This window comes from Martes martes (assembly GCF_963455335.1).
Source record: "Martes martes genome assembly, chromosome: 17".
Lineage (NCBI taxonomy): Eukaryota > Metazoa > Chordata > Mammalia > Carnivora > Mustelidae > Martes > Martes martes.
Window position 1 is genome coordinate 37,399,642 of NC_137905.1, and position 72,089 is coordinate 37,471,730.

Genomic DNA, 72,089 nt, shown 5'->3' on the forward strand with positions numbered 1-72,089 from the left:
AGCAGACAGAGTGGCAGGCAGAGGGAGAAGCAGGCTCCCTGCCGAGCAAGGAGCCCGATGTGGGACTCGATCCCAGGACGCTGGGATCATGACCTGAGCCGAAGGCAGCTGCTTAACCAACTGAGCCACCCAGGCGTCCCGAGAGCTTCCATTTTTGATTGCACCTCATTAATAGCTTTTTTTATTTCAACTTGGTTAGATTTTAGTTCTTTTATTTCTCCAGAAAGGGCTTTTATCTCTCCGGAGAGGGCTTCTCTAATATCTTCTATGCCTTTTTCGAGCCCAGCTAGAACCTTGAGAATTGTCATTCTGAACTCTAGATCTGTCATGTTACCTATGTCCGTATTGATTAGGTCTCCAGCCTTCAGTACGGCCTCTTGTTCTTTTTTTTGAGGTGAGTTTTTCTGCCTTGTCATTTTGTCCAGATAAGATTTGCTTTCTCCTGCTGTGGAATTCCGCTGTTCTTGGTGAGTGAAGTTGGTCTTGACTGGGTTTCTTGTTGATCTTCTTTGGGAGGGGCCTGTTGTGGTGATTCTCAAGTGCCTTTGCCACAGGCGGAATTGCACCGCCTTTGCCAGGGGCCGGGCTAAGTAATCTGCTCGGGTTTGCTTTTGGGAGCTTTTGTTCCCTGAGTGCTTTCTGTGGAGTTCCGGAGGACGGGAATGAAGATGGTGGCCTCCCAATCTCTGGCTCAGAGGAGCTGAGAGCTTGGGGTTCTGCTCCTCAGTGTGCCCTTAGAGAAAAGCGCCCAACCGCCCCACCTCCCTGGCCTGCGGTCATGCCTTGAGGAAAGCAGTCAATTGCTGGAACCTGGAGAAAAGCGCCTGGTCGCTTCTGTCTCCGTGGCCTCCGGCTATGCTCCGAGCCCACCCAGCCTGCGACCGGCACAAGGTAACCCCAGGCTGAGAGCTCACTTCCTAGGCTTTGTTGCTGTAGCCGGTTTCCCCACTCTAATACCTGCGAGCTCTGTGGCACTCAGACACTCCCAGTCCTTCTGTGACCCCGCAGGACCTGGGGTTATGCTGACCCCGACTGGGTTTCCCCCCGGTTTAGCCTCTGGAACGATGTCTCCCAGTGGAGCAGACTTTTAAAAGTCCCAATTTTGTGCTCCGTTGCTCCGCCGCTTGCCGGGAGCCGGCCCTTCTCCCCGGGGTCTATCTTCCCGTCGCTTTGGATTCACTTCTCCACAGGTCCTACCTTTCAGAAAGTGATCGATTTTCTGTTTCTAGAATTGTTGCTCTTCTTCTCTTCGATTTCCCGTTGGATTTGTAGGTGTTCACAATGGTTAGATAAGCTATCTAGCTGATCTCCTGCTACTCGATGTCGTCTCAGCCTGCTACTTCTCCGCCATCTTGACTCCTCCCCCCCTTTAGTATACATTTAATATAAAATACAATATTATTTGTTATAGGAAGCATGCTATGTAGATTTCCAGCCTTTATTTATCTTGCCGAACTGAAACTTTGCACTCTTTAACTACCGTCATTTTGTTACTTCCATTTCCCTTCTGTCCTCATTGTGAGAAAGGGGCTCAAGCATTAAACTGGGTTCCCTGGGCATGGTGAATCACCCCATCCATTTCTGAATAGGAGATTTTGCTTGAGTTTGGGTGACAACCATCTCCAGGCTCAGGGGAGATTCTTCCATTTCTTTGTTGGTAGCTACCTCCAGAGGCTCCTTAAAGAATTGGGCTACTGACTCCCCCAGAGGTGGGAAGGGGAGCACTGGTAGGCAGGAAGGATGCTGGAAATGGAAAAGCTGAGGCCCTCCAGAGAAGGTGAGCTGTAAGAAGTCTAGGAAACCTTACACCTGTCAGCAACCTAGGACCTTCATTTTGATATAAATGAAGTAATAAAATGGTTGCACACATGGAAGCCCATCAATATAATGCATGATACCACTGACTCCTGGTGACAGCCAGGCCTTCTGCAGAACAGGTCTTGTGAATGACAGGTGCACAATGGAGTCCCCATCACGGTGACTATGCACTGATCCACTATCTAAACAGTGCTCTCATGATGCTTACTCCCTGAGGTTTGGGTATGTGACCTCAGGAAGGTCATTAAACTTTCTCTATACCTCAGTTTGCTCTTTTGGACGGATGAGTGCATTGATGGGTGGACAGGTGGATGGATGGATGGATAGATTGATGATTAGATGGATGGATGGATGAAAAGATGAGTGGGTGGATGGATAGATAGATGGGTAGACAGATGGATGAGTGGATCAATAGAAGGATGGACGGATGGATGGATGGATGGATGGTGGATCTGTGGATGCGTAGATGGATGGTTGAAAATATGGATGGGTGGGTGGATGGATGCATGGTTGTAGGGTGGATGTATGCATGGATAGGTAGATACATGGATCGATGGATGGATGGATGGTTGAGAGGATGGACAGATGGATGAATGAACAGGTGAGTAGATGGATGGATGGACGTGTAGATGGTTGGATGGATACATGGATGGAACAATGAATAGATAGATTGATGGATGGATGGATGCATGGGTGCATGGATGGATGGATGCATGGATGCATGGATGGATGGACTGGTGGATGGGTGGATGGGTGGATGGATGGATGTGTGGATGAAAGGATAGATGAGTGGATGTGGGATGGATATATATATATATGGCTAGAACAATGGATGGAAGGAAGGATGGATGGATGGATAGATGAGTGGATAATGGATGGATGGATGCATGCATGAATGGTAAGAGCTCATTCACACACGTATATAGCCAAGAGTAAGAGCTTTGGAGTTGGACAGCCCTAGATTAGAGTAACCATTTTGCCACTTTCTAGAGGGTGGCTTGGGAAAGTCCTGTAAACTCTCTGAGCCTCCATTTTCCCATGTGAAGAAGGAACTACCTTCACTGGGATGTTGCCAGGCTCAAGGAAACTATCTGCCAAATATTTAGCACATGGCCCAGTATATAGAAAAGGCCCAACAAGTTCTCACTGGTATTATTATTGTTAACTTAGAGCTGTCCAAGTCTTAAGATGATCCTGCTCAAACACCAATTTTAAGGGGTCCCAAAGTTGACTTGTAAGTAAGAGGTCACACTTATGCGATCTGTAAGGCCATAAGATCTGTTTAGGATTCCCCTGAAGATGGATAGATTTATTTTTTTCTAAGATTTTATTTATTTACCTTACAGACAGAGATCACAAGTAGGCAGAGAGACAGGCATAGACAGGGGGAAGCAGAGTCCCCGCTGAGCAGAGAGCCCAATATGGGGCTCAATCCCAGGACCCTGGAATCATGACCTGAGCTGAAGGCAGAGGTTTAACCCACTGAACTACCCAAGCACCCCTGAAGATGGATGGATTTAAAAAGTCTTTTTTCCTTGGTACTGTGCTCTGTGGTACCAGGGTGGAGAATGGGGATGAAAAATGTGGCTTTAGTTGAGAAATTCACTGTATTTTTCATGCTAGAATAAAAAAAAACATAAATTAAAGCAATGGAGAAGATTGTTTTAGCAATATGGGTGTGCCCAAAGATTGTTTAGCAAACACTAACAATATGAGTGTGGACTGTAAATATATTAGCAATAAATAGAATTCAAGGTAAAATCCTTCTTAAAAGCTGTCTCATTTTGAATTTCCCTGAGAATTGCTCTGAAACTTTCCAGGGTGCACCTTACCTGGATTGTGGTTGATATATTCAGCTATACATCCTCTCAACTACATCTCACTAAATTAACTAGGAAGAGGAACCCCCAACAGAGGAAAAATTTAGAGACTGTGACCTCTGCCACAGAACTACTGGATATGTACCTAAACAGTATGTCAGAAAGGGAATTCAGGGTAACAATTATCCAGGCAATGGCTAGGTTGGGGAAAACCATAATGACAACAATCTCTAAGTGAGGAAGTGAGAGCTGATCTGGCAGAAGTTAAAAATGCTATCAGTGAGATCCAATCTAATGTAAATACTCTAACAGCTAGGATAACTGAGACAAAGATAGAATTAGTGATCTACAAGACAAACTGATAGAAAGAAAGGATGAGGAAGAGGTCTGGAACAAATAGCTTTGAAGCCATGAAAACAGAATTAGGGAAACAAATGACACCCTGAAACATTCCAGTGTCAGAATTATTGTGATACCTGAGGGGGTGGGGAAAGAGAGAAGACTAGAAGATATAATTGAACAAATTCTGAATGAAAATTTCCCCAATCTGGAGAATGGAACAACTGTTCATGTCCTAGAGGCAGAAAGGACACCCCAAAGATCAAAGAATCTAGAAAGACCCCCGACACTTAATTGTGAAATTCACGAATCATAATTTTAGAAAAGAGGTCCTAAAGGCATCTAAAGGGAAGAGATTCCTTACATTCAGAGGAAGGTCCATCAGAATAATGTCAAACCTGTCTACAGAAACCTACCAAGCCAGAAACAGCTGGCAAGACATAGTCAGGGCACTAAATGAGAAGATCATGCAGCCAAGAATACTTTATCCAGCAAGGCTGACATTCAGAATGGATGGAGAGATAAAGAGCTTCCAAGACCGGCAAGTTAAAAGAGATGTGACCACCAAACCAGCTCTACAAGAAATATTAAGGGAGGTTCTATAAAAGAAGAAAGAACCCAGGAGTGTCATAGAACAGAAATTTATGGAGACAATCTATAGAAGGAAGGACTTCACAGGCAACACGATGTCAATAAAAACATATCTCTCAATAATCACTCTCAATGTGAACAGCCTATATGCTCCCATAAAATGGCACAGGGCTGCAGACTGGATAAAACGACAGGACCCATCCATATGTTGTCTACGAGATACCCATTTTGAACTTAAGGATACATCCAGACTGAAAGTGAAGGGATGGAGAAGCATCTTTCATGCCAATGAGCCTCAAAAGAAGGCTGGGGTAGCGATTCTCATATCAGATTTTAAGTTAAAGACTATAGTCAGAGATACAGACAGACACTACATCATTCTTAAAGGACCTATCCACCAAGAAGATCAAACAATTGTAAATATTTATGCTACCAATATGGGAGCAGCCAATTACATAAGCCAAATGTTAATCAAAATAGTCATATTGATATGAATACATTAATTGTAGGGGATCTTAACATGCCACTCTCAATATTAGATCATCCAAGCAGAAAATCAATAAAGAAACAAGAGCATTAAATGACACGTTGGACGAGATGGACCTCATAGATATATACATAGATATATATATCCACCCTAAGACAACTGAATACTCACTCTTCTCGAGTGCATATGGAACTTTCTCCAGAAGAGACCACATACTGGGTCACAAATCAAGACTCAACAGATACCAAAAGATTGAGATTATTCCCTGCGTATTCTCAGAGCACACTGCTTTGAAACTGGGACTCAACCACAAGAAAACATTTGGAAGGAATTCAAACACCTGGAAGCTAAAGACCACCTTACTGAAGAATGTTTGGATCAACCAGGAAATCAAAGAAGAACTTAAAGTATTCATGGAAACCAATGAGAATGAAGACACTTCAGTCCAAAACCTATGGAAACAGCAAAGGTGGTCCTAAGGGGAGAATACATAGCCATCCAAGCCTCCCTCAAAAAAAAAAAAAAAAAAAAGGGAAAATCCAGAATACACTAGCTGTCCTTACACCTCAAAGAACTGGAGAATCAACAAATTAAGCCGACCCCACACACAAGAAGGGAAATAATCAAGATTAGAGCAGAGATCAATGAGATAGAAACTAGAGATACAGTAGAATGCATCAACAAAACTAGAAGCTGGGTTTTTGTTTGTTGTTGTTGTTGTTGTTGTTGTTGTTTTGTGAGTTGAGATCTCTTCTAATTATATACAAATTTTAGGATTGTTTGTTCCAGCTCTCCGAATAATGTTGATTGTATTCTTATAGGGATGGCACTGAAAGTGTAGATTGCTATGGGCAGCATAGATATTTTTACAATATTTATTCTTCCAATCCATGAACTTGGAATGTTTTTCCATTTCTTTATCTCTTCCTCAATTTCTTTCATAAGCCTTCTGTAGTTTCTAGATTACTGTTCCTTTACCTCTTTTGTTAGGTTTGTTCTTAGGTATCTTATTGTTTTTGGTGTTGTTATAAATGGGATCCATTACTTACTTCCTCTTTCTTCAGTCTTGTTGTTAGTGTACAGAAATGCAATTAATTTCTGTGCAGTGATTTTGTATCCTACCATGTTGCTGAATTGCTGTATGAGTTCTAGCAATTTAGGGATGGAGTCTTTTGGATTTTCCACATCAAGTATCATGTCATCTGCATTGAGAAAGAGTTTGAATTCTTGTTAATTTTGGCCATTCTATCTGGTGTAAGGTGGTATCTCCATGTGGTTTTGATTTGAATCTCCCTGATGGCCAAAGATGATGAACATTTTTTCACGTGTCTGTTAACCATTTGTATGTCTTCTTTGGAGGGGTGTATTCATGTCTTCTGCCCATTTTTTGACATGATTATCTGTTTTTTGAGTGTTGAGTTTGAGGAGTTCTTTATATATCTTCTATATCAGCCCTGTCTGTAGTGTCATTTGTGGTGCATAAACAATGAAGCTTGGAACACTGAAAAAATAAAATTAAATTTAAAAAAAAGAGTTTGAGTTCTTCTCGCCAATTTGAAAGACTTTCATTTCTTTTTATTATCTTATAGCTGAAGTTAGGATTTCTAGTATTATGTTGAGCAGTAGAGGAGACAGTGGGTATTCCTGTCATGTTCCTGACCTTAGGGGGAAAGCTCTCAGTTTTTCCCCATTGAGAATGATATTTGCTATGAGCTTTTCATAGATGACTTTTATGATATTGCGGAATGCTCCTTCTATCCCTACACTGTGGTGCAAAAACAATGAATCTTGGAACACTGAAAAAATAAAATTTAATTTAAAAAAATTTAAAAATCACAAAAAAAGAAAGGGGGTATATTTTGTCAAATGCTTTTTCTGTATCAGTTCAGAGGATCATATATTCTTTTCTTTTTTAAAAAAAAATTTAATTAACATATAATGTATTATTAGTCCCAGGGGCACAGGTATGTGAATTGCCAGGTTTACACACTTCACAGCACTTACCATAGCACATACCTTCCCCAATGTCCATAACCCAACCACTTTCTCCCTATCCCTCTCCCCCCAGCAACCATTTGTTTTGTGAGATTAAGAGTCTCTTATGGTTTGTCTCCCTCCTGATCCCATCTTGTTTCATTTATTCCTTTCCTACCCCCAAACCCCCCACATTGCCTCTCAACTTCTTCATATCAGGGAGATTATATGGTAGTTGTCTTTCTCTTATTGACTCATTTCACTAAGCTTAATACCCTCTAGTTCCATCCACGTTGTCGCAAATGGCAAGATTTCATTTCTTTTGGTGGCTGCATAGTATTCCACTGTATGTGTGTATATATATATATATATATATATATATATATACACACATATATATATACATATATATATATCACTGCTTCTTTTTTTTTTTTTAAAGATTTTATTTATTTATTTGACAGACAGAAATCACAAGCAGGCAGAGGCAGGCAGAGAGAGGAGGAAGCAGGCTCCCCACCGAGCAGAGAGCCCAACGCAGGGCTCGAGATCCCAGGATCCTGGGATCATGACCTGAGCCGAAGGCAGAGGCCTCAACCCACTGAGCCACCCAGGTGCTCCATACCACTGCTTCTTTATCCATTCATCTGTTGAGGGACTTCTAGATTCTTTCCATATTTTGGCTATTATGGACTTTGCTGCTATAAACATTTGGGTGCATGTGCCCCTTCAGATCACTACATCTTTAGGGTAAATACCCAGTAGTGAAATTGCTGGGTTGTAGGGTAGCTCTATTTTCAACTTTTTGAGGAACCTCCATGCTGTTTTCCAGAGTGGTTGTAGGGTAGCTCTATTTTCAACTTTTTGAGGAACCTCCATGCTGTTTTCCAGAGTGGTTGCACCAGCTTGCATTCCCACCAACAGTGTAGGAGGGTTCCCCTTTCTCCGTACCCTCGCCAGCATCTGTCATAAAATGTGTATCTAGTAGACAGCATATGGATGGGTCTTTTTTTTTAATCTGATATGATACTTTTAATTGGAGCATTTAGCCTATTTACATTCAGAGACACTATTGAAAGAAAGATATGGATTTAGTGCCATTGTATTGCCTGTAAAGTCCCTGTTTCTGTAGATTGTCTCTGTTTATTTCTGGTCTGTTACTCTTGGGATCTCTCTTTGATTACAGAATTCCCCTTAATATTTCTTGCAGAGCTGGCTTGGTGGTCACATATTCTTTCACTGTCTCTTTGTCCTGGAAACTCTTTATTTCCCCTTTCATTCTGAATGACAGCCATGCTGGATAAAGTATTCTTGGGTGCATGTTTTTCTCATTTAGTACACTGAATATATTGTGCCAGCCCTTTTTGTCCTGACAGGTTTCTGTGGATAGGTCTGATGTTACTCTGATGTCCCTCATCTGTAAGTAAGAAAACCCTCCCCCTTGCTGCTCACAGGATACCTTCCTGGGCTCTAAGATTTGCTACTTTCACTACTATATGTCAGGGTGTTGATCTGTTTTTATTGATTTTGGGAGGGGTCTGCTCTGCTTCTTGGAAGGGAATGCTTGCTTCTTTCCCCAGATTAGGTAAATTCTCAGCCATTATTTTCTCAAACACACCTTCTAGTCCCCCCTCTCTCTCCATCCCCTCTTTGATCCTGATGATTCTGTTATTGGTCCTTTTCAATGTACCATTAAATTCTCAAAACATCTCTTTGTGGGCTATTAGTTGTTTTTCCCTCTTTTCTTCAATTTCCTTCCTTTCCATCAGCCTGTTTTCTAGATAACTTATTCCTCTTCTGCCTCATTGACCCTAGCTGTTAGAGCATCCAATATAAACTGCATCTCATTCATAGCATTTTTAAGTTAGGCCTGATAGGATCACATTTCTGCCCTTAGAGGTTCTGTATTGTCATGATCCTTTTCCAAGCCTCACTATAAACTTTATATTTGCTGTCTTCAATTCTGTCTCTGGATCTTCCTTATATCCATATCCATTAGCTCTGTGGCAAAGGATTTATTTCTGGTTCTTTTCTGTGTTGTGAGTTCCTTCTCCTAGTCATTTTGTCCAGCAAAAGAGGGGTGAGTGAATCAACAGAGTCTAAAATATCAACCACTACCCAAGCAAAATGCACCCTAGAAAAAAATCCGAAGTGGTTGTAAGCTACCACAGATACACAAACAAAGCCAAGATGATCCAAAAAAATAAAAAACAGGGTGGGAGAGAGACTACGACCTCTCAGGGTAAACAAAGTAGGGTGATACACCTGTTCCTGATTCATATTTGGTCTCTGTGCTGGAAGACACTATATCTCAAAATTGCAAGGAAATCAGAATATATATATATATATATTATATATATATTATATATAATATATATATATTTATATATAAATATTTATATATATAAATATATATATATAAATATATATAAATATTTATATATAAATATTTATATATATTATTTATATTAAATCGAGTGAAAAAGGGACTAGAATGGAGCATAAATCTATAAAATGTAGATGTGAAAAAATAAGATAAGAAAATTAAAAACATAAGCAAATTAAAAACATAAGTTGGAGAATAAGAATCTATTTGAAATGGGAAAAAAGGTAAAAAAAAAAGAAATGTAAAGTTTAGCCTGAAGGGTAATCAAAGCATGAGGAAAAACCTGGATCTCAATATATTATTTTCCACTAGTGTTGGACTTTTACAGTCTCCTAGATTCCATAAGCTTGTCATTCACCTGTTCTTCCAGTGTGTCTTCTTGGGGAAGGGCCTGCTGCTTGGTTTTTCGGGTGTCTTTGCCTGTGTGGAGTTGCCCCATCCCTAGTCAGGGGATGGGCTTAAAGTGAGCTGATTTTCAGTTTGGCTTTTGTTCCCTGGTGACTTTTTCCGCTTCTTCAGGTGGTCAGAGCAAATATGGCCACTCTGGGATCTCTAGTCTAGAGCCACAATGCCATAGCCCCTTCTCCTCAATAAACCCTCCAGATCAAACTGTCTCCACCTCTGCATGCACTAAACTCCACTGACTCACGCAGTTCACCCCCACTGCAACTTCACCAGAGGTGGTCCTCAGGACCCAAGAGTGTCACTGTGCCACATGTCTTCACAGCTGACAGTAGTTGTGGCCTTGCATGCGCACCCCACTCTACTTTTCCCAGGTCATGGCTAGCTGCCATCCTGCAGTCCTTTCTGGGGCCACTGTTGGCCCAAGAGCTGTTATCCAGTTGTGGGCATAAATGTTTCTTCCCACCCAGGGCATGGTAAAGTGTCCACACACTCCAGAACTTTTCAGGGTCTCAGGCAAAGAGCTATATCCCTGTGGTGACAGGAGCTGAGAGTCCCTTCTGGGCTCATTGAACATAACCAGTTTCCCCACTCCACTGCTTGGCACTCTATGATTTCATGGTCCTCCATTCTTTCTGGGTTTCCTGGGATCCTGAGACCAGAAAGACCCACCTATAATTCTACCCTATTCTTCTCCTGTTCCCCCCTCAGAAAGGGATGTAGATATCCAGCTAATTTGAGGGACAAGATGAAATGAGGTCCCTTACTCGATCACCACCTTGTCCCTCCCCTGTCTTTTTTTTAAATCTAATACATTAAACTTTTGAAACACACCCTCCAGTGTAGAACAAATGTGAGAAATGCTCTATGTTCTAGGGGAATCCAATACTCATTTTTATTTTTCAAATTACACTACATGTCATTCTGCTAGTTTACAGTGTCGTGCGTAGACATAACCACTATCACAATCAGAATCCAAAAGCACTTCCAAAGTGTCCAAAGTTACCCTCATATTGGTCCTTTGCAGTCAGTCCACACTGACTGGAAACAGTGCTGGTCTGGTCTTCATCTTTATAGTTTCGCTTTTCAGGATGTCCTATCAATAGAAACATGGAAGATGGAACTTCCGAGTCTTTGATTCTTCTTCTAGCACAACCCATTTGTGATCCAGCCATGTTGCTGGGTCTGTAAAATTTGTGCCTTAGGAGGACTGAGCTCCTTTTCATTCCCGTGTATGAACATACCATAATTTGTTCATCCACTCACCACCTGAAGGCCATTTGGGCCATTTCCAATTTTTTGGTTTTTATGAATAAAACTGTTATATGCTTTTGTTAACGGGTTTGGTGTGAATGAAAGTCTTCATTTCTCCTGAGTAAGCATGAGTGAGATGGCTGGGCCATATCGTGAGTGTATGTTTAAGTTCTCCAGATATTGTCAAACTATCTCTCAAATGGTTTGCAATCCTAGTAGCAAAGTATGAAAGTGTTAGCTGATCCACATCCTCATTGGCACCTGGTATTGTCATTTTTTTGTTTTATCTTATTTTTCAAGATTTTATTTATTTAGTTAGTTGACAGAGAGAGAGAGAAAGAGAGAGAGAGAGAACAAACAAGCAGGGGGAGAAGCAGAGGGAGAGGGAGAAGCAGAGTCTCCGTGGACAAGGATGGACAAGGGAGTCTGACATGGGGCTTAGTCCCAGGACTCTGGGATCATGACCTGAGCAGAAGGCAGATGTCCAACCGACTGAGCCACCAGGTGCCCTTGGCATGGTCTTTTTTTTTTTTTTCAGCGTAACAGTATTCATTTTTTTTTGCCCACACCCAGTGCTCCATGCAATCCATGCCCTCCCTAATACCCACCACCTAGTTCCCCCAACCTCCCACCCCCCACCCCTTCAAAACCCTCGATTGTTTTCCAGAGTCCATAGTCTCTCATGGTTCACCTCCCCTTCCAATTTCCCTCAACTCCCTTCTCCTCTCCATCTACCCTTGTCCTCCATATTATTTGCTATGCTCCACAAATAAGTGAAACCATATGATACTGGACTCTCTCTGTTTGACTTATTTCACTCAGCATCATCTCTTCCAGTCCCGTCCATGTTGCTACAAATGTTGGGTATTTGTCCTTTCTGATGGAGGCATAATACTCCATAGTGTATATGGACCATATCTTCCTTATCCAAGGTTTTTTTTTATCTTGATTAAGTCCCAAAAGTTCATTTTTGCTTTTGTTTCCTTTGCCTTTGGAGATGTGTCTTGAAAGAAGTTGCTGTGGTCAGTGTTAAAAAGGTTAATGCCTATGTTCTCCTCCAGGACTTTGATGGATTCCTGTCTCACATTGAGATCTTTCATCCATTTTGACTTTATCTTTTGTGTGGTGTAATATAATGGTTGACATTCATTCTTCTGTATAGAGCTGTCCAATTTTCCCAGCACCATTTATTGAAGAGACTCTCTTCTTTCCATTGAATACTTTTTCCTGCCTTGTTGAAGATTATTTAACCATAGAGTTTTGGGTCCATATCTGAGCTCTCTACTCTGTTCCATTGATTTGTGTGTTTGTTTTTGTGCTAGTACCACTCTGTCTTGGTGATCACAGCTTTGTAATGAAGCTTGAAATCAGACAACATGATGTCCAGGGTGGGGGGATGGGTTGGCTGGCTGGTGGGAATTAAGGAAGGCACATATTTCATGGAGCATTGGGTGTTATATGAAAACAATGAATCTTGGAACACCACGTCAAAAACTAATGATGTACTGTATAGTGACTAACATAACATAATAAAAAATAATACTTTTAAGAAAGGATTATTCACCACAACTGATGGGATTTATTCCTGGGACACAAGGGTGGTTCAACATCCACAAATCAATCAACATTGTAGAGCACATTAATAAAAGAAATGACAAAAACCATGTGTTCCTCTCAATTCATGCAGAAAAAGCATTTGACAAAATACAAAATACAACATCCATTCCTGATTAAAACTCTTCAGATTATAGGAATAGAGGAACAGTCCTCCATGTCATAAAAACTATCTATGAAAAGCCCACAGCTAATAACATTCTCAATGGGGAAAAGTTGATAGCTAGTCCCTTAAGGTCAGGAACACAACAGGGATTCCCACTCTCACCACTGTATACAAATTTTTAAAATTTTATTTTATTTTCTCAGTGTTCCAAGATTCATGGGTTTTGCTACACACCCAGTGCTCCATGCAATACATGCCCTCCTTAATACCTACTACCATGCTCACCCATCTCTCTCCCTCCTCTCCAAAACAAAGATAAACTCAAACTGGATGAAAGACCTCCACATGAGGCAGGGATCTATCAAAATCCTAGAGGAGAACATAGGCAGTATCCTCTTTGGTACCAGCCATGGCAAATTCTTTCAAGACATGTCTCCAAAGGCAAAGGAAACCAAAGTGAAAATGAACTTTTTGGGACTTCATCAAGATAAAAAGCTTCTACACAACAAAGGAAACAGTCAACAAAATAAGGAACAATTGCGCTACAGGGTATTTACCCCAAAGATGCAGATGTAGTGAAAAGAAGGGCCATCTGTATCCCAATGCTCATAGCAGCAATGGCCACAATCATCTAACTGCAGAAAGAGCCAAAATGCCCTTCAACAGGCAAATGGATAAAAAAGATATGGTTTATTTATACAACAGAATATTATGCAGCCATCAGAAAGGATGAATACCCAACTTTTGTATCAACATGGATGGGACTGGAGGAGATTATGCTGAGTGAATTAAGTAAAGTAGATAAAGTCAATTATAATATGGTTTCATTACATACAAACTTTGAATCATTATATTGTACATCTGAAACTAACAATGTTATATGGCAACGATGTCTCAATTTAAAAAGAAATTTAAAGACTAAATTGCTTAAATTTTTTAAAGATTTTATTTATTTATTTGACAGATCACAAGTAGGCAGAGAGAGAGAGAGAGGAGGAAGCAAGCCCCCTGTTAAGCAGAGAGCCTGATGCGGGGCTCGATCCCAGGACCCTGGGATCATGACCTGAGCTGAAGGCAGAGGCTTTAACCTACTGAGCCACCAGGCACCCCAATTGCTTAAATTTTTAATTAAAAAAAGTAAAAGAAAGTTTCCCTAAAATGTGAAGAGAGGGTGAATTAAAGCTCTTCCCTTACCTGAGGTGGAACGGATGAGAGAAATGAGCATTGGGGAAGTAGGAGGTAAAGAGAGGGCAGAGCAGAAGCAGGGAGTCTGGAGACATTAAAGTATGTAGGGGTTTTGTGTGGTGGAGGATCACTGATACATCTGTATTTAGATTGGGTTTTAAGTAAGAAAACCAAGACAGGAGCAGACATGCAGACCATCAATTGGAGGGAAGACCAGGAAGGATAAAGAAGAGGTTTCCAGGAAGGGTGGGGAGAGCCTGCAGACTACTCCACTGGTGGGACACACAGAAAGAGAGGGAGAATGAAGAACTGGGTAGAAAAGTCTCAAACTTCAAAACAGTTCTGGGAAAGCTTCACGAGGCCAATGGGGAATCCTTGAGCCAAGAGAGCCTGACACAAACTGAGTGTGTCTCCTCTAAAATTCACATGTTGAGACGTAATCCCAATGTGGTAAGTTTTGGTCCTTTGGGAGGTACACAGGTCATGAGAGAGAGAGAGCACAAGTAGGCAGAGCAACAGGCAGAGGGAGAGGAATTAATAAGATCAATAAATCTCTGGCTAGACTTATCCAAAAGAAAAGAGAAAGGACCCAAATTAATAAAACCGTGAATTAGAGGGGAGAGATCATGACAACACCAAGGAAATACACACTATTTTAAAAACACATTATGGGCAACTATATGCCAACAAATGAGGCAATCTGGAAGAAATGGATGCATTCTTGTAAATTTAAAACTATCAAACTGAAACAGGATGAAAAAAGAATGAAACTGGATCATTCTCTTGCACAATTCATAAAGATAAAATCAAAATTGATAAAAGACCTAAATGAGAGACTGGAATCCATCAAAATCCTAGAGGAGAAAATAGGCAAAAACGTCTTTGACCTTGGACACAGCAACTTCTTGCAAGACATGTCTCCAAAGGCGAGAGAAACAAACAAAAATGAACTATTGAGACTTCATCAAGATAAAAACCTTCTGCAGAGCAAAGGGAACAATCAACAAAACTAAAAGGCAATCTATAGAATGGGAGAAGATATTTGCAAATGACATATCAGGTAAAAGACTGATAGCCAAGATCTATAAAGAACTTATCAAATTAAACTCCTCAAAAATAAATAATCTAGTCAAGAAATGGGTAGAAGACATGAACAGACATTTCTCCAAAGAAGACATACAAATGGCCCACAGGCACATGAAAAAATCCTCCACATTACTTGCCATTAGGGAAATACAAATCAAAACCACAATGAGATACAAGATTATGCCAGTTAGAATGGCTAAAATTAACAAGGCAGGGAAAAACAAATGTTGTCAAGAATGTAGAGAAAGGAGAACCTTCCTACACTGTTGGTGAGAATATAAACTGGTGTAGCCACTGTGTTAAACAGTACAGAGGTTCCTCAAGAAGTTAAAAATAGAGCTACCCTATGACCCAGCAATTGCACTACTAGGTATTTACCCCAAAGGAAAAGAAGAGGCACCTGCACCTCAATGTTCATACCAACAATGTCCCTAATAGTCAAATTGTGGAAGGAGATGAGATGCCCTTCAACAGATGAATGGATAAGGAAGATGTGGTTCATATCTACAATGGAATATTATTCAGCCATCAGAAAGGATGAATACCCACCATTTGCATCAACATGGATGGAACTTGTAGGATTGTGCTAAGTGCAATAAATCAAACAAAGACAATTATCACATGGTTTCACTCATATGTGGAACATCCAAAATAACACAGAGGATTATAGAGGAAGGGAGCAAAAGTTAATGGGAAGAAAACAGAGAGGGAGCTAAACCATGAGAGACTCTTGATTCTGGGAAACAAACTGAGGGTGGCAAAATAGGGGATCAGTAGGGAGATGGGGTAACTGGGTGATGGGAATTAAGGAGAGTACTGGGTGTTATAGGCAACTAATGAATCATTATAGACTACATCAAAAAATAATTATGTAGTATGTGTTGGCTAATGGAATTTAAATGAAATAAATCAGTAAATAAATAAAAAAAATAAATAAAATTAATCCCTCTAACCACTGCAGGAGAAATCTTTCCTAATGTCCACATTCCCACAGCTTGCAGACTCAGCCTCAGGTGTATCACTGATAAAGAAAGCAGCATGCAGAATCGTGGAAAGCAAGCCAACTTGAAGTCGAGTTCATGACCCACCAGTGATAAGTAAGACAACCACTGTTTCCTTTCCTTTTCTTTACTTGTTTCCCCAACTTTCTGATTTGAATTTCCAACTGAGTGGAAGAGTTTAAGAAAGCAATGATAGACATTTGTAAGTCAGGTGTCAGCAAACTCTGGCCTATGAAAGTTTTTGCTGGAAAAAAAAATGGAAAGGAGAATAATGTTTCATAACACATGGTCCTGATCAGATTGTGGGATGTCGGCGTTGCTGAGTGACGCTTGTTCATGGGCTGGTACCCCATCTAGGGCTGCTCTTGGTGCAACAGCAGAGTTGCATAGTTGCCAGGGATCCGAGCTCATAGACACCAAACTCTTGACTATATGACCATTTACAGAAAAATTCTTACTGACCTCTGACCTAGCGTAATCACCTGTTATTACCTTGCCAGATTTGTTTTCCCTCACACTTCCTGCAACATTTGTGCTGGTCCAGGTCTTTTGCCCTAAATACTTTGCGTCTGCCTAACTTTCTTAAGTCCAAGGTGGGGAATGACAGGTCTTCACAGAGGAGACATAAGATAACATGAGGTATTCAGCTCACGGCACTAGGCAGTTAGACAAAACTTAAGAAAAAGAGCCAATATAAAGTTCTGATATTGTCCACCGAGGTGATTACTGACACTCCTAACTTGAAAATCAAAGCCTTGGCAGTTTCCTGAAAACCTGGTTCCTGCACTCCAGAAGCCAGCTTTTCCTAGAAAAGGGCTTTTTACCTTAAGGGGGAAAAAAAAGAATGAAAAAGAAAAATCCTCAGGGAGAGCTCTTTTTTCCCAGTTTCTGGCTTGGCTGAGTCAACTTTTACCTTTCCCTGAGTTGTGAGTTTTTCCTTTTATTTTTTTTATTTTTTTTTAAATTTTTTATTTATTTTCAGCGTAACAGTATTCATTGTTTTTTCACCACACCCAGTGCTCCATGCAATCTGTGCCCTCCCTAATACCCACCACATGGTTCACCCACCCTCCCACCCCGCCACTTCAAAACCCTCAGGTTGTTTTTCAGAGTCTATAGTCTCTCATGGTTCACCTCCCCTTCCAATTTCCCTCAACTCCCTTCTCCTCTCCATCTACCCTTGTCCTCTATATTATTTGTTATGCTCCACCAATAAGTGAAACCATATGATACTTGACTTTCTCTGTTTGACTTATTTCACTCAGCATAATCTCTTCCAGTCCTGTCCATGTTGCTACAAAAGTTGGGTATTCGTCCTTTCTGATGGAGGCATAATACTCCATAGTGTATATGGACCACATCTTCCTTATCCATTCATCCGTTGAAGGGCATCTTGGTTCTTTCCACAGTTTGGCGACCGTGGCCATTGCTGCTATAAACATTGGGGTACAGATGGCCCTTCTTTTCACTACATCTGTATCTTTGGGGTAAATACCCAGCAGTGCAATTGCAGGGTCATAGCAGCCACTTTGGAGAACAGTGTGGAGATTCCTCAGGAAATTAAAAATAGAGTTTTTCCTTTTATTTGAAGGAGCAGGCCTTCTGCCCAGGTCTTCTCCACCCACAGCTGGTCCCTGCTCAGAAGCGACATACAGCATGATGAGCAGAATCTCTGCCTTAACCACCTGGGGGCACAGAACTTTAGCACTGGAACCAAAGACAGAGGAGGAGACTGAGGCCCCAGTGGGTCATGGACCAGCAGTGAGACAAGGCTAGTTGGGGTCTCCAACCTCCAGACCAATAGGTGTGCCTACTCCCTCTGGTTTCCCAGAACCGTGGAAAGGCCTCCCTTTCCTGGATACTTGCTACATGACAGGCACAGGGATAGGTGGCTGGTGCCCTCTCTAACTGTATAGCCCTGACTTCAAAGGCTTTATGGCTCCCTTTCATGGCCCCCTGACTCCAGGCAGGCCCTACCTTCCCCATGAAGCCCCTCTTGCTAGGGAGGTGTGGGACCTGGTCCTGAAGCAGTCATGGAACATGGCCTTGAAGGCTCAGCGCAGTGTCCTCCTCCAGGATCTACTCCCAGCAACAAGCTGTGTGTACATGTGAGGTGGCATTTCCCGGTGTCTCAGTGTCCCACTGACCTGCCTGGTTCTATGTCAGCCAATGAGATGGTTGGGCCTGGTGTCCTTCTCCTCTGATGGTGTAGAGGACTGGCTGTTCCCTCAGGACTGCTCAGTGCACCTGCTCAGTCAACTGGAAGCACATCAATGGGTAACATGGGGCAAGAGGGAAGCCACAGAGTGAGGTGGGACTGTGGTGAATGGCATCATGTGCCCAATCTGACATGGGGGACCATGTTTTCAAATCCTCTGATTTACGATAAGGTGGAGATCCTGAATTTTATGTGATAGCCCACAATATGAAGGTTGGCAATGCATTTCCTATGTGTTTACTTCTCTGAGGCTGTGGTTTCTGTCGGACTCTCAGTAAGCACTGTCTGTCCTACTGCAGAGCTAACCGCATGAAGGTGGTGGAGGGGGGCTCGTGGCAGTGGTGGGGAGGTGGGCTCTCTAAGGCCACAACTGGTGGCCCTCTCACTGGTCCACCACCTCCATCCCTCTTCTTTCTGCGGGCCTTTCCCTCCCTTCTCCTCCCTTTTCTCATTCCCTTCCCTTCTTATCCCATGTCCTGGCCTCACTCCACCTAGGTGGGAGAGGCCACCCAACTCACTGGTTCTGCCTGCACCACCCAGGAAGACAGGTCACACCTGCTCAGCTCAGACATCCTTGCTGCAGCCTCCAGGTGGGATCAGCTCTTGCTCCTACTGCTGTCTCTGGTCGTGGTCCTGGCCAGCAGACTCTGCACCAGCCAGAGTCGACTCTTCTCCAAAGTGCACAGCACTTGCCCTATTTGGCAAGACAAACTGAAACTGGGGGACAGAGAGTGATCGCATTTCTACTAAGTGCTCAACTCAGTTCTGAGCACTGGAAAAAAGAAACAAGATCAACATAGTCCAGTCCATAAGACTCACTGCCTAGGTGAGGAAGACAAGCCAAGAACACGTAAACAAGTCACTGAATGAGATTACTTTGGGCTGGAGAAATACTTTACAAAATAATAAAACTGGGTAAGGTAGTTGAGGGTGGTGGGGTGGAGGTGGGGGGCTGCTTTGGGTGGTCAGGGAAGCCTGTGAGGACATGGCAGTTTGAGCTGAGGCTTGAATGCCAAAAATGCAGCCATGGGAAGATCTGGAGGCAAGGGACGTGCAAAGGCGCAGAGGTGGGACCAACCTTGGGGTTTTGAGGAACAGGAAGAAGCCAGTGTGAGATGAGGTGCTGGGAGGGTACCAGAGGGAGGTTGGGACAGGCCTCCTGGAGCGGTAAGGTCTGGAATTTCATTCCAGTGTCCCAAGAGGCAGGGGAGGGTCTGGGTGGGACAGCAGCGTCAGGTGCTGGGAATGCTGGAGGGCGTGATGAGTGCATGCAGTCCACTAAACTGGGCTCTCCTTCAATGCAGGTTTGCAAGTTTCCTCTATAAGAAGTTTAAAATATAAAAAGCATTAATTGCTGCTGATTTTTAAGTTTATGATTATTAGCTTCTCGGTTGTGGAGAGGGTATGACCGTGTCAGTGAGCAGCAGCTAGGCTTGCTAGGGGCAGCACAAAGCACAGTAATTCAGAAGTCTCTCTTGGGAGTCCAGCAAGGATGGTCTCCAGCGAGGTGGGAGCAGGAAGGGTGCGGAGCTGTGGCGGGCGCCACGGGAAACTGGGCAGGTGCTGAGGGAGTCCTCCTGGAGACCAGACCCGGGAGATCCCGAAAAGTACCTTGGCCTAGGTTCTGCCGGCGGCGGCCACTTACCGCCAGCCCATTCACTGCCTGGGGTCTGCTCCTGCACTCTTCCCGGGAACTCCTGCACCGAGACACTGGAGCCCAGGCTCCGCCCCCGCCCGCGCCGGGGCCCTGATTGGTGGAGCCGCCGCGAGGGGCGTGTCCGGAGAGGGCAGCGGCGCTGCGAGTGCTGGTGGCGCTGGGGAACCTGGCGGCCAAAAGCGGACTTTCGGAGGGGGTACCCGCGGGGCGCAGGAGCACAGGGACCGGGCGGAACAGGTAAGGTCCCCGCGCCGGAGAGCGATGCGCGAGGAAGGGCAGGTTGCCTGCCCACTCCCTCCAATGTCCCCTGGCCGCCCTGTCGAGGTGGCTCCGGGGCTGGCCAGGGACAGGCATGCAGCAAGCAGAGGCCACCTTGGACTCTGACCCAGAGCAGAGGTGCGGAGAAGGGCGCTTACTGATGGTTGGGAGTGCAGGAGGCAAGGTGGAGGCTGCAGGGGCTCCAGGGAGAGGGGAATGAACACAGATAAAGAAGCTCTGGGATCGAAGCCAGGTGCCTGGGGATGCGAGACCTGTGAGCGGAAGAGGTCCGGAGGCGCCCGCGGGTGCTGCCCTCTGGGGCGGCGGGGATCTCCGCACACCTTTTGTCCCTTGGCGGAGAGTCCTGCCCTGATACTGCCATCAGGACCTCACATCTTCGTCCCAGTTTTGGGGGTCTGCACAAGTGAGCAGAGTCAGCTGCCCCAGTGGACCCGGGAGGTGGGGGGGAGGGTGTAAGTGCTGGGTGGCCTTGGTCCTCTCTGTCCTCTCTCACTGTGGAACAGCCTGCCCACCCACTGCCGCCCCTCTCCTCCCTGAAGCTTTGGCTTTTGTGATTTTGGTAGTTGCCATCAAAGGAAATGGCTGAGGTTCATCTCCCATTTCACAGAGGAAGTCCCAAGGCAGGCCCATAGAGATGGCTGTTCCTTCCCAGCCTGGAATCAGCTGGAATTCCTTTCCTTTCTTTCTCCTTGAACACCTAAGGATTAAACAGGGCAGTGGTGTCTTCAGCCTCCTTTACTGTGGGGAAAAGGAAGGTTTCAAAGGTTCCAGAAGGTTCCAAAGTTTGGAGGCACTCTGAACCTTGATCTCCACAGTGCAAGGAAAATGTTGGTTTGCAGTTTGAACAAAGCCCTTCTCTCACCCCAGAGGGTGAAAAGCCAGTGCGGAGGGAAAGATCATTGCTGGGGTCATTCTGGGCACAGAGTTTCCACTTAGTACTGGGCTGTTCCTGGGCACATAATTTCCACTGAGGTCTGTTGGTGCTGAGAGATGACTCTGACTTTTGCCTGTGTCTCTGCACATGACAGCCCTCAGGGCTGCCAAAAGAAGAGGGGAGGCAGCCCAGCTGAGCTAAGGGACCTACCCTGGCCACCCCCGAGGGATCCCTAATTTGGGATGGAGGGGGCAGGGGATCAGGTGTTTGGAGAGGGACCCTGCCTTCTGGACTTGAGGATTTCTGATTCTGTCTTGTCAAGAGCAGCCTTCTGGGAGCTGGGCTCTCCCATCACTCCACTGTGACCATTCCCATGGATGTCTGGCAGATGAAGCTCTCCCTTCTGTCAGATGCATGACAGGACCTGTACTGCTGGGTCCACGGGTCATAGGTACATGTGGCTTTAGCAGATGCTGCCCGAGAGCTCCCTGCAGGAGTTAGACCAGGTTGCACCTCCTCAGCCAAGGAGGCTGCAGGTGCTCCCCATCCTCAGCAGCACCAGGCACTGAGGAGCTCTGTCACTGCAGTGACTCTGGAAGGTCACTTGCAACAAGGGCTCAGACACAAGCCTGACTTCAGAGCTCTCCTCACCGGGCTGGTGGGAGGCAGCCTTTCCTCCAGCGCCGGGAAAGGCAGGGGTGGGAGACCAAGGTGAGGCTGGTGTTTGGCCCACCCCGCATGCATGTGAGTTAGAAAATGAAACCAGAGAAAACCTTCCCACTGTCTTTACTTTTCTTCCCTCCTTCCAGGAGTGTTTGCTGAGCACTGGGGCCACAGCTGTGAAGTGAATAGACAAAAATCCCCCCACCATGGATCTCGTACTACTGAATAGAGAATGATCACAAACAAAACTGAAAAGGATATTATACTCTCTCACATCTCTGGGGTCTTTTCCAGCACTAGGAAAATGCCCAACCCAGAGGGGTGCACTGTGGAAATACTGGTGGCTGCCCCTCATTACCTCAGTTCCCTTGATGTGCTTTTATCCATTTTATTTTCTGAAAAGGTGATGTCAACCTCTTCTTCTTGATGTAGGTCCTCTCTGTGGGGGTGGGTGGGAATAAGTATATAATGGAGTATGTTACAAGGACTGAGTTTACAGATAAAAACAATGCAGATAGGGGGACAGTGGGGGCTGGGTGGCTACAATCTCAGATCTAGTGGCCAGGCAATGTGTCACTGAAAATGTAAACTTGAGTCAAGACCTGAAGGAAATGAGGCAGACATTTGGGAGAAGAATGTCCAAGGTAGAAAAACCAACAAGTGAAAATGCCCTGGGATGCAGACATCCCCAAGCTGGTGATGGAGCTGGGAGGAGGCCACTGTGCCTGGCAGAGACAGAGAGAGGGGAGAGTGGGTGGAGATGACAAGGCAGGGAAGATGAAGTAGGGCCTTGAAGACATCCTTAGGACTTTGGCTTTGCTTGGAGTGAGTTAACAGGAGTCATGGGAGGTGTTTGAGCAGATAAGTGGTAAACCTGACTTACCTATTAGCTAGACCACCTGCCGCCCTGAGCCAGGCTGACTGGGCAGCAAGCGCTGAGGATGTGGGAAAGGATGATGGCTGGGACCAGACTCCAAGCAGAGGTGCAGAGAACAGATTGAATACCAGTATATTTGCAGGTAGAACCAACAGAATCTGTTGGTGGTTTGGATACAGGGTGTCAGAGAAAGAAAGACACGCTGGAAGCATAGAGCTCCTCGGGACCAGCCTGGTTTGTTGTGGTGGCTGATTGTTGTGGCTTTTAGGTGGGGAGTGTGGGTACCAGGAGCTCAGTTTCTGAGTGTAAAGTTGGAGACCCACTGGGTGGTTGTGTGGGAGGAACTAGAGCCAGGGGGAGAGCTGAGCTGACAAGTGCCCTGTGGGAGGAGAGCACCATGGGAGAGAATGGACATGGGGACAGCAGAGGTGAAGGAAGAGCAGTTGGCCAGGGGGAGGAGGGCCTGGACAGTGAGCAGTAGAGGTGGGCATAAGGGAGCAGCCTGCCAGACACTGCCCAGGATGTGGTCAGGTGGCAAGAGGACCGAGAACCACCTGTGTTCAGTAATGTGGATGTCATCGCAGTGTCACCTACAATGTGGCCACCATGATTGGAGACCATAGTGGGGTGTTGGGAACAGGAGCCTGCTGGAAAGCACTCAGAGAATAGGAGCCAAACTGGCAAAGTCATTTGAGGAATTTCACTGCAAAGGGCAAGAAACAGAGCAGTGGCTAGAGATGGAAAACAACTTTACTGGGATATAATTCACATCCCATAAAATCCACCCACCCTTTAAAGTGTGCTGTTCTGTGATTGCTAGCGTATTTGCATGATTGTGCACCCATCCCACTATCAAATTCCAGGGGATTTTCACCAACCTAGAGAGAAACCCCATACCCATGAGGGCTCACTGCCCGTTCTCCCCTTCCCCAGCCCCTGACCACCACCCATCTGCCTTCAGTCTCTATGGTTTTGCCTATTCTGACATTTCATACAAGTGCAGTCCTTTACTATGTGACTGGATTCTTCCACTTAGCTTCTCTCCAGGTTTGTCCCTGTTGTAACTAACATGTGTCATATATAATTCCTTTTTTTGCTGAATAATATCCAGTTGCATATTATATACAATGTATAAACCACATCCTGTTTATCCATTCATCAGATGATGGGCATCTAGGTTGTGAACACTTTTGCCTGTTGTGTAAAATGCTGCTAATGGACATTCCTATACAAGGTTTTGTGTGGACATGTTTTTAGTTCTCTGGGGTATTGCTGGGTCAAATGGTAACCTTATGCTTAATACTTTGAGAAGCTTCCAAACCATTTTCCAAAGGGGCTGCACTGTTTTACTTTCTCACAAGCAACATATAAAGGTATAAAGCAACATATAAAGCAACATATAAAGGATTTCTTCCTGGCCTCATGAACACTTGTCATTGCCTTTTACACTTTAGCCATCAGAGTAGAAAAGAAGCAGCATCTCACTGTGGTTTTGATGACTAATGATGTTGAGCACCTTCTCAGGTGCTTGTTGGGCATCTGAATATCATTTTTGGAGAAATGTCTATTCAAATCTTTTGCCCATTTTGAATTGGATTGTCTCTTTATTGTTGAACTGTGAGAGTTCTTTATACATTCTACATACTAGTCCCTTATCAGATACCTGATTTGCAATTTTCTCCCATCTTAAGCTTTTTTCATGTTCTAGATGGTGAAGCAACAATTTTTTAATCTTGATGAAGTCCCATTTATCAATTTTTTATCATTTGTGTTCCATATCATATCTAAGAAATCACTACTGAAGAAAGGTCATAAAGAGGTATGCTCATGTTTTCATCTAAGAAATTATTTATTTTGAGTTAATTTTATATATGGCATAAGATATGGGGTTATCCAACTTTGCTTTTTTGCACCTGGCTATAACCCTGTCTCAAAACCGTCTGTTGAAAAGACAATTAATCCCCATGGAATTGTCCCCATACTTTGTTGAAATTTTTCTTATTTTTTACTATGGGAGAAATAACCCAGGTGTGCGTGTTGCTGGGCCACACCCTGCACAGAGCTGGGAATGGTGATGAAGAGGAAGGAGAAGAATGATCGGAGCAGCGGCCTCCAGAGGGAGAGGGCTGCCCAGTGGAGGGGCTGGCATCGTCAAGGTCAAGGTCAGTGTGTAGTACCAGAAGAGATGGGCACAGATGTCAGCAGTGAACTTTCTCTCCTTTCCACGGTGACTCAGCACTGCAGAGAAGCAGAGGACAAGGGCTGGGAGCTGGGAGAAGAGGTGAGCAGCTGTGGAAGTCGGCTCATAAAATGCAGAAAAATGCCTGGAAAATTGCAGTCACCTCTGAGCTTAGTGATGATGAACTGAAACAGGTGCAGAAGGAGAGAGTGGAGGGATCCAAGGCCTCTGAGGGCTTTCTCTCCTGGAATGTAAGGAGAAAGCTGGTTCTTAGTGGCTGCAGGAAGCAGCCCTTCCTGAGGATGGTCAGCATCATTCCAAGGAGGAGGTCTTTAGTGGTGCAGAGGCCAGCTTGTCCTCTCAAAACAGGAGACAATGCCATTGCCCCTAAATCTAATTAGAGAGGGTGGCAAGGGAGTCACCAGTAAGTCATCAACTCCCTCAATGTCCCATCTGTCTCAGTAGGCTTGGGCTGCCACAACAAAGTACCAAACTCTGGGTACTAAATTAACGATAGGCTTCTACTTAACTTTACAATGAACATTGATTGCTCACCTACTGGAGGCTGGGAGCCCCAGAAGAGGTTACCAGCATGGTTGGATTCTGATGGGAGCCCTTCCTTGCAGACAGCTGTCCTCCCACTGTGTCCTCAAGGCAGAGAGATAGTGAGTGAGGTCTCCGGTGTGTCTTCTCATGAGGGCACTAATCCCTTCTTGGGAGTCCCCACCATGGCCTCATCTACATTCATCACCACCCAAACGTCCCACCACTAAATACCATCACACTGAGGGTAAGGGCTTCAGCATAGGAATTTGGGACACACAAATTTCAGTCCACAACACCACCCAAACTGCTCTTGACCGCCAGGAAGTCCAGATCTAAACTTCACAACGGAGAAGGGACAGAAAAAGGTTCCAGTCCCTTACAGGGAGATGTCCACATTGCTGGCAACCCACGTGGAAAAGGAAAATCTTTCATCTTTACATTTTCCATCATTATATCTTACAGAGTCGTCTGACCTGATATGGTAGCCACAGGCCATGCATGGATTGACACATCGGTAGTCAGAATGGAGATGTGCTGTAAGTGCAAAACATACACACCATGTTTCAAAGACTTAATATTTTTTAAAAAGGAAAAGATCTCAATAATCACTTATATCAATTATGTGTTGAAATGATGATATGTTGGGATACTGGGTTAAATTATTAAATGAATTTCATCTGTTTGTTCTTACTTTTAAAAATGTGGTTACTAGAAAATCTAAAATTATATATGTGGCTCACATTTGTGGCTTGTATGAGATTCTGTTGGAAAGACACTGGAGAGAGGACCACATTGAAAATGACCCTCATCATGGCAGGCCCTCCTGCCGGAGTCCATGGGCACCTGTGCCGCCAGGAGGGATGAGCCTCACAAGTGCGTGTTACAGCAGGGCCGTGTCTCTGAGGAGGTAGGGCCCCGGGTCAGGCTCGTGAGGACACAGCTTGGAGCCCAGTGCAGGAGGCCTTGGACAGTCCCTTGGAGGCAGACCCTGGGAGCTGGGGACCAGGCTGGTTCTTTTTTGGTTTGGGGACAGGAAGGTAATGCCCATTTTCCAACACTTGAGTTGCTCCCAGAACGAGATTCCCACCCAGAGACTGTTGGCATCCTCTGCTTCCTCCAAGCCATGGTCCTATTGCTCGGGAAGCTGGTAGGACCCCAGCACCTGTTACAATTGGTCTTTCTTTTTATCCCCCCCTTGCATGCACGCACACGTGAGATTGCTGTAAAGTAAATAATGTGTGTGGAACAGTGTTACTGAACTTCATACACCCATCCCCGTTTACTACTTATTAAAATCAGCCATGATACTGCACAAAGGCAGCTTGACTCTGTCCCGGTTGCTCAGCCCTGGGCTGGCTCCCTTCTCTCCTCCTGCCGTAAACAGCAGTGCTATGACTATCTCTATCTTCTTTCCACTTGAATTATTTTATTGGAATATTTCCCCCAAAGTGAAATGTGTTGGCTGGAAAGTATATACAGTTTTATGGTTCCTGTGACTTCTTTTCTTCAAATCACCCTCCCAGTGGAAGGCATCACCATGTACATTCGCCAGCGCCCCATGGTGCACCCAGACCCAGTCTTGCACAGTCCGTGGTGTGTGCTTGTGTGTGTTCCATGTGTGTGCTCCATGTACATGTGTTCTGTATGTGTGCACTTATGCAGTGACTTCCTCTGGCCCTGCCAGCTCTGGGTTTGATCATCTGTATTTCTTTTACCATTTAATTTTTATCTAACAGATACTGCTTAAATATTATCCTGGTATTGCTTAATTGCAGATGAGAATGAGTAAAGTCCTTCCCTTAAAACTCACACAAATTCAAGAAATAGCCACCATCTCAATATCCTAGAGGAACACTTTTTGGCTCCCTCTACTTGCCAGCATTTTGTGTACCCACCACAGCCACCTCAGGCTGCAAGTCAGCTGGTCAGAACCCAGCTTCACCTCCAGAACCACTGTTATCACATTAATTATAAATTAATGAAGTCATTTATCTCCTCCAACAAACTGAAAGCACATCAGACAGTCCCCTTTCCCTGTGTGGTGTAGCAAATCCTGCCATTTCTTAGTTGCCATAATTTGATTGTTCAGAATTAGACACATTCTGGTTTATATGCAAAAAAGTTTGCAGGAGATGTGGCTGATGTTCTGTTCATGGTTTATTAAAACCTCAGGAAGATCTCAGCACCCTCCCCAGGGAAACTCATAAATGGTCTCCTTGTGGAGCCACATACTGGCCTGGCAGGTGACCCAGGAAGGCAGGGAGGGAAAAGAGAGAGGACCCTCTACTTGCCAACCAGAAGTCACCTCTCTATAATTAATGGGGGAAGGATCACTTCCTTCCACACCTGGAGCCCCTTGCATTGCAACACACCCTAAACATGTTTACTTCCGAGCCTGACATCTCAAAAAGCAGAAAAATAAAAAAGTTCTTTCTAACTAAAAATACACCATCTGCTTGTGAAAAATCTTTGCTCAGCACTGTCATGTCAACACCCAAAGCAGGTTAATAACTAGCCCAGAACAGATGGTTTCTTCTTATAATTAGTGGGTCCTCCACCAAGACTTCCTCCTCAGATGCCTCCATGCCCTGCTGGCAGCCCCCTGCCATTTCCTGGCCACCATGCTACCACTGCCCAGCAAGCCAGTGCCCTGCCAGACCCAGAGGGCCAGCCCACAGCCAGCCCTCTGCTCAAGCCAGGGCCCCCTTTTTAGGGTCCGTGATCAAAGGAAAGCGACCAACATAAAGCAAAAGTCAAACAAAGCTTTATTTCACGCCAAGCATCAAAAATCAAACTGACCGGTCGGGGCTGTCCCTTATGAAGAGGCGACGATGATGACGATGACCCCAATGACGCTGCTCCTGATGATGCCACTCCCCGACGAGGCCACTCGCTGGCGAGGCCACTCCCAGATGAGGCTGCTTCCTGACCACTAAGCTTCCCGAGGACTACACTTCCCCGGTGGCGCCGCTCCTGACGACTACCCTGATGACTACTCCAACAACTACTACTCCCCCCAGCCTCACAAACGAACCTTTATAGAGGTGGTTGAGCCCGGCCCACACACAGGTGGCCAATGAGATTGAAACACACAGGGAAAACTGCACAGTCATGCTAGGTCGGCAATATGGGTGGCCAATTGAATTCCAATTCGCCATAGTAAATATATGCGCACCCCACTGATTGGATGTCTCCATCCGGCCTGGTTTGACCCTATATCCGGGGTTTGCAAGTAAGTTCCTCTGGCAGGGGTGGGGTCAATCTAAGTTTACAATGAAATCGCTCCCTCTGGCTAACCAGGTCCTTACATTCCCCCCTTTTCTTTGGAAATTAGTCAAATCCTTGACTTTTCAGCCAGTTCTATGTTCTCCTGTTGTAGGGGTTATATTGAGCATATAAGACTAACATTTTCATTGCTCTAGTTTTCTTTTGTACAAATTACATTAGGGTGTTTATAATGCAGGGGCCAAAAAGTAACATTAGTGCACAGTCGGCTGATGAGTTAGCCATTCTTTGCTTTGTATAACTTTTTCATTTTTCCTAATTCTGTTCATCTAATTTCCCACCTATACTTTTTTGTCTTATGAGGTGATTCAGAAGCTTTTACACAAACAGGTAACAATAGGAACAACAATGAACTCATAGTCTTTTGAGTCTTAGTTTTAGTCCATGGTCAGCGGGGTCCATCAGCTGCGGCTTCTATCTCTGGGGGGCGTCCTCGTTCTCGGCTTGTTTGACATGACCCACGTGAATCCAGGCCCTGATGCCTTCTACTTTTATTGCCATGGGAGTGGTCAGGATGACAGTAAACAGTCCCTTTCAGTGAGGCTCCAAATTTCCCACTTGGTGGTGACATAGCCAAACCAAGTCCCTGGGTTGGTAAAGGGTGTGGTTCCACCTCCGTCTCTGTTTCATGTTTGGCGGAAAAAGCCTCTACCCAGCCTGAAAAGGTATCTACAAAAACAAAATATACTTGTGCCCATATTTTCCCTCTTCCCATTCTAGTTCCTCCCACATTAACTGCCTGGCATTGAGCACATCCATCAACTACATCCTGAGCCATACACCCTAATTTAGAAACCTGGAACTGCTTGCCTATAAGTTCCTTGAGTTTGTGTGTCCCCAAATGAGTACCCTGATGTATTTGGTCTACTAACTTCTTACCTCGTCTTCGAGGAAGAATTATTTTTCCTGCTTTAGTCTTAGCCCAGCCCCCTTCATAGTCCAATTTAGCCCATTTTTTAAATACTTTAAATCTTCCTCTGAGTAGTCTGGTTTTTCTGGTAAGGCTGGAGCTGGAAGTGTAACCAGCTCTGCTTTTTGCACTGAGGTTCCATGTGGCAGGGCTGCCATCCAGAGTTCCTGCTCAGGGGAAACCACCACAGCCCCTGCATACCTCTTTCCATTGACTATGTAGCTACTCCCGTCTGTGAACAGAATTATCTCCCCATCTAGAAGGGGAATGTCTCTGAGGTCCGGCCTTACTCCTGTGACTTGGGTTAGGACCTCACCGCAGTCATGTGAGTGGTCAGCCAGCTCCTCTGGCAGCAGCGTGGCTGGATTTAGCACTGCCAGGGGCCAGAAGGTCACTCTTGGTTCGTTGAGGAGGAGGGCCTGATACCCCGTCACTTGGGCATTTGTCATCCATCAGTCTGGTGGAGTCCAGAGAAGGCCCTCGATAGCGTGGGTGGTGGTCAAGATGAGATTTTGACCCAAAGTCAATTTACTTGCATCCTTGACTAGGAGGGCCATGGCAGCAATTATGCGGAGGCAAGGGGGGGGGGGAACCCAGCTGCTACTGGATCTAGTTTCTTGCTAAGATAGGTTACTGGCCTTTGCCAAGGCCCCAGAGTCTGAGTCACAACTCCTTTGGCGACCCCTGCTTTTTCATCCATATACAAGTGGAAGGGCTTCTGGGTTGGGCAATGCTGGGGCACTCAGTAAGGCTGTTTGTAATTCCCAAAATGCTCCTTCTGCCTCAGCTGTCCACTCTATCATAATGAACCCCACTTTTGCCAGTTAGTAGAGAGGTAGGACAATCTCCGCAAACCATGGTATCCACAGCCTACAGTAGCCCACTGTCCCAAGAAACTCCCTCACTTGTCGGGACATGGTGGGGTGGGGGTATCGGGTGATTACCTGTTTCCTGGACTCAGACAGTGAACGCACTTCCTTGTGGAGATCAAAGCCTGGATAAGTGGTGTGGCTCTGACAGAGCTGTGTTTTCTTGCTGACACCCGATACCCTTTTTCCTGCAGAATCTATAAGAGAGCTCTCGTCCCCCGCAAACATGACTCATAGTCCTCAGCAGCTACTAGCAAGTCATCAACATACTGTATCAACATACTGTAACAGAGTGACTCCCGGGTTGGAGGTTCTGTACTCATGCAAATCCTCATGCAGGGCCTCGTCGAAAATGGTGGGTGAATTCTTGGATCCTTGGGGAAGTCTTGTCCAGGTGAGCTGGACTTGAAACCCTTTCTGTGGGTTGGACCACTCAAAAAGCAAAAAGGGGCTGAGATTCCCTTGCTAAAGATATGCAGAAAAATGCATCCTTGAGATCTAAGATGGCCCAAGAGGGAGAGTAGGGCATAGGGGTTAGGCACCATCGGGTGGATATCTTCAACCCATTTATTAACATCCTGCAAATCCTGAACAGGTCGGTACTCCCCAGTCTCAGCCTTTTTGACAGGCAGCAAAGGTGTGTTCCATGGAGATTTGCAAGGAACTAGGATCCCATCTTCTCGGAGGCAGTTAATGTGTTTTCTGATCCCTTCCTTTGCTTCCCGAGGGAGGGGGTACTGCCAGACGCGAATAGCCATAGCTGTTGCCTTTAATTGTACAACCACTGGAGGTTGTCCCCTGGCCAAGCCAGGGGGCTTCCCTTCTGCCCAGATCTCAGGAAACTCGACCTGTAGGGTTTGGAGAAGGCTCCCCCACTTTGTTTCCTCTGGTTTTGAGACTGGTTCATAAAGGAGGTATTCATCTACTGCTGCCATAAGCACCTGTATAGTGGGTTGTCTCAAGGTTACAGTCATGTCTCCTTCCGAGAACTGAATGCCAGCTTGTAACTTGTGAAGGAGATCTCTTCCCATCAAGTTATATGGGGCATTAGGGAGGACCAAAAATCAATGTTTAACTACCCCCGAGGCCAAATTTAAAGTCCTTTCTGTTGTCAATTTATGTCTCTCTGTGCCATTTGCTCCTTGTACCCAGACTTCCTCTCCAGATAGTTTTCCCATAGGTTTAAGTAATGATGAAAATTGGGCTCCCGTGTCCACCAAAAAATCAATTGATTTCCCCTCCACTTCAGTTTTTACCCGAGGTTCCAGGAGGGGCTCCGAACCATGGCCCCTTCAGTTCTGGTGGTGAGCATTGCTGTCTTCCTTTTGGGGCACTCCCTGGCCCAATGTCCTTTTTCCTTGCAGTAAGTGCACTGATCTGAATCTAAGTCTTCCTGCCCACCTTCTCTGTGCTTAGGCTTTTCCCTCCATTTACTATCCTCTACCTGTCTCTTCCCCATCTCATGTAATGCCAAAACCTTAACTAGTTTTTTTTTGTCTGTTTGTCATCCTCTTGTGTATCCCTGTTGTTAAATACCTTTTCTGCTATTCCCACTAAATCAGTCAGATTTTTCCCTTCAAATCCTTCAATTTTCTGAAGTTTCGTCCTTTTATCTGGGGCTAACTGACTGGCAAACTCAAGATTCACTGCCTTCTGATTTTCGGGTGCCTCAGGGTCGATTGGGCTATACATATTATAGGCTTCAATAAGCCTTTCTAGGAAAGCTCCTGGAGACTCATTCTTACCTTGAGTCACCGTACTAATTCTAGATAAATTTATGAGTCTCCTTGCAGCTGTATGGAGGCCTCCCAGTAGAGCCTGGCGATAGAAATGTAAGCTCTCCTTACCTTCATTGGAGTTTGGATCCCAGTCGGGGGGCTCCCTTGGGCAGTAGTCCTCCATTCACCAGGTATCAAGGTCCCTGCCAAATCTCTCACTTATCACCTTATGGGTTTCTCGCATAATATGATCCCTCTCTTCTGTGTTAAAGAGAGCCATAAGGAGCTGTTGAATATCCACCCAAGTAGGTTGGTGGGTAAGAAAGGCAGTCTCCAAGAGACTAATTAAATCCTGAGGGTGGACAGAAAAGGATTTGTGTTGGGCCTTCCAGTTATAGATGTCAGAAGAGGAAAAAGGGATATAAGTTAGGTGGGGGCACCCTCTCCCATCCGGTAGAGCAACCTCATGGAGAGGCAGCATTGACACCAGAAGTGCCGGTGAGGTAAAGGGAGGCAGAGGGGGATAGAGGAAAGGGGAAGGATCAGGGCGGTCTTTCTGCTTGGTGGTCCCATAGGTGGACCCCGACCACGTATGAGGTGGACTGGTAAGGGCGTCTTGGGACCAAGAGTGAGGTTTAGGGGACAGATAAAGGTGGAGGGATTCCACATCCTCCACATCCAATGGAGGTAGGACAGTCTTCTTCCCTGGTTCCCCCTCATCTGTCTGTTCTGGTTTCGGTGCTCCGACCTGCCTTAGAGGGAGAGAGATGGTTTCATTAGCAGGGGGAAGGTGGGACTTGAACTATGACGGTGGCTCTTCTATCAGATATCACCAGGCCACGATGTAGAGTATTTGGTCTCAATGTAGATCGAAGACCTCACCCAGGGTAGAATAGATCTGAGCCAAGGCAAACGTTCCTTCCAGCAGCCGCCCTGTGGAGAAAACGGGCCACTCTAATTGGCAGAGTGTTTCTAGTTTTTCCCGGGTAAACTTTGTCACCCAACTGGGTGCATTTACCTTGAAAATCCTCAAAATGTTCGAGAACAAGACTCTGTGCTTGTCCCATTTCTCCAAATACTACAAACAACACAACAGACAACAAAAGAACAAGGCAAAGACAACCGCAGGCCCAGCAATCCCCATCTAGAGCCTGCTGCTTGTGGGGACTTTCTTGGTCCCCTGCAAACACAACAAACGGCACAACACACAACAAAAGAACCAGGCAAAGACAACCGCAGGCCCAGCGATCCTTACCCAGAACCTGCCACTGGTGGGGGCTTTCTCTATCTCCTGACTGCCTAGGGGGACTTGAACCCCCCAACTGCCCAGGGGGACTTGAACCCTCTGTCAATCTACCAGCAGAGGAATGGGGCATCCCGCATCCACTGCTGCCCTGGGGAGCATCGCCACGTCCAGCTTATCCCTGGTGGGCTATACCCTGGAGCTCCGCAACCAGACAGACAAGATCCCAATATTTTACCTCTGGAGACTTTTCCCAGAAATTCCGATGCTGGCTCAGTTCTCATCGTTAGATTCCGGACAAGCCCCCAATGTTAGGGTCTGTGATCAAAGGAACGAGACCACATAAAGCGAAAGTCAAGCAAAACTTTATTTTGTGCCAAGCTTTGAAAATCAAACCAACCAGTCGGGGCCACCTCCTACAAAGAGGCAATGACGACCAGGACATCAACCCTGATGGCTCCCCTACCCGATGACAGCTGCTACCCCACGGCTCCCCTACCCGGGGATGGCCGCTCCCCGGGGAGGCTGCTCCCCAACAACGCTGCTCACAATGCTCCTGACGACCACCCTACCCGATGACCATCCTACCCCATGTCGACCCTACCCTACAATGACCATGCTCCCGACAAGGCTGCTCCCCGGCGAGGCCACTCCCAACGGCCTGACGATGCTGCTCCCGATGATCCAATGACCCTGACAACTACTCTTCCCGATGGCACTGCTCCCAAAGACTACTACCACTACCTCACAGATTAACCTTTATAGAGGTGGTTGAGCCCGGCCCACACACAGGTGGCCAATGAGACTGCAACACACAGGGAAAACTGCACAGTCATGCCTGATCGGCAATATGGGTAGCCAATTAAATTCCAACCCACCACAGCAAATATATGTGCGTCCCAGTGATTGGATGTCTCCATCCGGCTGGCCCGCCCCTACATCTGGGGCCTGCAAGCAAGTTCCTCTGGGAGGGGCAGGGTCAATCGAAGCCCACAACAAAAGGGCTCCCTCTGGCCAACCGGGCCCCTACAATATCAGCCACAGCAACTTCTTTCAAGATATGTCTCTGAAGGCAAAGGAAACAAAAGTGAAAATGAACTTTTGGGACTTCATCAAGATCAAAAGCTTCTGCACAGCGAAGGAAACAGTCAACAAAACAAAAAGGCAACCCACGGAATGGGAGAAGATATTTGCAAATGACAGTACAGACAAAAGATTATAGCAATAAAAAGAATAATCATTCCACCTATAATACTGAGACTAGTTTGTTTGATCCAAGTAAAAGGGTTTAAGTTAGATAGAATATCATTAATTCTTTTGAGTAAAACTCACTCCTGGAACTGATTGTAGTGATGAGTGAGTAATACTTTGCATAGTATCTTGAAGTTGTCTAATATCTAAAGTTAGATTATCACCATAATGATTAGTAATATGCCAGCAAATTTTGCTCCAAGATATTTCTGACTCATTGTAGGCATGGGGAGTAACATAGAAAGAAGAAACTTTCCAGTCACATAAAATATGAAGTCTAAGCTTTATATTTTGAAGATCATCTCCTATAAATATCATGGCTGTTTCTATATCAGAAATACTTTCTTCTAATTTTGACCTACGATTACTTGTTGATTCCAAGCTTTGCTAGCATTCTCGTGCCACTTTTGTACAAATTGTGTGGTTTTGCAGTTCGATGTAAGGCTATTCCTGCAGTGGTAGCTGCAGCAGTAATGGTTATCATTCCTAAAATAGCTGTTATAAGCAACCCAAGCAATCTTTTTGTTCTATGGACCCAGTCCTTCAAAACTGTTAAAAGTATATATATATATCTGGAGAGCTTTCCCAAACACGGTGGTGTTTCACCAGTAACCAAATGCCTATTCTTCTTCTAGCTATGAGAATGATAAAATTGTCTGTATAAACATTCTCATCTACACAGGTGAACATTTTACATTTGAGACAGTTTATTTCTCTATTGCTATGATTAAAAGTCATTTTTCCAAGAACAAAAACAAAGGGATCTCTAACACAAGCTCTTACCCATTCTTCATCCATTAGGAAAAAATAAAATGCATAGTCATTAGACTCATGAATGTAAGAGCCGTTCCAGACTCTTATGGGATTTAAAGCGGTGGTGATCTTCCATAAATCCTTTTGTCTTTTATGATAAAAGGGGGTGGCATAGAAAGTCCTTGCCCAAGCCAGACCAGAGGTGCATCTCCTGAGGTTAAGGTTTGCGGTAAAATGGGATCATCTAAAACTTGCCATTTTAAATTTTGATGAGAGGAGCAGGGTCTCCCAGTGCAATTGGTGACTGCCATCCCCTTAGGGGACCAGTCCCATACAATTCCATAGGAATCATTAATAACAGTACTGGGGTGAGAAGCGCGACAATCCTCCCATAAAGGATGAATTCCCCCATCAGACTATATTTGTGTTAGTTTGCATTTGGGAATAGGGGGTGCTGCTGTGTTATAGCTAGGACCCCAATATTCATCAGCTAGGAATCCTTCAGTGGAGAGTAAATGTAACTAAGCTTTAGTCAGATCATTATCAGTAGGAAAGTCTACCAACCATCTTTGATCATCAGGGATAAGACAACTGGAATGATTGCCGATACATATTGGTCTATTTTTATATCCTAAGGTAAGATTAATATTTGTGGCCTCCTCTAAGGGCAATAGTGGTAATCTAGGATCCAAAATTCCAGCTACCCATTTTGAGGCATTTAAATAAATTGGTATTATATTTTCTCCCCACTCTACTGGATGGAGCAGAGGAGGATTGCGTATATAAGCCCAGTAAGTAAAGTTATGTATTTGTGTATAACATCCAGGAAGACTTGCAGCTACCATGATGAGAGCCATCATAGTACATCAGAGGTAGAAACAGTAGTAGTTTCGATATGCTGTAAAACATACACTGTATATAAAGAATCAGATAACAGATTAAATGCAGAAGAACCATCTTGAAACAATGCAATAACCGCCATTAATTCTGATTTTTGTGCTGAGAGACCAGTAGTAGTGATGACCTTCAAAGTAGGACCATAATAACAAGCTTTACCTTTGGCAGAGCCATCAGAAAAGTAAGTAGGGTATCTGTTATTGGATTTTTAGAAGTAATTTTAGGAAGGACAAAAGCGGTGTGTCTTCAAAAGAAAACAACAGGTAAAGAGGGATAATGAGAAGAAGTGTTTTCAGTAAAGCCACTAAGGGAAATTTGCCAATTTAAATTATTTTGGAATGCTGTTTCAATTTGTGTCTTATTTAAAGGCAGAATAATAACCTCGGATCATACCCTTGTATTTGGCAAATTCTTTTTCTTCCTAATTGAATAATACTGCCAATATGATCTATATAGGTAGTGAGTGTTTTAACAGTATTATTTGGGAGAAAAATCCATTCTATAATTAATTTTTCCTGAATAATTAACCCAGTGGGTGTATGTGGGATATGAAAAATAAGAAGATCTAATGGTATCTCAGGTTGGACTCTATCCGTTTGCATTGAATGAATCTGGCTTTCAACAAATTGTAATTCTTTTAAGGCCTCTTTTGATACGGTCCTAGGGCTGTTTAAATTAGGATCTCCCTTTAAAGAGGCAAACAGATGCTGTAAAGCATAAGTGGGAATTCCAATTTTAGGTCTTATCCAATTAATGTCTCCCAATAATTTTTGCAAATCATTCAAGGTTGTAATTTTATCTCTACAGATTTGAACTTTTTGTGGTTTAACCGAGGTCCTGTCCATAATGAACCCCAAATATGAGAAGGGTGTGGTGACTTGTATTTTTTCTGGAGCTATAATTAGTTTCTATTTTTCAAATTGCAATTGAAGCATTCTGAATGCATGCTGCAATTGCATGTTGTCAGAGCTTGCACAAAATATATCATCCATATAATGAATAAGATAAACTTGCAGAAATTGATTTCTAACTGGCTGTATAACTTTTGCCACATACTCCTGACAGATAGTGGGGCTATTCAACATTCCTTGTGGAAGAACTTTCCATTGATATCGTTTGGGTGGTGTTGGGTCCATGGTCAAAGGAGCGAGACTGATACAAAGTGGAGGTCAAGCAAAGCTTTATTTCACACCAAGCATCGAGAATCAAACTGACCGGCCAGGGTTGTCTCTTGCAAAGAGGCGAACCCTCCCAGCCTCACCGACTAACTTTTATAGAGTAAAAGTCATGTGGTTGAGCCTGGCCCTTACAGGTGGCCAATTGAATTACAATTCACCCTATAGTAGCTATTTGAACTAGCCTATCACTCTGGTCAGAATTGGGGCCCAAAAGACGCCCAAAAGGCAGGGCCCACATTCTTGGGTGGTTAAGGAGGTGCTTTCCTGATTGGATGTCTCCACCTGGCTTGACTCATCCTTGTATTCTGGGCTCTGTGACCTCCCCCTGACCTAACAAGTCCTGGTATATGGGCTCTGTTATCAGGGGCTGGTCAGTCATATTTTACTGGTTTCCCAGACTTGTTTCTAAGTAAGTTCCTCTGGGGGGGGCAGGGTCAATGTAAGATTAGTGCATAAACAACAAAATGGCTTGCTCTGGCTAAGTAGGCCTTTATAGCTGGTTCTTTTAAATTTACACTGGGAATAGTGAAAGCAAAACGGGGACAGTCTTCCTTAGCAAGTGGTATAGTATAAAAGCAATCCTGTAAACATTGGGGTACAGATGGCCCTTCTTTTCACTCCATCTTTATCTTTGGGGTAAATACCCAGTAATGCAATTGCGGGGACATGGGGAAGCTCTATTTTTTTAAAAAGATTTTATTTATTTATTTGACAGACAGAGATCACAAGTAGGCAGAGAGGCAGGCAGAGAGAGAGGGAGAAGCAGGCTCTCTGCTGAGCAGAGAGCCCAATGTGGGGCTCAATCCCAGGGTCCTGGGATCATGACCTGAGCCGAAGGCAGAGGCTTTTTTTTTTTTTCAATGTCGAGTAACTTTATTTTTTTTTAAATTTTTTTATTTTAATAAACATATAATGTATTTTTATCCCCAGGGGTACAGGTCTGTGAATAGTCTGGTTTACACATTTCACAGCACTCATCATAGCCCATACCCTCCCCAATGTCCATTTCCCCACCACCCTCTCCCGTCCCCCCTCCCCCCCGTAACCCTCAGTCTGTTTCTTGAGATTGAGTCTTTTATGGTTTGTCTCCCTCCCAATCCCATCTTTTCATTTTTTCTTTTCCTACCTCTCCCCAACCCCCCCCACCTTGCATCTCCACTTCCTCATATCAAAGAGATCATATGATAGTTGTCTTTCTCCGATTGACTTATTTCGCTAAGCATGATACCCTCTAGTTCCATCCACGTCGTCGCAAATGGCAAGATTTCATGTCTTTTGATGGCTGCATAGTATTCCATTGTGTATATATACCACATCTTCTTTATCCATTCATCTGTTGATGGACATCTAGGCTCTTTCCACAGTTTGGCTATTGTGGACATTTCTGCTATAAACATTCGGGTGCACGTGCCCCTTCAGAGCACCACGTTTGTATCTTTAGGATATATACCCAGGAGTGCAATTGCTGGGTCGTAGGGTAGCTCTATTTTCAGTTTTTTGAGGAACCTCCACACTGTTTTCCAGAGTGGTTGCACCAGCTTGCATTCCCACCAACAGTGTAGGAGGGTTCCCCTCTCTCCGCATCCTCGCCAGCATCTGTCATTTCTTGACTTGTTAATTTTAGCCATTCTGACTGGTGTGAGGTGGTATCTCATTGTGGTTTTGATTTGTATTTCCGCGATGCCGAGTGATGTGGAGCATTTTTTCCTGTGTCTGTTGGCCATCTGGATGTCTTCCTTTCAGAAATGTCTGTTCATGTCCTCTGCCCATTTCTTGACTGGATTATTTGTTCTTTGGGTATTGAGTTTGATAAGCTCTTTATAGATTTTGGATACGAGCCCTTTATCTGATATGTCATTTGCAAATATCTTCTCCCATTCTGTCAGTTGTCTTTGGTTTTGTTAACTGTTTCCTTTGCTGTGCAAAAGCTTTTGATCTTGATGAAATCCCAATAGTTCATTTTTGCCCTTGCTTCTGTTGCCTTTGGCGATGTTCCTAGGAAGAAGTTGCTGCGGTTGAGGTCAAAGAGGTTGCTGCCTGCATTCTCCTCAAGGATTTTGATAGATTCCTTTCGCACATTGAGGTCCTTCATCCATTTTGAGTCTATTTTCGTGTGTGGTGTAAGGAAATAGTCCAATTTCATTTTTCTGCATGTGGCTGTCCAATTCTCCCAGGACCATTTGTTGAAGAGGCTGTCTTTTTTCCATTGGATATTCTTTCCTGCTTTGTCGAAGATTAGTTGACCATAGAGTTGAGGATCTATTTCTGGGCTCTCTATTCTGTTCCATTGGTCTATATGTCTGTTTTTGTGCCAGTACCATACTGTCTTGATGATGACAGCTTTGTAATAGAGCTTGAAGTCTGGAATTGTGATGCCACCGACTTTGGCTTTCTTTTTCAATATTCTTTTGGCTATTCGAGGTCTTTTCTGGTTCCATATAAATTTTAGGATTATTTGCTCTATTTCTTTAAAAAAAATGGATGGGATTTTGATAGGGATTGCATTAAATGTGTAGATTGCTTTAGGTAGAATAGACATTTTCACAATATTTGTTCTTCCGATCCATGAGCATGGAATATTTTTCCATTTCTTTGTGTCTTCCTCAATTTCTTTCATGAGTACTTTATAGTTTTCTGAGTATAGATTCTTTGCCTCTTTGGTTAGATTTATTCCTAGGTATCTTATGGTTTTGGGTACGATTGTAAATGGGACTGACTCCTCAATTTCTCTTTCTTCTGTCTTGTTGTTAGTGTAAAGAAATGTGACTGATTTCTGTGTATTGACTTTATATCCTGACACTTTACTGAATTCCTGTATAAGTTCTAGCAGTTTTGGAGTGGAGCCTTTTGGGTTTTCCACATATAGTATCATATCATCTGCAAAGAGTGATAGTTTGACTTCTTCTTTGCCGATTTGGATGCCTTTAATTTCTTTTTGTTGTCTGATTGCTGAGGCTAGGACTTCTAGTACTATATTGAACAGCAGTGGTGATAACGGACATCCCTGCCGTGTTCCTGACCTTAGCGGAAAAGCTTTCAGTTTTTCTCCATTGAGAATGATATTTGCGGTGGATTTTTCATAGATGGCTTTGATAATATTGAGGTATGTGCCTTCTATCCCTACACTTTGAAGAGTTTTAATCAGGAAGGGATGCTGCACTTTGTCAAACGCTTTTTCAGCATCTATTGAGAGTATCATATGGTTCTTACTCTTTCTTTTATTAATGTATTGTATCACATAGATGGATTTGCGGATGTTGAACCAACCTTACAGCCCTGGAATAAATCCCACTTGGTCGTGGTGAATAATCCTTTTAATGTACTGTTGGATCCTATTGGCCAGTATTTTGGTGGGAATTTTCGCATCTGTGTTCATCAAGGATATGGGTCTGTAATTCTCTTTTTTGATGGGATCCTTGTCTGGTTTTGGGATCAAGGTGATGCTGGCCTCATAAAATGAGTTTGGAAGTTTTCCTTCCATTTCTATTTTTTGGAACAGTTTCAGGAGAATAGGAATTAATTCTTCTTTAAATGTTAGGTAGAATTCCCCTGGGAAGCCGTCTGGTCCTGGACTTTTGTTTGTTTGGAGATTTTTGATGACTGTTTCAATCTCCTTACTGGTTGTGGGTCTGTTCAGGCTTTCTATTTCTTCCTGGTTCAGTTGTGGTAGTTTATATGTCTCTAGAATTGTATCCATTTCTTCCAGATTGTCGAATTTGTTGGTGTAGAGTTGCTCGTAGTATGTTCTTATAATTGTTTGTATTTCTTTGGTGTTGGTTGTGATCTCTCCTCTTTCATTCATGATTTTATTTATTTGCGTCCTTTCTCTTTTCTTTTGGATAAGTCTGGCCAGGGGCTTATCAATCTTATTAATTCTTTCAAAGAACCAGCTCCTAGTTTTGTTGATTTGTTCTATTGTTTTTTTAGTTTCTATTTCATTGATTTCTGCTCTGATCTTTATGATTTCTCTTCTCCTGCTGGGTTTAGGCTTTCTTTGTTGTTCTCTCTCCAGCTCCTTGAGGTGTAGGGTTAGGTTGTGTATTTGAGACCTTTCTTGTTTCTTGAGAAAGGCTTGCACTGCTATATATTTTCCTCTCAGGACTGCCTTTGTTGTGTCCCAGAGATTTTGAACTGTTGTGTTTTCATTATCATTTGTTTCCATGAATTTTTTCAATTCTTCTTTAATTTCCTGGTTGACCCATTCATTTTTTAGAAGGATGCTGTTTAGTCTCCATATATTTGCATTCTTTCCAAATTTCCTCTTGTGATTGAGTTCCAGTTTCAGAGCATTGTGGTCTGAAAATATGCAGGGAATGATCTCGATCTTTTGGTACCAATTTAGACCTGATTTATGACCCAGGATGTGGTCTATTCTGGAGAATGTTCCATGTGCACTAGAGAAGAATGTATATTCTGTTGCTTTGGGATGGAATGTTCTGAATATATCTGTGATGTCCATCTGGTCCAGTGTGTCATTTAAGGCCTTTATTTCCTTGTTGATCTTTTGCTTAGATGATCTGTCCATTTCAGTGAGGGGAGTGTTAAAGTCCCCTGCTATTATTGTATTACTGTCGATGTATTTCTTTGATTTTGTTATTAATTGGTTTACATAGTTGGCTGCTCCCATGTTAGGGGCATAGATATTTAAGATTGTTAGATCTTCTTGTTGGACAGACCCTTTGAGTATGATATAGTGTCCTTCCTCATCTCTTATTATAGTCTTTGGCTTAATATCTAATTGATCTGATATAAGGATTGCCACCCCAGCTTTCTTCTGATGTCCATTAGCATGGTACATTGTTTTCCACCCCCTCACTTTAAATCTGGAGGTGTCTTCGGGTCTAAAATGAGTTTCTTGTAGGCAGCATATTGATGGGTTTTGTTTTTTTATCCATTCTGATACCCTGTGTCTTTTGATTGGGGCATTTAGCCCATTAACATTCAGGGTAACTATTGAGAGATATGAATTTATTGCCATTGTATTGCCTGTAAGGTGACTGTTACTGTATATTGTCTCTGTTTCTTTCTGATCTACTACTTTTAGGCTCTCTCTTTGCTTAGAGGACCCCTTTCAATATTTCCTGTAGAGCTGGTTTGGTGTTTGCAAATTCTTTCAGCTTTTGTTTATCCTGGAAGCTCTTTATCTCTCCTTCTATTTTCAATGATAGCCTAGCTGGATATAGTATTCTTGGCTGCATGTTTTTCTCGTTTAGTGCTCTGAATATATCATGCCAGTTCTTTCTGGCCTGCCAGGTCTCTGTGGATAGGTCCGCTGCCAATCTAATGTTTTTACCCTTGTATGTTACAGACTTCTTTTCCCGGGCTGCTTTCAGGATTTTCTCTTTGTCGCCAAGACTTGTAAATTTTACTATCAGGTGACGAGGTGTGGACCTATTTTTATTGATTTTGAGGGGTGTTCTTAGCATCTCCTGGATTTTGATGTTTGTTCCCTTTGCCATATTAGGGAAATTCTCTCCAATAATTGTCTCCAATATACCTTCTGCTCCCCTCTCTCTTTCTTCTTCTTCTGGAATCCCAATTATTCTAATGTTGTGTCGTCTTATGGTGTCACTTATCTCTCGAATTCTCTCCTCGTGGTCCAGTATTTGTTTGTCTCTCTTTTGCTCAGCTTCTTTACTCTCTATCATTTGGTCTTCTATGTCACTAATTCTTTCTTCTGCCTCATTTATCCTGGCAGTGAGAGCTTCCATTTTTGATTGCACCTCATGAATAGCTTTTTTGATTTCAACTTGGTTAGATTTTAGTTCTTTTATTTCTCCAGAAAGGGCTTTTATCTCTCCGGAGAGGGTTTATCTAATATCTTCTATGCCTTTTTCGAGCCCGGCTAGAACCTTGAGAATTGTCATTCTGAACTCTAGATCTGTCATGTTACCTATGTCTGTATTGATTAGGTCTCCAGCCTTTGGTACAGCCTCTTGTTCTTTTTTTTGAGGTGAGTTTTTCTGCCTTGTCATTTTGTCCAGGTAGTATTTGCTTTCTCCTGCTGTGGAATTCCGCTGTTCTTGGTGACTGAAGTTGGTTTTGGATGGGTTTCTTGTTGATCTTCTGGGGGAGGGGCCTGTTGTAGTGATTCTCAAGTGTCCTTGCCACAGGCGGAATTGCACCGCCCTTGCCAGGGGCCAGGCTAAGGAATCCGCTCGGGTTTGCTTTCGGGAGCTTTTGTTCCCTGAGCGCTTTCTGTAGAGTTCCGGAGGACGGGAATGAAGATGGCGGCCTCCCAATCTCTCGGCCCGGAGGAGCCGAGAGCTTGGGGTTCCGCTCCTCAGTGCGCTCTCAGAGCAAAGCGCCCAACAGCCCCGCCTCCCTGGCTTGCGGTCGCGCCTCGAGGAAAGCAGTCAATTGCTGGAGCTGGAGAAAAGCGCCGGGTCACTTTTGTCTCCGTGGCCTCCGGCCGAGCTCCGAGCCCACCCAGCCTGCGACCGGCACAAGGTAACCCTGGGCTTAGAGCTCACTCCTCGGCTTTGTCGCTGTAGCCGGCTTCCCCGCTCTAATACCTGCGAGCTCTGCGGCACTCAGACACCCCCAGTCCTTCTGTGACCCCGCAGGACCTGGGGTTATGCTGGCCCAGCCTGGGTTTCCCCCCAGTTTAGCCTCTGGAGCGATGTCTCCCAGTGGAGCCAACTTTTAAAAGTCCTGATTTTGTGCTCCGTCTCTCCGCAGCTTGCCGGGTGCCGGCCCCTCCCCCCGGGGTCTCTCTTCCCGTCGCTTTGGATTCACTTCTCCGCAGGTCCTACCTTTCAGAAAGTGATCGATTTTCTGTTTCTGTAATTGTTGCTCTTCTTCTCTTCGATTTCCCATTGGATTTGTAGGTGTTCACAATGGTTAGATAAGCTATCTAGCTGATCTCCTGCTACCCGATGTCGTCTCAGCCTGCTACTTCTCCGCCATCTTGACTCCTCTCCCGAAGGCAGAGGCTTTAACCCACTGAGCCACCCAGGCACCCCGGGAAGCTCTATTTTTAATTTCTTGAGGAATCTCCACACTGTTCTCCAAAGTGGCTGCACCAACTTGCATTCCCACCAACAGTCTAAGAGGGTTCCCCTTTCTCCACATCCTCTCCAACACACGTTGTTTCCTGTCTTGCTAATTTTGGCCATTCTAACTGGTGTAAGGTGGTATTTCAATGTGGTTTTGATTTGAATCTCCCTGATGGCTAGTGATGATGAACATTTCTTCATGTGTCTGGTAGCCATTTGTATGTCTTCATTGGAGAAGTGTCTGTTCATATCTTCTGCCCATTTTTTAATATGATTGTCTGTTTTGTGTGTGTTGAGTTTGAGGAGTTCTTTATAGATCCTGGATATCAACCTTTTGTCTGTACTGTCATTTGCAAATCTTCTCCCATTCCGTGGGTTGCCTCTTTGTTTTGTTGAATGTTTCCTTTGCTGTGCAGAAGCTTTTGATCTTGATGAAGTCCCAAAAGTTCATTTTCGCTTTTGTTTCCTTCGCCTTTGGAGACATATCTTGAAAGAAGTTGCTGTGGCTGATATCAAAGAGGTTACTGCCTATGTTCTCCTCTAGGATTCTGATGGATTCCTGTCTCACATTGAGGTCTTTTATCCATTTTGAGTTTATCTTTGTGTACGGTGTAGAAGAATGGTCGAGTTTCATTCTTCTACATATAGCTGTTTATAGCAGCAATGGCCATGGTCGCCAAATTGTGGAAAGCACCAAGATGCCCCTCAATGGACGAATGGATAAGGAAGATGTGGTCCATATACACTATGGAGTATTATGCCTCCATCAGAAAGGACGAATACCCAACTTTTGTAGCAACATGGACGGGACTGGAAGTGATTATGCTGAGTGAAATAAGTCAAGCAGAGAGAGTCAATTATCATATGGTTTCACTTATTTGTGGAGCATAACAAATAACATGGAGGACATGGGGAGATGGAGAGGAGAAGGGAGTTGAGGGAAATTGGAGGGGGAGGTGAACCATGAGAGACTATGGACTCTGCAAAACAACATGAGGGTTTTGAAGGGGTGGGTGGTGGGAGATTGGGGGAACCAGGTGGTGGGTATTGTGGAGGGCACGTATTGCATGAAGCACTGGGTGTGGTGCAAAAACAATGAATATTGTTATGCTGAAAATTTAAAAAATATATAAATAAATTAATGAAAACATTGAAAAAAACACACAAAAAAACCAAAACAAAAGAAAAAAAAAAAGCAATCCTGTAAATCTATGATAAGTATTGGCCATTCGCATGGGACTAGATTAGGCGAAGGCAATCCAGGTTGGAGAGACCCCGTGGGTTGGATAAAAGAATTAACCACATGCATGTCTGTTACAAGTCTCCATTTTACTGATTTTTTCTTAATAACAAAAACTGGTGAATTCCAAGGACTGTGAGATTCTTCATTATGTCCCCTTTTTATCTGTTCCTCTACTAGGGTTTGCAAAGTAAGTAATATCTCTTGTGTTAAGGGCCACTGCTCCACCCAAATGGCTTTGTCATTCTTCCAATTTAACTTAATGGGTTCAGGAGCAGTGGCCCTCAATGAAAAATCTGGGAATCCTCCTTAGGGGAAGGTATAACCAGAGAGGCTTCCCATTGACTTAGTAAATCTCGCCCCCAAAGGTTAATGGGTAAGTCTGCAATATATGGCTGTAAATAACCCTTTTGACCCTCAGGTCCTTCACAGAAAAGAATATTGGAGCTTTGACGCACATTGCCAGCCTGTCCTAATCCAGTAATAGTAACAGAAGAGGAATTATATGGCCATTTTTTAGGCCATATGATAGCTTATGATAGAGACATCAGCTCCAGTATCAATTAGACCTGATAATTCCTTTCCTTGTATTTTAAGATGACAAATTGGTCTATCTTGATAAATTTTCTCAGCTAAATATGCTCCAGTTTTCCCAGTACTTCCAAACCCATTGGAGTTTCTTTGTTTGTTTTTAGATTGACCCTGGAGATAGGGTAAAAGTAACAACTGGGCAATGCAGTCTCCTTTTTGAAAACGGGATGGAGCCACAGTAGTTAACATCACTGAAATTTCACCAGTATAATCTGAATCAATAATGCCAGTGTGAACTAGTACTCCCTTTGAAATAAGGCTAGATCTCCCCAAAAGTAACCCAGTGGTCCCCTTTGGTAAAGGACCATAAATATTAGTTGGAATATTAATGGGAAGCTTGGTAGGCATTAAAAGATAATCTTTGGGAATGGGGATGTCTAATCCAGCACTACCAGTTGCGGCATGTAATAAATTTAAAATAGTACATTTGTCCAAAAGCTGGGTGTTATGGGAGAATTGGCCCCCTTGTTTTTTGGGGCTGAGGGCTTGCCCTGAAATAAGTTTCCCTGAAGGGGGGATCCATCCTTGCTAAATTTGGAATGGCACTGACTTGCCCAATGATTTAGCTATTTACATTTGGGACAGAGACCAGGTGTTTTATTTTTTACATTTTGCAGAGGGAATTTTCCTTTTTGCCTACATTGAGCTTTACTATGCCCTACTTGCCCACAGTTGAAACATTGTTCTTTAAATTTTCCTGTGGTCAGAGCAGTCATTGCTTGAGCTAACAAATCAGCTTTATAGGTCTCTGTTCCTACTCCTTGGCATAGCTTAATATAATCTGTCAATGTTCCCTTGCCTTTAAAGGGTGCTATCAATTTCTTAAAATCAGAATTAGCATTCTCATAAGCCAACAGCTGAAGAATGGTATCAGCAGCCTCAAGATTATTTATCTGACTTTTGATAGCCTCTTGTAATCTTGCAATAAAATCAATATAGGGTTCTTTTGGACCTTGTATCACCTTTTGAAAAGAATAGCACTTCTCTCTGTGGGATTCTATTCTCTCCCAGGCTCTCAAACAGCAACGCCGGAGCTGCTCAAGAGCTTGATCATTCATTAGTACCTGGTCTTGCACCCGGGCCCATGGCCCAACACCCATGAGTTGTCCCATGGAAATAGGAACATTATTAGCTCTGTTATGGGCAGCTGCTGTTTCTGCATGATCTTGCCACCATGTTTTAAATTGTAAGAACTCACTTGAAGATAGAACTCTTTTTGTTAACAATGATCAATCAATCGGAATAAGTTGATTGCCTTCTGCAATGCCTTGAATGATTCCCATTGTAAATGGAGAATTAACTCCATAGTTTTGTACTGCTTGTTTTAGTTCCTTCAATAATTTGAAGGGAAATGGCTCATGCTTGGCCTCATAGATACCATTAGGGTTGTTAGAGTCATGTCCTGGAAGGACATGTTCTTTAATAATAACCAGGAAATTATAATGTCAGGCATCTAGGTCTCCCACTCGCTGTGCTTCAAGGAGGTCTTTTTGAATGGCTGATCTCATGTATTTTTCATCTTTTTCATTAAATGGTGCCTTCTTATAGAATGATGAAGCTGATGGTGGCATTGCCATTGGCACCTTTTGTTCTGTTATTGGAGGAGGAGGAGGAGATTCCTCCTTTATATATTCCTTTATGATGGCCTTAGTAATTTCTTTCTCCTCCTGGATGGCATGTTCAGGTTCCTCTTTTTTAGTTTCTCCTAAACATTCATTATCACTCTCTGAATCAGGGGTTTGTAAAGGCTCCAAAACAGAGTGAATGAGGGTCCAAGTAGGCCATATAGTAATTGGAATTGGTTTTCCTTTAGTATACAAAAGTTTATCTCATGACCTACCATTTCCCATGTTTGTAAATCTAAAGTCCCTGGTATAGGGAAACAGGAGCAATGTTCTTTAATTACCTTTAAAAGCTCCATGAGTTGGCCCTCGCTGACTTTTGCTCCTCCCGCCTTTAGGAGCCATCTCAGTAAGCAAACGTAAGGGCAATAATCATTTGTGCTCTCTAGATTACCCATTCCCTGCGATAAGTACCCACAACTCACCAGTGGGAAAAAGACATGACCGTGCAAAAACTCACCTTGGGGCTTCTTCTCCGGTTTTGATTCAGGTCCCTGTTCGGGCGCCACTTGCCGCTTCCAGTCATTGAATGGTAAAAGAATGAGGCACAAAGAGGCCAGCTGCAAGAGAAAAGGAGCAGGGGACAACAGTAGAAAAGACTGCTGCCCCGAGCAACTCCTCAGTCTCACTTTTATTAGCTAGAAACAATGACCAACAGAAGACCGATGAAGGTCAAACATTAGTCATAAGCCATGTAGATAAACAAGAAGAGGGCAAAGTTTATAGTTAAACAAGCACATTCAAAGGACTTATCTAATGAACCACAGGTGCTTTGAGGAGGAGAAAGGGGAGACAATGGAAAAATGAAGCAGGCGTTGTTCTGCCCTGAGCGAGCGGGGCATCCCCAGCTGCTCAGCTTCAAGGCCATATATCATCCTCTCCCCCAAAGGCCTGTTGCCAGTATGTGTTTTTCTTAAAGCTATATCTAAATGTGCTTGGTAACTAGTAAAATCTCCCAGGGGTTTTATTTTAAGTAATACATTGTTCTGAGGGGCAGTTGCAAAAGTGTGTGTGTGGTAGGGTCTTTGCCTGGTTTGGGGATCAGGGTGATGCTGGCTTCATAAAAAGAGTCTGGAAGTTTTCCTTCTGCTTCAATTTTTTGAAACAGCTTCAGGAGAATAGGTATTATTTCTTCTTTGAAAGTTTGATAGAATTCCCCAGGGAATCCGTCAGGTCCTGGGCTCTTGTTTTTTGGGAGGTTTTTGATCACTGCTTCAATCTCGTTACTAGATATCGGTCTATTCAGGTTGTCAATTTCTTCCTGGTTCAATTTTGGGAGTTTATAGTTTTCCAGGAATGCATCCATTTCATCTAGGTTGCTTAGCTTATTGGCATATAACTGTTGATAATAGCTTCTGATGATTGTTTCTACTTCCTTGGTGTTAGTTGTGATCTCTCCCTTTTCATTCTTAATTTTATTAATTTGGGCTTTCTCTCTTTTCTTTTGGATTAGTGTGGCCAATGGTTTATCGATCTTATTGATTCTTTCAAAAAACCAGCTTCTAGTTTCGTTGATACGTTCTACTGTATCTCTGGTTTCTACCTCGTTGATCTCTGCTCTAATCTTGATTATTTCCCTTCTTACGTGTGGAGTTGGTTTGATTTGTTGTTGATTCTCCAGTTCTTTAAGGTGTAGAGACAGCTGGTGTATTCTGGATTTTTCAATTTTTTTGAGGGAGGCTTGGATGGCTATGAATTTCCCCCTTAGGACCGCCTTTGCTGTATCCCATAGGTTTTGGAGTGAAGTGTCTTCGTTCTCATTGGTTTCCATAAATTGTTTAAGTTCTTCTTTGATCTCCTGGTTGATCCAAGCATTCTTAAGCAAGGTGGTCTTTAGCTTCCAGGTATTTGAGTTCCTTCTGAACTTTTCCTTGTGATTGAGCTCCAGTTTCAAAGCATTGTGATCTGAGAATATGCAGGGAATCATCTCAGTCTTTTGGTATCGGTTGAGCCCTGATTTGTGACCCAGTATGTGGTCTATTCTGGAGAAGGTTCCATGTGCACTTGAGAAGAATGAGTATTCTGTTGTTTTAGGGTGGAATGTTCTGTATATATCTATGAGGTCCATCTGGTCCAATGTGTCATTCAATGCTCTTATTTCTTTATTGATTTTCTGCTTCGATGATCTGTCTATTTCTGAGAGAGGCGTGTTAAGATCTCCTACTATTAATGTATTCATATCAATATGACTCTTTATCTTGGTTAATAGTTTTCTTATGTAATTGGCTGCTCCCATATTGGGGGCATAGATATTTACAATTGTTAGATCATCTTGGTGGATAGTCCCTTTAAGAATGATGTAGTGTCCTTCTGTATCCCTGACTACCGTCTTTAGTTTAAAATCTAATTTATCTGAGATGAGAATCGCTACCCCGGCCTTCTTTTGAGGCCCATTGGCGTGAAAGATGCTTCTCCATCCCTTCACTTTCAGTCTGGGTGTATCTTTAGGTTCAAAATGGGTCTCTTGTAGACAACATATGGATGGGTCCTGTTTCAGACCGATATCACTGATGAATATGGATGCTAAGATTCTCAACAAGATCCTAGCAAACAGGATCCAACAGCACATTAAAAAGATTATCCACCATGACCAGGTAGGATTCATCCCTGGGTTACAAGGATGGTTCAACATTCGCAAATCAATCAATGTGATAGAACAAATCAATAAGAGAAGAGAGAAGAACCACATGATCCTCTCCATTGATGCAGAAAAAGCTTTTGACAAAATCCAGCATCCGTTCCTGATTAAAATGCTTCAAAGTATAGGGATAGAGGGAACATTCCTGAACTTCATCAAATCTATCTATGAAAAACCCACAACAAATATCATCCTCAATGGGAAAAAGCTTGCAGCCTTCCCATTGAGATCAGGAACACGACAAGGATGCCCACTCTCACCACTCTTGTTCAACATAGTATTAGAAGTCCTAGCAACAGCAATCAGACAACAAAGAGAAATAAAAGGTATCCAAATTGGCAAGGAAGAAGTCAAACTCTCTCTCTTCGCAGATGACATGATTCTTTATATGGAAAACCCGAAAGACTCCACCTCCAAACTACTAGAACTCATACAGCAATTCAGTAATGTAGCAGGATACAAAGTCAATGTCCAGAAATCAGTGGCTTTCTTATACACTAACAATGAAAATACAGAAAGGCAAATTAGAGAATCGATTCCATTTACTATAGCACCAAAAACCATAAGATACCTCGGAATAAACCTAACCAAAGAGGTTAAAGATCTGTACTCGAGGAACTACAGAACACTCCTAAAAGAAATTGAAGAAGACACAAAAAGATGGAAGACCATTCCATGCTCTTGGATGGGAAGAATAAACATCGTTAAAATGTCTATACTGCCCAGAGCAATCTATACTTTTAATGCCATTCCAATCAAAATTCCACCAGTATTTTTCAAAGAGCTGGAGCAAATAATCCTAAAATTTGTATGGAATCAGAAGAGACCCCGAATTGCTAAGGAAATGTTGAAAAACAAAAATAAAACTGGTGGCATCACGTTACCTGATTTCAAGCTTTACTACAAAGCTGTGATCACCAAGACAGCATGGTACTGGCATAAAAACAGACACATGGACCAGTGGAACAGAGTAGAGAGCCCAGATATGGACCCTCAACTCTATGGTCAAATAATCTTTGACAAAACAGGAAAAAATATCCAGTGGAAAAAAGACAGTCTCTTCAATAAATGGTGCTGGGAAAACTGGACAGCTATATGTAGAAGAATGAAACTTGACCATTCTCTTACACCGTACACAAAGATAAACTCGAAATGGATAAAAGACCTAAACGTGAGACAGGAATCCATCAGAATCCTCGAGGAGAACATAGGGAGTAACCTCTTTGATATCAGCCATAGCAACTTCTTTCAAGATATGTCTCCAAAGGCGAAGGAAATAAAGGCAAAGATGAACTTCTGGGACTTCATCAAGATAAAAAGCTTCTGCACAGCAAAAGAAACAGTCATCAAAACAAAGAGGCAACCCACGGAATGGGAGAAGATATTTGCAAATGACAGTACAGATAAAAGGTTGATATCCAGGATCTATAAAGAACTCCTCAAACTCAACACACACAAAACAGATAATCATATTAAAAAATGGGCAGAAGATATGAACAGACACTTCTCCAAGGAAGACATACAAATGGCTACCAGACACATGAAAAAATGTTCATCATCACTAGCCATCAGGGAGATTCAAATCAAAACCACATTGAGATACCACCTTACACCAGTTAGAATGGCCAAAATTAGCAAGACAGGAAACAACGTGTGTTGGAGAGGATGTGGAGAAAGGGGAACCCTCTTACACTGTTGGTGGGAATGCAAACTGGTGCAGCCACTTTGGAGAACAGTGTGGAGATTCCTCAGGAAATTAAAAATAGATCTTCCCTATGACCCTGCAATTGCACTGCTGGGTATTTACCCCAAAGATACAGATGGAGTGAAAAGAAGGGCCATCTGTACCCCAATGTTTATAGCAGCCATGGCCACGGTCGCCAAACTGTGGAAAGAACCAAGATGCCCTTCAACGGATGAATGGATAAGGAAGATGTGGTCCATATACACTATGGAGTATTATGCCTCCATCAGAAAGGACGAATACCCAACTTTTGTAGCAACATGGACAGGACTGGAAGAGATTATGCTGAGTGAAATAAGTCAAACAGAGAAAGTCAAGTATCATATGGTTTCACTTATTGGTGGAGCATAACAAATAATATAGAGGACAAGGGTAGATGGAGAGGAGAAGGGAGTTGAGGGAAATTGGAAGGGGAGGTGAACCATGAGAGACTATGGACTCTGAAAAACAACCTGAGGGTTTTGAAGGGGCGGGGGTGGGAGGGTGGGGGAACCAGGTGGTGGGTATTAGGGAGGGCACAGATTGCATGGAGCACTGGGTGTGGTGAAAAAACAATGAATACTGTTACGCTGAAAATTAAAAAAAAAAAAAAAAAAAGTGTGTGTGTGTGTCCCACAGCCCTGACTAGGACCCAGCCTCTTGCATCAGGAAGCAGCAACAAGATGCAAGGGAAGAAAGGACACACCCGCCCCCACCACAGAGGGTGAGAAGCCCAGAGCCAGGCAGGCAGACAGCCCAGCAAGCTACAGACAGGACCTGCCAAAAGAGAGCACTGCCTAGAGCACCCTGGGTGCAGAACAGCAGGAAGGGCTTCATCAGTGGACTGGGCCTGCTGGGAACCCCACCCTGCCCACGGACTTATGGCCTCTGCTGCTGTGGACAGGCCTCGGATCCCCGAAAGACACCAGGAGGCCAGGGCAGTACCACGCGCCAATGACCGAGCCAATGAATTCACACTACCCAGGGTTATTGTCTCTTGCTGCACACAAGCAAGAGCATAAAGTTCTGATTCCTCTCCTAGGTTCCATCCTGCTCTCTGCTCTCTGCTCTTGGATCACTTAGCACCCCCTGCTGCACAGCCCAGGCCAGGTCTGTGTGGCCAATGCCCCACCAACAATCTGGTGAGGAGGCCACTGACTCCAGCTGTTTACACTTCCCTCTCCCCTCCACAGCTCCTAGAAGTTTCCATACAAACAGATGTAGGTAATCTAAGACTTCCCAGCCCCAACTGCTCTGCTCCTCAAGGCTTCTGCAGAGCCTGCTCCCTCTGCTTCGCCTAGTGGCTCCAAAAGGCTCTTAAACCAGCCTCAAATCTCTCCCCAGGAAGGAAGAATCCTCCTTGCCTGCAGATCCACAGTCATTTGTCGAGTATTTTATGGTCGGTAGTAATAGTAACATCACTTACAGTGTCCCTGGGGCCTTTTCCAATGATGCTTGGAGCACATGGTGTGGGTGCCCCACAGCATCCAGCTGCTGTTACATTCCCATTGTGGGTGTGGAAAGGGGGGTCACCCTAAGTGCTGTGTCCCCCAGAGGCTAAATGCTCGAGGAGAAAGTTGGGTGTTCTCTCCTTCCTCGTACGGTTGTACTCCTTAAGCCATGTGCCTTCATCAAGGGCAAGGATGTGCCGCTCAGCTTGGAGAGCTCAGTGAAGGGTGAGGAGGTGAATCCAGGACCCTGGGTGTGATGCTGATTGGACCCCAGGACCTCATACAATCTCACGGCTCAAAGCCTGGGCCCAATCCCCAGGTGGTACATGTTTTACATGTTTTAGGATGGCTGGAGTCAGTTACTATAAGCTGTCAACAAACCTCAGCCCAGCATGCCCCTCACTTCATCACACCTGATGTGTGGGGAGCACCAACTACATCCCAGACACCTGCTGAGTTACTTCAGTTAGCCTTGACAGAAGCCCTACCAGTAACCCCACTTCACTGATGAGGATACTTGGCACAGAAAGGTTAAGGAGCCCATCCAAGGTCACACAGCGAGCATCTCAGGTCATCTGTCCCCAGAGACTGCATTCTAGATGAGCATGCTGGTCTGACTCAAAAGAGCACAGTGGCTGCTGGCATCTTGAGGGCAGAAGTAGGACAGAGGCTAGGGTATGTGGATAAAGTCACTTCTCCACATTACACCTCCTCTACTGTGGGACTATGAGGGCCTTGACACAATCTTGGTCCCCAGTGAGGCAGGAACATGTCATGTTCCCAGGGCCAGCTCCCCAGGCAGGGTGTGTGTTTGATGCCCAGAAGCCACTCTGGCGAGGCCCTCAGTGTGGCTGGGGGTACTGGGGAAGGGTCTGTAAGGTCATTAGCAGAAAGAACCAGAATAGACGGGGGTACTTCTTGGGGAGAAGTAGAGACTGCAGATGTGGTTGCCAGAGCTTTTTCAGAATCTATTGCCAAGTCTAAAGGAAAGAGGACAGTGAGCAAAAGGGACAAACCTAAATTCAGCCACAGCACCTCCATCTTGGTCTGGCTTACCTCTGGGACTCCCACAAGGAGTCTCATTTGGGCAAAGACCTTTCCTCAGCTGACAGGAGGTTTAGTATGAAAGTGCTGATGGCATCCCTTCCACCACATGGGGACCTTCTACCTCAGAATGAAGTCAGCGCAGACGAAAGTAGAGACAAAGCAAAAAGATTTCTGTCAATATTGTTTAAGGCCCTGGTTCCATCTATGACTGAAATCCCTACACTTTTTGACAGCAAGGGCCAGTAATTTGTTGATACTCTTTCAAGTTTCACTTGAGCCTGTTGACTCAGGTTTCCATCATTTTCATTTGAATGAATCTGGACAAATAGGGGTCCACACTAGAATAAGGCCCCTGCTTTTCCCTGCCTTCACACTGGAGCGAGCAACCTTAGCCATTCTGGAAGGATTTCCCCTCCTTGCGTTTCATCAGGAGAAGTGGCAGCTGACACAGAGCCACCCACACACCCCAAGGCCTTGGGAGCTGGCTCGAAGGACGAAGTGCGGTGACTCCCAGAGGCTCCCTCTCCTACCATGGCACCTCTGCTGACAGTTCACTACATGGCAGCCTGAGGAAGCTTCTAGCAAAAACCAGGCACGTCTCTCCCTCACTCAAAACTATCCAGTTCTCATGCACTTCGATTGTCCCCAACTCAGCCCAGCCTCTCCACTCGCCCTTCCTCCCTGGGCTCCAGCCTTGCTGGCCTATGCTTTCATGGGAACAAGCCAGGCTTGCTTGACCACCAGGCCTCATACTCGCAGTGGCTTAGCACAGTGGAAAGACCGCTCACCAGTCACATCTGGTTCCTCCTGTTTGTGTGACTTAGCCCCATGGTCATCTACTCCCCGAGGCCTTCTCTGATGAGCCCCCACCAGTCACTCTGCCTTCCTTTGTAGCTAAGATGGATGCTTGTCTTAGTCCTTGTTGATTGGCTGCTCCTCTCCACTGGAACTTAGCATTGCTGTGACCACATAGCTTAGAAGAGGGCCCCACCCCTTGGGTACTCAGTAAACTCTTATCAAATGAAGGAATGAATGATGAACACAGCCTCCAGTGCCTTGCCAACAACCTCCCTCTCTCCTGGTTACCTGCATCTCACCTTCACCCCACACATCCAGAGCAGCCCATCCTCATTATCCATCCTCATTCCAGAGCAGTCCAGGGTCCATGAGCAAGAGTCTTTCTTCTTCCCCCCTAAAGCCACCTCAGCAACCTATGTCAGCTCCCTGGTCACCCCAGGAGTGAAAGGCCTCCCGCAGTGTCTCTGACTGCAGCCACTCTGGGACACAGCTTCACCCATCCCACCATCCCCAAGGGAGGTGGGCTGGTAGAGCCTGTTCTAAAGAGCAGTGGCCCAGAATAGTGGTGTCTTTTTTTTCTTCCATATGAGGGAAACATTTCGTCTTCCTTACCAAACAAGAATGACAATTTACAGAAAATTATGCCCTGAATTCATAATCTGGAATGAGCAGAAATAGTATTCTATAGTAATCCATCCCAACTGACTCGTTATTTTATATGCACATGCTAACATTTTTTTCTGCCCATTTTAAAATATTTTTATTGAAGCATAGTCGACACACAATGTTACATTAGTTTCAGGTGTACCACATAGTATTTGACAATTCTATACATTATGCTATGCTCCCACAATTGTAGCTACCATCTGACACCATATACTGCTTTTATAATACCATTGACTTAGTCCCTATGCTGTATTATCTGCCCATTTTTAAAATTTTATTGTATTTTTTCAGTGTTCCAAGGTTCATTGTTTATGCACCACACCCAGTGCTCCATGCAATACGTGCCCTCCTTAATACCCACCACCAGGCTCACCCAACCTCCCACCTCCCTCCCCTCCGAAAACCTCAGATTGTTTCTCAGAGTCCACATGGTTCATCTCACCCACCCACCCCCCGATTTCCCCCAACTCACTTCTCCTCTCCTTCTTTCAATGTCTTCTGTGTTATTCCTTATGCTCCACAAGAAAATGAAACCATATGATAATTGACTCTCTCTGCTTGACTCATTTCACTCAGCATAATCTCCTCCAATCCCATCCACGTTAAGCCGGGACTTTAAAGAAAGGACATTTTGATCACTTCTGAAGTTTGCCAAGCAATCTCCTCACTCTCAGGCATATGGTGGTTGTTCTGGAAATTTCCCTCCTGACTTCCCACAGGCTCCAGCAGTGGGCACACACACACAGCCACAGCCCCCTTTGTTGGCATGACTCTGATGGGGGAGTTTTGTAGGTTTTGTAGGTGCTGAGCTGTGGAAATGGAAGCTGGGGAGTACACTAACAGTTGGCACCTGTGCCCAGTTTGCCCAAGGAGGAGCTGAAGACTGTGGTGCCCACTGGGATTAGAGATGTTTTCCAACCCTGGAGGAGAGGAAGAGCAGAGGGGAGCAGAGGCATGGAGGGCCAAGCGGGGATGCTTCCAAGCCATGCAGAGGTGAGCTCATCAGAGCTGGCCATCAGGCTGTAGGGATGCTTCACAGGAGGGGCCCAGGTGATACCAATACCCTCATGCCCTAGGTTTCTGTGCTTCTGGAGAAGCCACTCATTCCAGGACCCTGTTTGGCTGACACCCCACCTCATCCTTCCCTCAGTCCTCCAGCACAAGACTGATACAAACACATGGTGGACTGACAGCCTCATGAGGTAGGAATGAGGCCACCAACATGCTCTGTTCCTTACCCTGGGCCTGGCACATGGGTACTGGGGAAGTACCTCGAGTCTGAGTTAAGACCAGGTCAGAGGACTCCTTCTCTGGGGAGTGGGCCCTTCCTGCTGACACTTGGGCTGTGTGGTCTCCTGGGTCTCCAGTGCTGCAAACTGTAGGCAAGGAGGGGGCGTTCTTTCCACTGGGATCATCAGGAAAGGGACAATTATGCCAATCGAGGACTGGGCAATGATACAGGGACATGAGAAACTGGATCCAAAAACACTTCCTGAAGTGCACTCTTTCTCTCTCTCCTTCTCTCTCTGAACAAATATTTCAGAATACTCCAAATTGATGGCAAAAACGGTGTGCCTAAATGACTTATGGACCCTCAGGCCACAAGAGCAGCAAGGAAAAAGAGTGAGATGTGCTCTCTTATGGAAGAAATTCCAGGAAATGTTATTCTGGGAAAAGAAAGTTGAAAATAAGATAAGATTCAAATAATGTTTGCAATGTAATTTCACTTTTTAAAATCTTTTTTAAGGGGCCCCTGGGTGGTTCAGTGGGTTAAGGCCTCTGCCTTCGGCTCAGGTCATGATCTCAGGGTCCTGGGATCAAGCCCCACATCAGGCTCTCTGCTCAGCAGGGAGCCTACACCCTCCTCTCTCTCTCTGCCTGCCTCTCTGTCTACTTGTGATCTCTGTCTGTCAAATAAATAAATAAAACCTTTTAAAAAATCTTTTAAAAATATTTATTTATTTATTTATTTATTTATTTATTTAAGAGAGGGAGAGAGTCTGAGGGATGGGGCAGAGGGAGAGAAACAGACTTCCCTCTGAGCACAGAGCCAAGTTCAAGGCTCAATCTCACAAACCTGTGATCACGACCTGAACTGAAATCAAGAGATGGATGCTTAACCAACTGAGCCACCAATGTGCCTCAACTTTCTTTTGAATATTACAAGAGGTTGCTGTATACTGTAACTGGGTGCATCCACACACATGCACACACATATATATGTGAAATGTTCAGAGAAACCTGTGGAAAGGAGCATCTCACAGCACCAACCATGTCCACCTCTGGGGTGAGAAGAGCAGCTAGTGAGAAATGGGTGTGTTTGTTTTATCTGTAATGTTTGCATTACTCTTATCATGATGAGATGTATTCATCCATGCTTCTGTAATTAAATTTATTAATCAGTATAAAAGGAATGAAATGCAAACTAAACTGTTCTCTGCCATCACATTCCTGATCATAGTTCGAGGTGGGACGGTCCAACCAATCCAAACCATTTTGAAGCTCTTTATATCTATTCCATTCATTCATTCATTCATTCATGCATTCAGTATGTACCATTTTTCTGTCACTTATTCATCCCAACAAGTATTTACTGAGCACCCACTCTACGTTCTGGGCTGCAGCAGAGAACAAAATAGATAAGGTCCTTACCCCAGGATTCCACATCCATGTACATATATGCACATACACATTTGCACATGTGTGTTTCCTCCATAGTCCCACTGGCCACCTGCAGAGAAGGGAAAAGAATAATGGCAGTTATTGTCCCTCACCCTTGAGTGGAAGGATGGGTGTAGAAGAAAGAAAATAGCAAATAGGCTGTCCCAGAGCATATGAAAATCACATATTGGCCAGGAAATGGGATGACATCAGGCCTTTTTCTCTCTTTGCAAAGCCTCTTCCATGTGTCCTGGGCGTATGGACTCTATTCAGCCTTCAGGCCAAGTCCAAACATCCTCAATTCTTAGAAGCCCTGCCTAGAACCCTCATTCCTGCCTGTAGCGACATAGGAGCTCCCCAGCTAAGATTCCTGCTACACGTTTCAGGTCAGATATATAGAACAGCAGCCAGCAGGCCATTAGTAGGCAGAGGGAGACAATTTGTGTTGTGAGACTGACACGTTGAGAGGTTCTATACCATTACAGACACCATGCCTTGTGTCTCTTGCTGCCAGCACTTGAGCTTGTAGTCTCCAATTAACATTACATGTATGGGTACATTTGATTTATTCCTCCACCCATCACACAGCCTCTTGTGTCATATTCATCCAGGGCCAGTGCACACCTAGTGAATGGAAGGAAGAAAGGAAGGATGGATGGATGGATGGATGACAGGATGGAAAGATGGGTTCACAGATGAACTAATGGATGGATGAATGGTTGGCGGACAAACAGATGTTGGATGGATGGACAGATGGATGATGGCATGCAGGCATGCATGGATGAATGGATGGAGGGATGGAAAGAAGGATGGATGGATGGATGAGTGAGTGGGTTGATGGATAGTTGGATGGGTGGGTAGACCGATGGGTCGATAAGTGGATGGATGGATGGATGGATGGATGAGTAGATGGATGGATAGATGAGTGGATGGATGGATGGATGAGTAGATGGATGGATAGATGAGTGGATGGATGGATAGATGATGATGGATGGATAGATATGTTTATGGATGGATGGATGGGTGGAAGGAAGGGTGGGTGAAGGATGGGTGGACAGGTGGATGGACAGATGAAAGGATGAATGCATGGATGGGAGGATGGACAAAAGGACAAAAGGATGTAGACAGATAGGTGGATGGACAGATGGATGGTTGCATAGATGGAGGACTGTGTGCATGGGTCATTGATGGATGGATGGCTATGGATAGGTGGATGGATGGATGGATGGTTGGATAGATAGATGATGGGTGATGGCTGGGTGGGCATATGGATGGAGACAGATGAATGGATGAATAGTTAATAGAGAGGCAGGTGGACAGATGGATGGACATGTGGAGGAGGTGAATGGTTGTTTAGATGGCAGACAGATAAAGACAGACGAATGCATGAATGGATGGATGGACAGATGGATAGATGGATGGACAGACAAATGGATGGATGAATAGATGGATGGATGGGTGGGTGGATGGCTGGATGGATGAATAGATGGATAAAAGTATGTATACTTGTATGTACAGATGGAGGGATGGATGGTTGGACAGGTGGATGGATAGCTGGATGGAAGGATAGATGGGTGGATGATCGATAAATGGATGAATGGATGTTTAGATGGATGTACAGATTTATGAAAATATGTATGGATGGATGAAAGGATGGATGGATGGATGGATGATTGGATAGATAACTGGATGGGTAGAAAAATGGATGGAGGCCAATGGATCAGTAGATAGATGAATGAATGAGTGAATGAACAGGCACAAAGATGAAGGTAATTGAATGAATGGATGGATGGATGGATAGATGGATGGATGGATGGATGGATGGATAGAAGGATGGATGTGTGCATGGAAGGAGAGTTGATGTAGGATGGATGGATGGATAGATGGGTGGATGGATGGATGGATGGATGAATGAGTAGGTGGAAGGATGGATAGATAGATGGAAGGATGCATATATAGATGAGTGAATGGATGGATGGATGGATGATGGATGGGTGGACCAATTGATAGAAGAAAAGATAAATGCATGCACGGTTGAATGGATGGATGGAAGGACAGACAAATACAGACAGATGAGAAGTTGAACAGATGGAGAGCAGAGACACAGATGGACAGATGGATGGACAGAAGGATGGGTGGATGGAAAGGGGATGGACACATGGATGGATGAACAGATAGATGGGGAATGGTGGATGGATGGATGAATGATGGATGAGTGGATGAATGTATGGATGGATGGATGGATGGATGACGGAGGGATAGATGAGTGGATAGGTTGATGGAGGGATAGATGGAGGTATGGAAGAGTGGATGCACCAATGGATAGACAAATGATTCTTTAGTTGAATGGCAGATGAATGGATGGATGGATGCATGCATACAGGCATGAGTGGATGGATGGATGGATGGATGGATGGATGGATGGATGAATACACAGATGGAAGGATGAATTGATAGATGGATGGAGGAGTAGATGGGTGGATGGGTGGATTAAGAGATGGATGGATGGATGGATGGATGGACAATCCATCAAATGGTTGGACAGATGGAAGGATGAGTACATGGATGAGTGGATGAAAGACATGGATGAAAAATTGGATAGAATTTTTGATGGATAGGTAGGAGTCAAGATGGCGGAGAAGTAGCAGGCTGAGACCACATCAGGTAGCAGAAGATCAGCTAGATAGCTTATCAAACCATTCCAAACACCTACAAATCCAACAGGAGATCAAAGAGAAGAAGAGCAACAATTCTAGAAACGGAAAATTGACCACTTTCTGAAAGGTAGGACCAGCAAAGTGAATCCAAAGTGACGGGAAGATAGACTGCGGGGGGAAGGGCCGGCTCCCGACAAGCAGCGGAGCAATGGAGCACAAAATCAGGACTTTTAAAAGTCTGCACCACTGAGGGACATCGCTCCAGAGGCTAAACCGGGGTGAAGCCCATGAAGGGTCAGCGTGGCCCCAGGTCCCACATGGTCACAGAAGGATCGGGGGTGTCTGAGTGTCGCAGAACTTGTAGGTATTACAGCAGGGAAGGCAGCTACAGAGACAGAGCTGAGTAGTGAGCTCTCAACTTGGGGTTACCTTGAACTGGTCACAGACTGGGTGAGCTCAGAGCGAGACCAGAGGCCAAAGAGATGGGAGTGATTGAGCGCTTTTCTCTGAGGGCGCACTGAGGAGTGGGGCCTTGAGCTCTTGGCTCCTCCAGGCTGGAGATTGGGAGGCTGCCATTGTCATTCCCATCCTCCAGAACTCTACAGACAGCAATCAGGGAACAAAAGTTCCCAAAAGCGAACCCGAGCTGATTACTTAGCCCGACCCCTGGTAAGGGCAGTGCAATTCCGCCTCGGGCAAAGACACTTGAGAATCACTACAACAGGCCCCTCCCCCAGAAGATCAACAAGAAATCCAGCCAAGACCAAGTTCACTTACCAAGGAGAACAGTGGAATTCCAGAGGAGGAGAAAGCAAAGCATGGAATTCATGGCTTTCTCCCCATGATTCTTTAGTCTTGCAGTTAATTAATTTATTTTTTTTCTTCTGTTATTTTTTTTAAGTTTTACCCTTTCCTCTTTTAACGTTTTTTAACTAGTTTATTTTAACAATACCTTTCATAAATAAAAAATAACAATCTTCTTTGAACCTTCATTATTATAGTCATATTTTATCCTTCTTTGTATCTAACTTTATTTTTTGTTTACACATAGGGTTTTTTTCTTCCAAAAAATTTGGGGTACAACTTCTAATAGATCGAAATATACCCTAAATCTAGCTCCAGGCTTGTTCTAGTCTCCAGCCTGAGCAAATTCTCTCCTCTTTCTTTTTCTTTCTCTCAACCAACTTACTTTATCAACTCCTTTTTTTAGAAATTAAATTTTTTTTTCTCAACTTTACAGGCATAGTCCATCCCTTCATTTTGCTTACCCTTATATATGTTTTTCATTCTTTAGAATTTTGAGAGATAGTTTCTTCTAAGAGACCAAAATACTCCCCAAATTAAGTGGGTAACCCTATTCTAGTAACCAGTTGAATATATATATATATATTTTCTTTATTTGTTTTCTTTTTCTAACTTTTGTTTTTCTGAACTTCTTTTCATCCTCTTTCTCCCTCCCACGATTTGGGGTCTCTTCTGATTTGGTTAAAACTCATTTTCCTGGGGTCTTTGCCACCCTTTTAGTATTTTATTTGCTCCTTCATATATTCTTATCTGGGCAAAATGACAAGACGGATAAACTCACCACAAAAAAAACAGCAAGAGGCAGTACCAAAGTCTAGGGACCTAATCAATACAGACATTGCCAATATGTCAGATCTAGAGTTCAGAATGTCGATTCTCAAGGTTCTAGCCAAGCTCGAAAAAGGCATGGAAGATATTAGAGAAACCCTTTCTGGAGAGATAAAAGCCCTTTCTGGAGAAATAAAAGAAATAATATCTAATTAAGTTGAAATCAAAAAAGCTATTAATGAGGTACAATAAAAAATGGAGGCTCTTACTGCTAGGATAAATGAGGCAGAAGAAAGAATTAATGATATAGAAGACCAAATGACTGAGAATAAAGAAGCTGAGCAAAAGAGAGACAAACAATTACTGGACTATGAGGAGAGAATTCAAGAGATAAGTGACACCATAAGATGAAACAACATTAGAATAATTCGGATTCCAGAAGAAGATGAAAGAGAGAGGGGAGTAGAAGGTATATTGGAGAGAATTATTGTAGAGAATTTCCTTAATATGGCAAAGGGAACAAGCATCAAAATCCAGGAGGTGCAGAGAACCCCCCTCAAAATCAATAAAAATAGGTCCACACCCTGTCAACTAATAGTAAAATTTACAAGTCTTAGCGACAAAGAGAAAATTCTGAAGGCAGCCCAGGACAAGAAGTCTTAACATACAATGGTAAAAATATTAGATTGGCAGCAGACTTATCCACACAGACCTGGCAGGCCAGAAAGAACTGGCATGATATATTCAGAGCACTAAATGAGAAAAACATGCAGCCAAGACTAGCAAGCTAGGCTATCATTGAAAATAGAAGGAGAGATAAAAATCTTCCAGGACGAACAAAAACTGAAAGAATTTGCAAACACCAAACCAACTCTACAGGAAATATTGAAAGGGGTCCTCTAAGCAGAGAGACCCTAAAAGTAGTAGATCAGAAAGGAACAGAGACAATATACAGTAACAGTCACCTTACAGGCAATACAATGGCACTAAATTCATATCTCTCAATAGTTAGGCTGAAAGTAAATGGGCTAAATGCCCCAATCAAAATACACAGGGTATCAGGATGGATAAAAAAACAAAAACCATCAATATACTGCCTACAAGAAACTCATCATAGATCCGAAGACACCTCCAGATTTAAAGTGAGGGGGTGGAAAACAATTTACCATGCTAATGGACATCAGAAGAAAGCTGGGGTGGCAAGCCTTATATCAGATCAATTCGATTTTAAACCAAAGATTATAATAAGAGATGAGGAAGGACACTATATCATACTCAAAGGGTCTGTCCTGAACATGGAAGCAGCCAACTATATAAACCAATTAATAACAAATTCAAAGAAACACATCAACAACAATACAATAATAGTAGGGGACTTTAACACTCCCCAAACTGAAATGGACAGATCATCCAAGCAAAAGATCAACAAGGAAATAAAGGCCTTAAATGACACACTGGATAAGATGGACATCACATATATATTCAGAACATTCCATCCCAAAGCAGCAGAATACACATTCTTCTCTACTGCACATGGAACATTCTCCAGAATAGATCACATCCTGGGTAATAAATCAGGTCTAAATTGGTATCAAGAGATTGGGATCATTCCCTGCACATTTTCAGACCACAATGCTCTGAAGCTAGAACTCAATCACAAGAGGAAATTTGGAAATACCCAAATACATGGAGACTAAACGACATCCTTCTAAAGAACGGATGGGTCAATGAGAAAATTAAAGAAAAACTGAAAAAATTCATGGAAACAAATGATAATGAAAACACAACAGTTCAAAATCTGTGGGACACAGCAAAGGCAGTCCTGAGAGGAAAATACATAATGATACAAGCCTTTCTCAAGAAACAAGAAAGGTCTCAAATACACAACCTAACCCTACACCTAAAGGAGCTGGAGAAAGAACAACAAAGAAAGCCTGTACAAAGGAGAAGAAGAGAAATCATAAAGATCAGAGCAGAAATCAATGAAATAGAAACTAAAAAAACAATAGAACAAATCAACGAAACTAGGAGCTGGTTCTTTGAAAGAATTAATAAGATTGATAAACTCCTGGCCAGACTTACCAAAAAGAAAAGAGAAAGGACCCAAATAAATAAAATCATGGATGAAAGAGGAGAGATCACAACCAACACCAAAGAAATACAAACAATTATAAGAACATATTATGAGCAACTCTATGCTAACAAATTTGACCATCTGGAAGAAATGGATTCATTCCTAGAGACATATAAACTACAACTGAACCAGGAAGAAATAGAAAACCTGAACAGGAGGCGCCTGGGTGGCTCAGTGGATTAAAGCCTCTGCCTTTGGCTCAGGTCATGATCTCAGGATCCTGGGATCAAGACCCACATGGGGCTCTCTGCTCAGCAGGGAGCCTGTTTTCCCCCTTCTCTCTCTGCCTGCCTTTCTGCCTATTTGTGATCTCTGTCTGTCAAATAAATAAATAAAATCTTTAAAAAGAAAAAAAGAAAAAGGAAAACCTGAACAGACCAATAACCTGTAAGGAGATCGAAATAGTCATCAAAAATCTCCAAACAAACAAAAGCCCAGAGTGAGACAGATTCCCAGGGGAATTCTACATAACATTTAAAGAAGAATTCATTCCTATTCTCCTGAAACTGTTCCAAAAAACCAAAATGGAAGGAAAACTTCCAAACTCATTGTATGAGGCCAGCATCACCTTGATCCCAAAACCAGACAAGGATCCCATCAAAAAAGAGAATTACAGACCTATAACCCTGATGAACACAGATGCGAAAATTCTCAACAAAATACTAGCCAATAGGATCCAACAGTACATTAAAAGGATTATTCACCATGACCAAGTAGGACTTATTCCAGGCCTGCAAGGTTGGTTCAACATCTGCAAATCAATGTGATACAATACAATAATAAAAGAAAGAACAAGAACCATATGATACTCTCAATAGATGCTGAAAAAGCTTCTGACAAAGTACAGCATCCCTTCCTGATCAAAACTTTTCAAAGTGTAGGGATAGAGGGCGCATACCTCAATACTATCAAAGCTATCTATGAAAAACACACCGCAAATATCATTCTCAATGGAGGAAAACTGAAAGCTTTTCCACTAAGGTCAGGAAAATGGAAGGGATGTCCATTATCACCACTGCTATTCAACATAGTACTAGAAGTCCTAGCCTCAGCAATCAGACAACAAAAAGAAATTAAAGGCATCCAAATCATCAAAGAAGAAGTCAAACTATCACTCTTTGAAGATGATATGATACTATATATGGAAAACCCAAAAGGCTCCACTCCAAAACTGCTAGAACTTGTACAGGAATTCAGTAAAGTGTCAGGATATAAAATCAATGCACAGAAATCAGTTGCATTTCTTTACACCAAGAACAAGACAGAAGAAAGAGAAATTAAGGAGTCAACCTCATTTACAATTGCACCCAAAACCATAAGATACCTAGGAATAAACCTGACCAAAGAGGCAAAGAATATATACCTAGAAAACTATGAACTCATGAAAGAAATTGAGGAAGACACAAAGAAACGGAAAAATGTTCCATGCTCATGGATTGGAAGAACAAATATTGTGAAAATGTCTATGCTACCTAAAGCAATCTACACATTTAATGCAATCCCTATCAAAATTCCATCCATTTTTTTCAAAGAAATAGAACAAATAATCCTAAAATTTATATGGAACCAGAAAAGACCTCGAATAGCCAAAGGAATATTGAAAAAGAAAGCCAAAGTTGGTGGCATCACAATTCCAGACTTCAAGCTCTATTTCAAAGCTGTCATCATCAAGACAGTATAGTACCGGCAGAAAAACAGACACATAGATCAATGGAACAGAATAGAGAGCCCAGAAATAGACCCTCAACTCTATGGTCAACTCATCTTTGACAAAGCAGAAAGGAATGTCCAATGGAAAAAAGACAGCCTCTTCAACAAATGGTGCTGGGAAAATTGGACAGCCACATGCAGAAAAATGAAACTGGACCATTTCCTTACACCACACATGAAAATAGACTCAAAATGGTTGAAGGACCTCAATGTGAGAAAGGAATCCATTAAAATCCTTGAGGAGGACAAAGGAAGCAACTTCTTTGACCTCAGCCACAGCAACTTCTTCCTAGGAACATCGCCAAAGGCAAGGGAAGCAAAGAAAAAATGAACTATTGGGATTTCATCAAGATCAAAATCTTTTGCACAGTAAAGGAAACGGTTAACAAAACCAAAAGACAATTGACAGAATGGGAGAAGATATTTGCAAACGACATATCAGATAAAGGGCTAGTATCCAAAATCTATAAAGAACTTAGCAAACTCAACACCGAAAGAATAAATAAACCAATCAAGAAATGGGCAGAAGTCATGAACAGATATTTCTGCAAAGAAGACATCCAGATGGCCAACAGACACAGGAAAAAATGCTCCATATCACTCACCATCAGGGAAATACAAATCAAAACCACAATGAGATACCACCTCACACCTGTCAGAATGGCTAAAATTAACAAGTCAGGAAATGACAGATGCTGACGAGGATGCAGAGGGGAACACTCCTACACTGTTGGTGGGAATGCAAGCTGGTGCAACCACTCTGGAAAACAGCATGGAGGTTCCTCAAAAAGCTGAAAATAGAGCTACCCTATGACCCAGCAATTGCAGTACTGGGTATTTACCCTAAGGATACAAACGTAGTGATCCAAAGGGGCACGTGCACCGAAATGTTTATAGCAGCAATGTCCACAATAGCCAAACGATGGAAAGAACCTAGATGTCCCTCAACAGATGAATGGATTAAGAAGAGGTGGTATATATATATACAATGGAATACTATGCAGCCATCAAAAGAACTGAAATCTTGCCATTTGCCATGACTTGAATGGAACTAGAGGGTATTATGCTCAGTGAAATAAGTCAATTGGAGAAAGACAACTATCATATGATCTCCCTGATATGAGGAAGTGGAGATGCAACGTGGGGGGTTTGGGGGTGAGAAAGGATTAATGAAACAAGATGGGATCAGGAGGGAGACAAATCATAATAGACTCTTAATATCATAAAACAAACTGAGGGTTGCTGGGGGGAGTGGGGTGAGGAGAGGGTAGTGGGCTTATAGACATTGGGAGAGTATGTGCTATGGTGATTGCTGTGAAGTGTGTAAACCTGGTGATTCACAGACCTGTACCCCTGGGGATAAAAATACATTATACGTTTATTAAAAAATTAAAAAATTTAAAAAAATAAAGAGAACAAGGATTTGAAAAAAAAAGAATTTTCGATAGATAGTTGAATGGGCAGACAGAAAGATGGAGGCAGATGAATAAGGGATGTATGGCCTGAATGAGAGGTGAACGGATAGTGAAAGAGTTTCTGGATAAATGGATGGGTGAATGGATGGATGGATGGATGGATGGACAGATTGATGCATTGATGGATTGATTAGTGGGTGGGTAGATGAGCTAAATTAAATAGAATCAACACATGACTCATAAGTGTCAAGCTACTCTGCATCAGGAACCTTGAAACTAGAAGAAAATAATCAGTAAGTGTTTGAGGTTTGCATCTCCTTCTCATTCCCAAGAAAAGGAAAATGTTGTAAGTGGAATCAGCCCATGGATAGCTAGTGCACATACTGTATGCCACCTGCTGTGCAGCGGATGATGAAGATGAAAGGAAAAAGGGGAAAAGGTAATGAAAGAGAGCAGAGCAGGGATAGAGGACTGGAAAGAGAAGGCAAGGTCCAAGTCTGCAAGGACAGGATAATGAGGTTAGGGATGACTATGAGCAAACCTAGCAGCTCAGCAAAAAGGAGACAGGACTGAGAAAGCTCACCCTTCCCACTGCCACCTGTAGATTTATCTGCTTTGTCATCATTGGTGGTTTTGCTGAGAATTAAATCTTGAGATGCCCAACCTAGAATGAGACATTTCTTCTTTCTCTGGAATGGCCTCTGCCAGCCAAAGGCTTGGAGTAGATAGGGGTCCCTAGGGGGAGAGGATCACCAACCATATTGGAACTTCCCTGAGATTCATATTGGCTCCTTGATCCCAGGAACGATGGCAATTCTTCCCAAAGGTAGATCAAATGTCCCACTCAGGGTGACCTGCAGTCCATTCATTTAGTGAGTATTTATTGAGCTCCTTTAATGTGGGATGCTGTTCCCAGTACTGAGGATATGGTCAGTACTGAAATTTTGTCTGGTGAAGCTGATAGATCATAGTCACATGGGTTGGGAGAGAGATAATAAGTATACACACAGAACAGGGGAGACAAGATGGCGGGGAACTAGGAGGAGGCGCCTTTTCAACCTGCACTCTAAAGTGAGATAATTATCTACCAAAGAACTCTGATCACTCATGAAATCAGGCTGAGATTAGAATTATACACTTCTGGATCTCTATGGGGGCAGAAGACGCTAGTGGGCAGGTAAAGTGGCATGGGAACATCGGATTGATATTGGAAGATAAACAAAAGAGGGAGGGAGCCACCAGAAGCGACCCACAGGAAAGTAATACCGCAATTCGAGAGTGCCCTGTGACTGGGGACCAGCATTAACTTGGAGTCTGGTTGAAAACATTCAAAAAGATCAAAGGATTGCAGGGGGAAATTGTGGGAAATGAGGCAGTTGGGGACAGGGTCTTAAGTCCCCGGACCCAAGACAGCCACCCCTGGTGCTGAGCCAGAGAGAGTGCGGCAAAGAAACCAAGTCTTGGTGCCTGAGCTGCTAGTGCACCTGAGAGTGCCTGGGTGGCATCTACCATGAGGGGTTGGGAGCCTCGCCAGCTGGCGGAACCACAGCCCTATGCACTCTCCACTCACGCGTGACACCGCGCTACCAGAGTCTGAGTCACGCCCCACACCTCCCCCTGAGAGAGGTGCCTGTAAGCTCCAGCTGGCAGAACCACAGCCTTTTGCACTCTCTGTGTGCAGGCCATGTGACCAGAGTCTGAGTCGCGCCCCACACCGTCCCCTGAGAGAGGTGGTGCGGGCACCAGCCCAGTGCTCTGGGACCCGGAGAATCTGAGCACTCCCAGCCCAGTCCAGCGGGAAAATCTCAGTGTCACTGCTTGGAACCTCTCTGGTGGTCCGGAGCTGCCCAGACACCTGCCGCTGTCATGGTTTTGGGTACTAGCAGCAGTTCCTGTGTCCCCAAGGACCATGCAACTGGGAACGTGCTCTGCCAGCGGCCAAGGGGGTATTTATGTGCTCTGGAGTACCCAGAGGGGAACAGGCTGACCCTTCTCTCTGAGAGGGAGGTCTGGGTGCAGTTTGCTTCCCTCTAAACCTCCAAAAACCATCAAAAGCTGTCAAGGCGAGAGAAAACAAACGAACAAACAAACAAACAAACAAAAAAAACCTCCAGAGAACAAAAACCTGAAAAACCGGTTTCCTCAGAGCCCACCCCCTTGATGGGGGAGGGAGGACTTAACTCAGGGAACACTGCCTGAAAACCCACGCGGCAGGCCCCTCCCCCAGAAGGCCAACTGGGAAAACAAACAAACAAACAAACAAAACAAGAGAACCACCACCACTACTTCATAGATACAACTTTTACTTTAAATTTGTTCCCACTATTCTGGTTCTTTTTTATTTTATAGAGAATTTTTTAACCTATTTACCATCACAGTGAGATGTCCAATATATCAAATTCCATAATAACCTTTTAACCTGAACTTTTTGATACATATACCTGTGTTTTTATTTTGCTTTTCTATTTTGTATTTTTTAATTCTATTTTAACTTAGTTTAGTTTATTCTTTTTTAATTTTTATTATTTAATATTCATTTAGAGTTAAACTTGAAGGTAATCCCCTTTCCCCCATCAATGCTACCCATATAGGTAAACCAATTTTTAATCCCCCTCTATCTTAGGAAAGTTGAGTCCTTTAACAAAGATATCAAGATACATCCAGGAAGAATCAAAATAACCTTCCTCGCCCACAGTGAGAATTTATAACCACTCTCCCATCTTTTTCTTCCGCCAGTGTTTCTCTGTATTTGTGTTTGTCCTGGTAGTATATAAATCTTATACTTGGGGTTCTTTTTGACGAGGTTCTTTTTTGTTTTGTTTATGTACATTTTTTTTCTCTTGTCATCTACATTTATGAGTCTTTTTGTTTGTATACTTCATAAATCTTACCTTGGGGCCCATTTGGGCTGGGTCTTCTCTTTTATTTTGTCTTTCTTTTCTTTCCTCTCTCTCTCTCTCTCTCTCTCTCTCACACACACACACACACACACACACACTTTTTCTTTTTTCTCTCTTTCTTTTTTCTTTCATTTGGGTGGGGACTCTTGATTGCTCAGAAGCATTCCAGGGTGTACCTTGCCTGCACCACAGTCGACATATTCAGCTACATCTGTTCAGCCAACTCTCACCAAAATGACTAGGAGGAGGAATGCCCAAAGAAGAAAAATTCAGAGGCTGGGCCATCTGCAACAAAGCTAATGGCTATCAACATAGACAATATGTTGGAAAGGGAATTCAGGCTAACAATTATCCAGGCAATAGCTAGGTTGGAGAAAGCCATGGATGACAAAACGGAATTGATTAGGGCAGAACTGAAAGTCACCAGGGATGATGTTCTCAATGTTAGGGCAGAACTGAAAGCCCCCAGGGATGATGTTCACAATGTTCTCAATGAGTTCCAATCTAATCTAAATTCTCTAAAAGCTAGGGTAACTGAGACAGATAGAATTAGTGATCTGGAGGACAAACAGAAAGAAAGGATCAGGAGGAAGCCTGGAACCAACAGCTTAGAAGCCGTGAAAACAGAATTAGGGAAATAAATGACTCCATGAAATGTTCCAACGTCAGAATTATTGGAATCCCTGGGGGGGAGGAGAAAGAAAGAGGACTAGAAGATATAGTGGAACAAATTTTCCATGAAAATGTTCCCAATCTCATGAATGGAACCAGCGTTGATGTACTAGAGGCAGAACGGTCTCCCCCCA